We start from the raw sequence: 60,948 nt of genomic DNA, 5'->3' as shown, positions 1-60,948 counted from the left end.
TAACGAGACCTAGATCCAGACCAAGACACTGAGTAACGAGACCTAGATCCAGACCAAGACACTGAGTAACGAGACCTAGATCCAGACCAAGACACTGAGTAACGAGACCTAGATCCAGACCAAGACACTGAGTAACGAGTCCTAGATCCAGACCAAGACACTGAGTAACGAGACCTAGATCCAGACCAAGACACTGAGTAACGAGACCTAGATCCAGACCAAGACACTGAGTAACGAGACCTAGATCCAGACCAAGACACTGAGTAATGAGACCCAGATCCAGACCAAGACTCTGAGTAATGAGACCCAGATCCAGACCAAGACACTGAGTAACGAGACCTAGATCCAGACCAAGACACTGAGTAATGAGACCCAGATCCAGACCAAGACACTGAGTAACGAGTCCTAGATCCAGACCAAGACACTGAGTAACGAGACCTAGATCCAGACCAAAACACTGAGTAATGAGACCTAGATCCAGACCAAGACACTGAGTAACGAGACCTAGATCCAGACCAAGACACTGAGTAACGAGTCCTAGATCCAGACCAAGACACTGAGTAACGAGACCTAGATCCAGGCCAAGACACTGAGTAACGAGTCCCAGATCCAGACCAAGGCTCTTAGAACCACTGGTCTAAATGTCTTCAAGCTGTCTAAAAGCTTCTTCGTGTGCAGTTGACCCACAGCGAGAAATATTGTGTTTGCAGTCCAACTAAAAGTCTGTTTTAATCGCATGTTTTCACACGGCCTCTCCCACTTTGCAAACTCATGTGTGATTTCCGCTGCATTCCCAGTTGTGTTTGGAAACTACAAGACTTTGGTTCCCACAATAGGCTACTAATGGGGACAAAGTCATGTGCTGAAATGTTGTGTCTTGTATGAGTGTGCTGGTAAGCCTGTACTATCAACGACTGGTTCAGTGTTACGTTGTTGCACAATGTTGCAGAAACTGTATTTGTTAATGTTTTACGTGATAAATGTGCTCAACGGTGCTACATTATAGTTGAAAATGTGAGGATTCTCAAACTAAACATTGATAAAATAGTCTATAAAAATTAGTAACATAATACTGATCATACTGTAGGGTGAAGGATAGAGTCAGGGTTAATTTAAAAGAAACCTTCTTATAAAATTCTGGTAACATTTTACAATAAGGTTCCACTGGTTAACATTAGTTAATGCATTAGGTATCATGAACTAACAATTAACAATATATTTTAACAGCATTTGTTAATATTTGTTAATGTAAGTTTAAAAAAAAAAAATTGTTCATGGTTAGTTAATTTTAGTTCATAGCGCATTAACTAACATACAACTTTTACATTAAAAAAAAGTTTAATAAATGCTGTAAAAGTATTGATCAATATTGTTAACAAATGGAACCTTATTGTAAAGTGTTACCAATGTTCTAAGCTGTTATTAAATGCTAATAATGCTCTCTGAAATACTTCATCCCAATTGGTCAATTTCAGCATTATAACTTACATATATAATTAAAGATAATTTTACATTCAATATATTTTTCATATTAATATAATAAAACCATGTTTTTTTTTTTAAATGCGATTATTTAACCACAGTCTAAAATATTGTCCTTTATTTGATTGATTAAAACAATGTCTAATTTCGACAAATGGTTTTTAAGAGGACTTAGAAATCTGGATCCTGTATGTCTGTAATCAGTATCCTGAAAGTCATCATGAAAACCTGGAACGCAGTTGTGTACTGAAGAAGTTAATGGTTAAAAAAGTTCCTTGAGGTCACAGATATTTCTTGACTTTCCTATTGGTCTTGCCAGCACATGGGCATAAATCTCTGCCCTTCCTTTCCTCTGTACACACTGCTATCACAGACCTGGAGAGAGAACCAGGAAGAAAAGGGAATTCTTGAACTTTGCCAAGAGTGAAGATTGCACAAACCTGTAGGTTGTTGTTGAAAGCCAGAGAGTGCATGGAGTTAGAAGTCTTCATGTCTTCACTGATTAGCTCTGCAGTAAATAAAAATATGACATGCGCATTTATAGATGGCTAAGATGTTATTCTTGGGAAATCCTTGAAAAGCGATTTAAGTCGATTTTGGCATTGGCTCAAGTTGGTTGTTTGTAAAGGATGATGAATCAGAGCTGGAAGCTGTGGATTGGAGTTCTGGTGCTGTTCTCTCTGGATCTCTGTGTATCTGCAGATGAACTTGGATCCTTAAACAAGTCCTGGAGGGACACTGATGTCCAAGTCAAAAACAACAACAATCAGGAGCAGCAGATTTTCAGAAAGTATTGTGAATCCTCACAAATTAAGGTGAGAAGCTTGTTGGAATAATGTTTCATTTGTGCAGTTAGAAGAACTTAAGAAATTTTTTTATGGGGGCCTGGGTAGCTCAACAAGTAAGGACACTGACTACCACACCTGGAGTCGCAAGTTCAAATCCAGGGCATACTGAGTGACTCCAGCCAGGCTTCCTAAGCAACCAATTGGCCCGGTTGCTAGGGTAGGTAGTGTCACATGGGGTAACCTCCTCGTGGTCGCTATAATGTGGTTCTCACTCTCGGTGGGGCACATGGTGAGTTGTGCGTGGATGCCGTGAAGAATAGCGTGAAGCCTCCACACACGCTAGGTCTCCGTGGTAACACGCTCAACAAGCCATGTGATAAGATGTGCGGATTGACGGTCTCAGATGCAGAGGCAACTGAGATTCATCCTCCGCCACATGGATTGAGGCGAGTCACTACGCCACCACGAGGACTTAGAGGCCATTGGAAATTGGGCATTCCAAATTGAGGAGAAAAGGGGAGAAAAATCCCCTTATAGATAAAAAATTATAATTGTTACATTAATGACTTATTTCTGCTTGACCTGACCCTTAAAATTACTTTCATTATTATAACCTAATGTAATCATGCTACATAATAATTTTGACTTGAATGAAACCAGTTACCACATGAAGCACATTATTACCTGACAAAGACATTTTTTTATAATGTAGAGTGCTACATTTTCCAGGCTTGTGTTAGTAAACACATTCCAATAAACTTATGCAATTTTTTTAGGAACTAATCGACGTGAGCCCAACAGGTCCAAACATGTATTTCAGCAAATATGAATGCACTGGAATTCATCCATAATAAACATGTACACTGCATGCACTGTAAAAAGCTACAGTTCCCTAATGGGGCATCTCTATCTGATTTGACCCTTAAAAATGTCTTTCATGTGTTTAATATATTAAATGTATATTTCCTGTTTCATTTTTTACTTATTTAATTTGTTGTGATTAAGTAAATATTGCAGAAAAGATTAAGTACTTTCTACACTGACAAAGTTAAAGCGTGAACTTGAAATATTAAGTAAATTCTATATTTGCACTTAAATTCAAACATGTAAAAATGTATGCTCTATAAGTAAATATTATTCATGATTGCTTGTTATCTTTACAATGTGTCATCATATATCAGTCTTAAAGTACAAAACCATGTCATATTTACAGTATTAGCTCATTTGAGTAAATTTCACAGGTAAATAAAATAAGTACATTTTACTTAACTTTTCAGTGCTGTTTTTCCCATGCATTGGGCTTGAATAATTCATGTGCTTGCATGTTTTCAAAGTTTGTTTACAGAATTTTTATTGATTTTTTTGTTACGTTTGGTAACTTCTTGCAGGGCGTAGATTCCAGGGGAGATGGTGGGGGGAGGTAACCCCACCAATAATCAAAACAATAGCTGTGGGGATTGATTAATCCCAGTGACACAAGTCTTTTTAAACCGTTCACCAAAACAGTTTGTTCAGATTCGTTCTCTGATTCATTTAGTGACCATTTACATCTTCACGAGAGTATGTGATGACAAATGAGCATTGTTATACTGATATTGCTTAATAATAGGGCATTCCAAAATATACTGTATGTGTGTGCATGTGTCTATCTCAGTTGATGATCTTATCTACCGCATTTGCATCATTACAGGGTTGTGATCGTGGTTATTATAGAGAAAGAAGAGGACCGTATAAAGGACAGTGTTTACCTTGCAACTGCAATGGTTTGTCTAATGAATGTGACCAACATACAGGAAAATGTTTGGTATGATATTTTTGTTTGAATGTTTTTTATATATATATATATATATATATGTATATATTATTGTTATCTTAATTTTTATGTTGGATTATTTTTTTTAATTTCCCATCTTATGTTGCAGAAATATACCTAAATCTGTTTCCAACTGCCCTCATTTACATTAGCCTACATTATATCCTTAGACTCTCCATTGATGAAAACAATGTTTCAGATCAAATGAAACACAGGTACTCATGACAGCCCTTCCCAGGCTTGTAGTAAAACAGACTGCAATATTCTAGTTTATTTTCTAGTTGATATTTTCTATATTATAACCTGCTAATCGCTGTATTATAGGCCTACAGGATTAAATGCAGGTACTTACCCTTCAAGCTATCTTGCATTCCCATGTTCAACTCACATGACCTCTTTCTAAAATGCATTCTGCATTTGTCACACTGTTTTTATATAAAATACATAGAAATACAATTTTGTATTATGCAGAACTGCCAGTTCAATACAGCAGGCGACCACTGTGACCGCTGTATGGAAGGTTACTATGGCAGTGCCACTTTGAGGACCTGCCATATATGCCCATGCCCCTTTACAGACCCATCTAACAGGTGTGATTGCATCTCATCTCATCACACACACAGACACACACACACATTGTTTTTCTATCATGGTGGTGTATTTCCTTTGACTTCAGTTGTTTTAATACAGAGTTAATGATATTTTGTATCCCCTTATCCGTAACCTTACTGACCAAGAAACCTTTTAACATTTTTAGATTTTCGGTAAGACATAATTTAGTATGTTCGTTAAGCCATTTGCATTTTAGGGAGCATCTTAGCAAAGTAACTGAATAGCATAACCTCTTTTCGGTCTGTTGGGTAAATTATTGTTTATTGAAATTATTGGACCAACTTTATATTAGGTGTCTTTAACCTCCTGAGACCCGAGCATGACTGCTGTGTGCATTTTCCATTTCCCTTTTTTAGTAGCACCTGATAAACATGCCAGAAAAATAAAATAAAAAATGAATTTTAAATCATACCAAGCTATACCAGTGTGCTATCTGTCTGCACTGGTCTTAGAACAGTTCGAAATGCACCTTATTTTCATCCTAACTCAATATAAAGCTTCTGAAACAAAAAAACAAAAACAAATTCTCAATGTGAAAATGCACAGTAAATATAGGATTTCTAATGAAACCTTGTGGTATTGTACACAATAGTGTAAATTGTGTTTAGCAGCATGGCGCTTTGCAATAAATCGCATTTTTTTTTTAAATGGCATATCGAATGAAACAAGAGAGTCTAATCTTTTGACTCAAACAGGTTTCAATGCAAAAACTTAATGAGGTTTCTTACCAGATGTAGTTGTGTTGGCAGATATAGCTTTGTTGGCGTTTCTCCCAAAGACAAACTCCGCTGTGATCGGCGCCATGTTGTTTTGTCACATGACTCTGTACGTCGAAAGTTTAACCCTATACTGACAGCCCAGAGTCTTCTGAACTGAGATCAGTCGGTTTAAATGAATTAAATTAAGCGTTGCGTATAGCGAAGTCAAAATACAATGTGTGTGGGGTCGCACGAGGTTAACTACTATGTTCCTAAGAATTTTATACAATTATGTACTTATGTGTTTTTGCATTGTACTTACATTTAAAGTACCTGCATTTTTTTACATCTGTAGTTACACTGTTAACCTTGCCCCTAAACCTAACCCTAAACCTAGCACCTTTTTTTGTTTGTGCAGTTTTGCTCTTGGATGTTTGAAGGTTGGGGATGATTTTGAATGCCTGTGCAAGGCTGGTTACTCTGGAGTTCGATGTGAAAGGTGTGTGGTTTTAGAATATGTATTTGCACAAATGTACAAAAATAGTGTGCTTCTTTTTAGGTAAACAACAAAAAATACATGCAGAACATCATTAGGGGCCATTTTTAGTGTTTGCTTTCATATCTGATCATGTCTGATTTTAGTAAATAGACATTTTCTCAGATATCGTTTGTGCATCTTTTAGGTGTTCGCTTGGATACTATGGCAACCCTTTAGCAGAAAGAGGAAACTGTCAACCCTGTGACTGTGACCATGGTTATGCATGTGACCAATTTACAGGAGGTAAGCAAGCTCAAGTACCATCATTATTTACATAAAAATACCATTGCAGCTTTAATTTATGACAAGCAGCTCAAGGTGCTTTCAATAACAAATGACCGTTTTATTACAGTGAAATCATGACTCTTCTATGTTTCCTGTAGATTGTTATGAGGCCGATGAGCCTGACACTGGTGACTGCTTAGGTTTGCTCTCACAATCCTCCATATATTTTACAACATGTATATATAAATATATATACAGTATATACACTAGCGGCCAAAAGTTTGGAATAATGTACAGATTTTGCTCTTATGGAAATAAATTGGTATTTTTATTCACCAAAGTGGCATTCAACTGATCACAATATATAGTCAGGACATTAATAATGTGAAAAATTACTATTACAATTTGAAAAAAAATTTCAGAACTTCTTAAACTACTTCAAAGAGTTCTCATCAAAAAATCCTCCACGTGCAGCAATGACAGCTTTGCAGATCCTTGACATTCCAGCTGTCAGTTTGTCCAGATACTCAGGTGACATTTCACCCCACACTTCCTGTAGCACTTGCCATAGATGTGGCTGTCTTGTCGGGCACTTCTCACGCACCTTACAGTCTAGCTGATCCCACAAAAGCTCAATGGGGTTAAGATCCATAACACTCTTTTCCAATTATCTGTTGTCCAATGTCTGTGTTTCTTTGCCCACTCTAACCTTTTCTTTTTGTTTTTCTGTTTCAAAAGTGGCTTTTTCTTTGCAATTCTTCCCATAAGGCCTGCACCCCTGAGTCTTCTCTTTACTGTTGTACATGAAACTGGTGTTGAGCGGGTAGAATTCAATGAAGCTGTCAGCTGAGGACACGTGAGGCATCTATGTCTCAAACTAGAGACTCTGATGTACTTATCCTCTTGTTTAGTTGTACATCTGGTCTTCCACATCTCTTTCTGTCCTTGTTAGAACCAGTTGTTCTTTGTCTTTGAAGACTGTAGTGTACACCTTTGTGTGAAATCTTCAGTTTTTTCGCAGTTTCAAGCATTGTATAGCCTTCATTCCTCAAAACAATGATTGACTGATGAGTGTCTAGAGAAAGCTGTTTCTTTTTTGCCATTTTTGACCTAATATTGACCTTAAGACATGCCAGTCTATTGCATACTGTGGCAACTCAAAAACAAACACAAAGACGATGTTAAGCTTCATTTAACGAACCAAATAGCTTTCAACTGTGTTTGATATAATGGCAAGTGATTTTCTAGTACCAAATTAGCAATTTAGCATGATTAGGTGTTGTATCAAGGATAAGGTGTTGGAGTGATGGCTGCTGGAAATGGGGCCTGTCTAGATTTGATCAAAAATGACTTTTTTCAAATAGTGATGGTGCTGTTTTTTACATCAGTAATGTCCTGACTATACTTTGTGATCAGTTTAATGCCACTTGGTGAATTAAAGTACCAATTTCCTTCCGAAACAGCAAAATCTGTACATTATTCCAAACTTTTGGCTGCCAGTGTATATACTGTATATATATATATACCCTAACCCTGTATATACTATGTATGTATGTGCTGTTTGACAAGATCAAAGATTCCATTATATCTGGATTTGTATATTTTTACGTTAGATTTTGACTGCCCCGAGTCAATTAAGCCAATTTCCAAGTCTGTATGACATTTTGGTGCCTAAATTTACAGTAAAATATGTTGTGAAAGCGTCAATCCAGTACAGATCTAGTAAAACTGGGCCACAAAGGACTGGCTAACTCTAATCTTTCTTATGTTAGAGTGCGATATCTGTGCCACTATATTACTGGATGATCTTGAAGCAGTGGATAAAGAGTTCCTCACACTGAAAACTCAACTACAGTCATTAAGTCAGAATTCTGCTTCACTTACTACACTGAGAAAACTTGAAGATGCCATTGCTGGTACAAAGGTCCCTAAAAAGCCCCCACAACATCAACATATATACCTTTTCCGTGTATAAAGTACTTTAGAACAAAACTGAACCATTCAGAATAGCATTTTCCATACATCCTTTAAAAAATGGGCTTTGTTTCTTTAGGTTTTGGTCAAAAAGTACACTGAATCTGTCCACACACTAAATCCAAAGGTCACAGAGCTTGAATCAGATATTGAAAGTGCCAAAGATGACCTAACGGTTCTCAGTGACAAGGTACTGGTTACATTTTATTGTGCTTTATCTTTATGTTGGTTATAAAATGCAACGTGTTGAAGTCACTGCAACTTTAAATTCAGTGTCATTGTGAACTGACCTAGAATTTGAAAGAAATCTTGTACAGGCAATTCAGACTTCCTGTACTGCAGTTCAATTGCTGAAGACTCTGGAGAAAACATATCAAAGAGGGGGCAACTTACATTCTGAAAGTGTAAACTTCTTACAAAAGATTCAAGGTAAACTGGATCCAACTGGAATTTTAATAACCTTGTCACTAAGAGCTGCCTCTTTACAAAATTATTACACAGCTTTCTGGAATTCTAGATGGTCAATCGATCAAAAATGACAGATAAACAGTATAACTGACTGCTGATAGTCTAATGTCTTGTATATATATAATCTAATTATCTGAGTTCAAATGTCTTTGACTCTCTGACTCCAACTTGACTTGCAAAGTGACCAATAGTACTCATCCCCTTTGACCCATACAGAGTTCTTGGATCAGTTGAAGCAATCAAACCACACAGGTGGGAACACTGAGGAGGCCACCAGGATCTTAAAAGAAGCCCGAAGGATGCTAGTGGAAATGCGAAGACAGAACTGCAAGACTCAGAGAGGACTGGCAAAGGAAGAGCTAAGAAAAGCACAAACACGTGGGTCATGCTAAAGGATGTAACTACATATTCAGAATTGGGGGGGACCAAATGTAATAATGGTGTGGAATATCTTTGTTATTTATTTTGTACTTTTCATTGGCTAATCTCTGAAACCATTGCTCTATGTCGAACCTCGTTAGGTTAAATTAGTAGTGACTGAGTTCCTACATGTTCTCACAACTAACAAGGGTTGTCTCTTGTGTAGTTTTCAACCTCATCATGAACAACCTAATGGTTCCTCTGAATCACACCTCGGTTGCCGCTAATCGTATCGGACAGAAACTAATGGAACAGGCTGCTGATCTTAGAGATATACAAGAGGCTCTTATAGATGCAGAGCTTGACGTGAACAAGGCAAATGACGTTAATAAAAAAAACGAGAAACAACTGGAAGATATTTTGGTAATAGATATTATCCTTTTACTATAAGATAAGATTTATTTGTACAGATGGAGTCTAACACATTAATCTAAATTTTTCTTTGTCAGAGACATTTAAAGGTATTGGAGAAAGAGCAAGGAAATATAATGGCTGATGTGAACATGACTAGAAGGACATTGAAAGATACATCGGATCATCAGAAAATGATGGAGGACTTAACAAAGGTGAAATATAACCATGAACTCAGTTCATTCTTTTGGACAGGGTTCCAACAAGAACAAGTTTGTTCACAAGTCATAGTGATGCACGATTTGTGAGCAAAGTTGAGTCTGTTCTTTTCAATTAACCGGTGAAGGAGTTCACACTTTGTTCTGAATGATTTATTTACGAATCAAGTTGAAGTATTTTTTTTTCTTGAAATACAAGAAAGGTACTGAACTCCTAAGGGGACAGGGAGGAAATTTAATTTCTAAATTAGTTTTGCGTTCCCATGCAATACATTTTGCATTCTATCACCATGATTTGCATTCTCTCACAATAAATGTAGCATTTCCTTGCAATGATCTGCATTCTCTCGCAAATAGTTTTGCGTTCCCTCACAATAGTTTGCGTTCCTTCTGAATAAGTTTTGTTTTCCCTTGCAATAAGTTTTGCGTTCCCTCTTAATACGTTTTGTTTTCCTTTGCAATAAGTTTTGCATTCCCTCTGAATACGTTTTGTTTTCCTTTGCAATAAGTTTTGCGTTCCCTCTGAATACATTTTGTTTTCCCTTGAAATACGTTTTGCATTCCCACACAATATGTTTTGCGTCCTCTTGCAATAAGATTTGTGTTCCCTTGCAATAAGTTTTGCATCCTCATGCAATAAGTTTTGCGTTCCCTCTGAATAAGTTTTGTTTTCACTTGAAATAAATTTTGTGTTCCCTCACAATAAGTTTTGCATCCTCTTGCAATACGTTTTGCGTCCTCTTGCAATACATTTTGCATTCCCTCTGAATAAGTTGTTTTCCCTTGAAATAAGTTATGCATTCCCACACAATAAGTTTTGTGTTCACTTGCAATAGTTTCACATGTCCTCACAATAAGTTTTGAGCTCTCTCACAAAAAGCATTGCATTCCCTCTGAATAAGTTGTTTCCCTTTAAATAAGTTTTGCATTCCCTTGCAATAAGTTTTGCATTCCCACACAATACGTTTTGTGCTCCCTTGCAATAAGTTTTGCGCTCCCTCTGAATAAGTTATTTTCCCTTTAAATACATTTTGCGTTCCCTTGCAATAAGTTTTGTGTTCCCACTGAATAAGTTGTTTTCCCTTTAAATACGTTTTGCGTTCCCTTGAAATAAGTTTTGCGTTCCCACACAATACATTTTGTGTTCTCTTGCAGTAAGTTTTGCATTTCCGTACAATAAGTTTTGCATTCCCTCTGAATAAGTTTAGTTTTCCCTTTAAATAAGTTTCGCGTTCCCACACAATAAGTTTTGTGTTCTCTTGCAATACGTTTTGTGTTCCCGTATAATACATTTTGCATTCCCTCTGAATAAGCTTTGTGTTCCCTTGCAATAAGTTTTGCATTCCTTTGCAATAGTTTCACATGTCCTCACAATAAGTTTTGAGTTCTCTTATAAAAAGCATTGCTTTCCCTTGCAAGAGTTTCACGTGTCCTCACAATAAGTTTTGAGCTCTTTCGCAATAAGTTTTGCATTCCCTTGCAATGTGTTTTGCGTTCCATCGCAATAGTTTCACATGTCCTCACAATAAGTTTTGTGTTCCTTCGCAATAATTTTGCGTTCCCTTGCAAAGTGTTTTTTGTTCCATCACAACAGTCTCATGTGTCCTCACAATAAGTTTTGTGTTCCATCGCAGTAAGTTTTGCATTCCCTCAGAATAATTTACACTCCCTCACAATAAGTTTTGTGTTCCGTGACAATAAGTTTTGTGTTCCGTCACAATAAGTTTTGTACTCCCCAGAAATAGGTAAACCAAAATAATTGCCAGGGAACGCAGAACTTATTGCAAAAAAATTGGCAAAGGGGGCAAATAAAATTTCAGAAAATATATTCTGTCCCTGTCCTCCAAGGGTTACATAGAAAGGTCATGGAAATGCATTAGTCATAAAGTGTGGGAACTCTTTTTGGAAAAAGTTTACAATTTTGGAAACTTGCCTTTCATCCTCTGCCAGGAAATGAATCAGCTTGCTGCTCAGATTGATGGAGCAAAAAACTATCTAAATGCAAAACTCGACCTGCTTTCGAAGGCCACCGCTAAGGAGCGAATTGTCAGAAGAGCTGAAGAGCACGCCCAGGAACTTATGAATCTAGCTATGGACTTTCAAATGTACGTCAAGGAGTTTATTACAAATTTCAAGCTAGCTTGAAACCACATGCACACCATATGTATTTGTTAAAGCCTTTTGATACCTGGTCTTTGATTCCATTAAACAATCCTGAAACCATTTCTTATTTTTATTGTCCCTTTTCAAAAGCCTTAGAAAAAACATGCTAATAATTGCACGTGTCTTTTAGAGCCATCCTGAACATTACCAACTCATCCGCTGTTCAGAAAGCCATTGAAGCCATCAGAGCATTTACGGATGTCACCGATGCAATCAGAGAAGCGGAAGCTGCAGCCAACTGGGCCAAAAAGGTGGCAGACCAGGTTCTTGAGGTATAATAGCTGACAGACATGTACAGCCACCAATCAACTAAGTTTATCCAATGGATCCATGTATCAGAATTTAAAGTGTAGTTTGTGATTGGTTACTGTTTACCCATAACCAATAATATCAAACAAAAAATATATATATATATTTTCATCCTTTTCTTGAAACAACCTTTGTTCTATTTGATTTTGTTGCCCCAGGATGTGCAAGGCCAAGATCTGCAAAACAAAGCCAAGCATCTTAAAGAGCATGCAAATAAACTACTGATTAAAGCCAAGAAGGCAGAGAAAAACCTACAAGGTCGTCATTTCCTCCACATTGCATTCATTATTGTTACTGCAAACCATAAATTGTTTCCAGATTCTATAGAAATTACATCAACCAAATAAAATCTACTTATAAGCCAAGAATAACATGATCCAGATCATTTAAATGAACTGGGTTGGTCCGGTCATATTGCACTAGGTAAACAGCTACATAACAATACTCTCCTCTACAGATGTCACCCAGAAAAGTGAAGCTTACAGAAACCTGATCCAACAGGCAGAAGACAAACAGAGCCAGCTGAGGCAAGCCATGCAAGACGTGGTGAGGAAACTGAACAACAATAAAAGGGGTGAGAAGTACTATTTTGTTAGACTGAACTGTGTCAAGAAAGAGCAAGGCAAATGAAACTTCAGATCGGTCAAATTCACATTATGAAAAAAACTCAATGAACGACTTATTTTATTTAGATGATATTGGCATCCTAATCGACCAAACCAAGGAAGATGCTTTCAATATTAACACCACAGCCAGTGATGTGATGGCCAGAATACAAAACATCAGTGAAGAACTGAACAATACCAGAATTCCATCTCACGAATCAAACCTGAACAACATCATTGATGATGTCAACAAAACATGTGAGTCTCCCCAATTCAGTTGATGCTGACTTTTTTCTTTTCAATCCTAAATGAGTTTTAACTTGCTTTCTGATACAGAACTTTGAGTTGTTTCTCTACTGCTAAAAAACATTATTCTATAGACAGTTCTAGAGATTGTTAAGAAGTTGTTTAAAGTTGTCTCACTGTCAAATAAACTCAAGGGGGGAATTCACTGATGATTAATTGTGTCCGCTGATAATGTCATGTATGCATGCCTTGTGTTAGCTTGTGGATTGTTTTAGCACCTGATTCAAAACAGAAATTATGCAAATCAGGTAACTGTCTTTTTTAAATGGTGAATCTGCACTCAACTTCACTGAATCTGCATATACAATATATTTGATTGTAACATTTTTCCATATCATTTGACAACCCTTTCAAAAAATCTAAACTAGTTGTAAAGTTGCCGCTCATTATTTTCACATGCTAATGAGCTTTCACCGCAAATGTTTGCCAGAAGTTTGCAGCTCTTCGCCGGTAGCGGTGAACCTCCGGCAAACCTTTGGCAACAATGGACAATTTGCTGCAAGTTACATGTGCATGTACAATTTGCATGTGCAAATGATCAGTGGAGAATTTGTGGCACGTTTGCAGCAAATTTGCCATGAACTCTCAATCTTCGTAAGGGAAAATAAGACCGTCAAGATCTTTAGAAAATGTACGCAGTTATCTCTTTTCAATAAAATTCTGTTTACCACCCACTTTCCTTGGGCGAAAAATGACCAATAGTGCTACGTTAAGTGCGGCAAGCTAATAGCGCTGATGTTTGTGAATTCAGCGTGTTTTCACTACATTTACTAGATTCTTTTGCCACATGGAAATTGTTTTGAATAAAAATTAAATGAGCGTGTTTACATGCATGGTCTTACACCGATTATACTTTATAAGCCTAAATGCCTCAAACGGTAGGTTCATAAACAGTTTAAGCATAAACCGAATGTCCATTACACTGATTTCACGTTGTTTGTAAACACCTTTACCGATGTTCTTACCAGCTTATCCGATGTGCGCAAGTGTTTTGCACATGCCGGTTTACAGTTTGACGTCAAAAGCAGAAAATAATCTGATGATTTAAAATCTCATGTAAACACGTTTTTCATTGTCGGAATAGGATTTTGTTTTTTTTGTTTTTTCCAAAATCAAAAATGAAAGATTTTTGAATAAGCAGATTTTTGGTAGTTATCAGCGTATTGGTGTGCATGTATACATGCTCAATGTTGTGTTGGTTAAATAACTGACTTCAGTACAACTCATTAACATACTGGACATCTATCCCTCACAGAACAGTTTTCATTCAAATTAAATATGGCATCTACCCTGATTCAAGTCAATACCAGTGCATGAAGTGCCTGTTGGACAAGTTGGACTTGTTAAGGATGGTAAATAAAACACAGGGTTTGCGCTGAACTATCGAGCACAAGTGACCCAACTGTTTAGTGAATTCGCTCCCAAATGTTCTACTGAACGTTCCTTTCCTTTAATACCTTGATTGAGATCTTTAATCATAAGGAACATCATTGAATGCTCACTCTTGTCTATCAAACGATACTGTTTCTTCACAGTAGCAGAATTGGATCAGTCGTTCCCTTCACTGATTAATAAACTTCAAGACATGGAGAACCAAAGTGAGCACCTGCCTAGTCCAGCCAACATGTCCAGCAGTATCAGAAGAATCAAAGACTTGATCGAAAGTGCAAGAGACATGGCCAACAGAGTGAGTGCTCATGGGAGCAGAGGAGTTGTTTCTCCAACTGGTTCCAGACATTAGTCAAAGTTGTTATATATTTCCACCATCTATCTTCTCTCTTACGTTCCTAGATTAGAGGGCCTATCTTCTTTTCTGGTGATGCTCACATTGAACTTCGGCCTCCTAAAGACCTGGAAGACTTTCGAGCCTTCACTGCCATTAATCTTACGTTGCACCGACCAGAAGTTCCAACTCGAGGTGATGGAAGACGTAGGCGCCAAGAAAATGAAGGCGAAAACCTGTTTGTCCTGTACCTTGGAAATAAGCATGTGAGGAGCGTTGGTAGTATCATTGCTACAAATTGCGAAGCTATTAGTTCAACTACATTTCTTGTTGAGGTAGTAGTGTCGCTATTCACATTGCTATGAAGGCTGGAGGGAATCTTTAATAAGTAGTTTTCTTGTTGTCCAACAGACAGTCACGGATTACATTGGCATGGTTGTGAGGAATGGAGTGCTGTTTTGTGTCTACAAACTGGGTGGCATCCTTTATGAAATAGAGACCAGTGAGATCACCAAGTCCAAGAATGACAAAGCTTTCATGGATAGAGTGGATTTCCGCAGGTAAACGCCATGTGTCATTGTGTTCTCAGCGGTATTTTGGGTTGAATGCATTTGCATTTCTGAACACCATTTTGGGAGTTGATTATGCATATTCCAGCTGAAAAACAAACACACAAAAAAACAGTTTAAACCAGCATAAGATGTTTTACTGGTCATAGCAGGTTTAAGCTGGTTTGGCTGGTCAACCAGCAAATAACTTTTGGCTGGTTCAAGAAATATTGTTCAGATTGCTCTTTTTTATTTCCTTTGTTTCCAAATCAGAGTTTATCAAGATGCAGTGGTTTTTTTCACAAAGGTTTTCACTTCAACTGAACCCAAAGCTCTAAACACCATACCTAGTCTGCCTCAAACCACGGTTGGATTACTTGATCTGGATTCCAACGAAGTTGCTTTATTTGTGGGTGGATACCCAAGCGATTTTACGGTAATTACAAAAAGTGCATGTTCATTGTCTAAGGTCCACACTAATATGTGTTCTTTTGAAAACGCAACCTCTCATCCACACCGAAATGCAGTTTTACTCCACCAAAAATGGAGACTTTCAAAACGCTGTCCATTACCGCATACTTCGGTAAACAATGACGTTATCAAACTGAAAACTGAGTTTTCAAACGAAAACGAATTAGTGTGACCGTGGCTTAAAACTAGGTCCAAACTAATAAGCGTTCTTTTGAAAACGCATTGATTTTGCTACATTTACGCTTATCATCCACACTGGAATGCCGTTTTCCTCCGCAGAAAATGTTGACTTTTGAAAACTGTCTCTAGAACCGCATACTTTGGTAAACAATGATGTTATAGGATTAGTTTGGACATGGACTGACACCGTTTCTACACCAGGCACATCCGTTGAAGCAACGCAACGCAACGGCTTGAGGCTGTCTACATTGGACATGTCGACACAAATGTGCTAAACTGTTTATTTGTGTTGTTGGCAGTAGTAGCACCAGCGCGTGCAGTGCAAAATGGAACGGGACACTCATTTAATGTAGGCGCGATGGACAAGCCACAACAGACGCTTCCAGTGTAGACAGCATCATTGATTATAATGGGTTTCTATTGCTTTTGACGCGACACAACGTGCCACCCGTGTCTGGTGTAGAAAGGGTGTAAGTCTTGGTGGAGGGCAGAATTTCATCACGAATTCTTATATCTTAAGACAAAATGATACATTTCATCCTGTGTGTTTTGAATTTGCCCTATCAGCCACCAGAAGAGCTTCGGTACCCTGGATACAAGGGCTGTATTGAGTTTTCTACACTAAATGATCATATCCTTGGCTTGTTCAACTTTCAACATGCCGTTAACATCAACAAAAATGACATATGTCTAAGGTAATCGCAATACATTTCCACTGTACAGTTGAGGTTCTGATCTCTGGTTTGAGTTATTGTTCCCATATTCCCTTTCTAGGGGCAAAGTCCGCACCTCAGGGTATTATTTTGATGGCACAGGTTACGTGAAGGTCGAAGTATTAAGAAAAAACTCAATTATTAAGTTCTTCGTTCAGAGTCATCAAATGGAGGCGGTACTTTTTTACATGGGAAATGAGGTAAACAGTCGATTCTAGGATACTAATGATTGATTTTCAGTACTAAATTTTGATAGTTACAAGGCTTCTACAGGATAAAAATATTGCACATACTTATATAGATATAATTTATTACAGATTACAGATATGATTATTTAATATATTTTAAATGTAAAAAATTATTTAATATTTAATTATTTTTTTTACTTTTTAATCTTTAAATATTTTTTATTATTTTAATTTATTATAATTATTATTATTTTGTATTTATTTTTCAGACGTCCTACTACTTTGTTGAAATGGAGGGAGGCTATATTGTTTTGCAGGGGGCAACAAATGACAAAATAATTTTTGAAAAGACCAAAGAAAAAGTCTTTTTTGTAAGTATGTTTTGTTTCATTAAATCTCGTCATTTTATGAATCTCCAGAGTGAATCGTCTTGAATAAATTCCACATTTCTGTTTTGCTTCAGTCACATTTAAAAATGTCATTCCTCCCTTTAGACCAACTTCATCCAGATCAGAATAACTCTGAATAATGAAGACATAAAAGTACAGGCCACAGACTCCGGGGTCAACATTTATCTTGGATATGTCAAAGGGTTCTTTGAAGAGGCCTACATCGGGGGTGTTCCGGGTGAAGTCAGAGAAAAGTATTTTTTAGTCTCTTTTTTTTTTTTTTTTTTTTTTTTTTTTGCTTAAAGAAAATTAAGACTGTTTTTAGGACGATTAAGATAATGTGACATTATTTTCATTACAATTAAGCACATACAATTTTTAAACCCACTTTTTTGCCTCCAGATATAATATTATTCTTCCATCATTGAGAGGATGTGTAAACACTGTCCAGGTAGATATCACTGCAGTTTTTACAGAGGAAGTTGGAATTGTCCCAGGTTGTCCAAATCCCTTACTGGTAAGAAAATGTTGATTTTTTGATGGTGTATGATGTGTAAAATGTTCTATCTTTTCTGGTTTTATTGTGTCTGGTTGGCTCTTTGTTTTTAGGGAGTGCGACAAGCTACTTTTAAACGTGAGAGTTTTCTGTCTGTGCCACCTAGTGGTGAGGATACTGAGAAGGGAACGATGGCTTCACTTGGATTCAAGTCATTCTCTCACACAGGTGTCTTATTACAAACCGGTGGAACGGTTAGTGTGCAATACACAATAAATCTGGTCTGCCATGATGTAGTAAAAAAAAAACACACATATTTCTATTTTTGCTGTTTTTGTTGTTGTCTAAACTCACTCATTTTTTGAAGTGTGTGAATATAACTGGCCTGAAACCTTTTAGAAGCCCATTCCCTCTTCAAAATAAAGGTTCTTCTATGGTTCTTTGTAGTACCTAATCACTGAAATTACTGACCTAGGAGAACTCGGCTTGTCAAAAAGCATTGATGATTTGTTTAAAAGAATAGTTCACCTCAGATGTGTATGACTTTCTTCTGCTGAATACAAACAAAGTTTTTTAGAAGAATATTTCCGCTCTGTAGGTCCTTACAATGCAAGTGAATGGTGGCCAGAACTTTGAAACTCAAAAAGCACATAAAGGCAGGGTAAAAGTAATCCATAAGACTCCAGTGGTTAAATCTATACCTTCAGAAGTGATATGATAGGTGTGGGCGAGAAACAGATCAATATTTAAGCCCTTTTTTACTACAAACCTCCACTTTCACTTCCACATTCTTCTATTTTTTTGTTTTTGGCGAGTCGCATTCTTCGTGCATATTGCCACCTACTGGGGAGGGAGGGGAATTTATAGTAAAAAAGGACTTAAATATTGATCTGTTTCTCACCCACATATGCATGGATTACTTTTGTGCTGCCTTTATATACTTTCTGGAGATTCAAAGTTGTAGCCACCATCACTTGCATTGAATGGACCTAAAGAGCTGAAATATTTTTTAAACATTTTTGTTTGTGTTCAGCAGGAGAAATAAGTCATACAAATCTGGGATGGCATGAGGGTGAGTAAATAATGAGAGAATTAAATTTTTGAGGGTAAACTATTCCTTTAAGCTGGTGTGGTTTGGACATGATGTTCTTTCTTTCTTTATTTTCCTCAATGTTTTTTTTTTTTTTTTACAACGCTGTGCATAGTATATACACCTTTTGGAACCTAAATAGGTTCTTGAATGGCATCAGGCTCTAAAACCCTTTTTGATTTTAATTGTAACTTTTGTTTTTATGAGTGTTAAAGATGTGAAGTTGTGCACATTTGATAGCTTTTACAATTCAATATAAATGGAAGAAATAAGGAACATGCTAATTTTTGCTTTCCTTTGGTGTGCAGAAAAATGAATTTGAGTTGTATTTGTCTGATGGCTTTGTCCATATGAGAGACACTAACAATAATTTAAGATCCAAAAACAAATATGAAATTGGAAAATGGCACTATGTGACTGCCTTCAAAAACAGCTCAGGGTAAGAAGAAACCTTTTTCCTTTGTGCCTCAATAGAGTTGTAGCGATTTTGGGGTGAACTATTCCATTTATGTTGAAAATTCTTCCTCAGGATGCAGCTAAATGTCGATAACACAAACTTGGGAGATCCACAGTTACCATCCATACCCAAAGGCATGGAAAATGAAATTGTTTTAGGGAACTATTTTGATGGCTGTTTGAGGAACTTTTACATAAGGAGGTTTGAATTCATTCTTATTGGTATAAGGCTTTGCATGTGTCTAGTGCGATGACATCATAATGAAATGCATTATCAGAACATAAAAGAGAAATATAGCATTTAGTTTGGCCTTTTGATTCAGTCTACAGAAACACTACATTCCTGAAGACTTGAGCAGCTTCAGTCAGACTGGAAACGTATCTTTGGGATTCTGCAAAGAAGAGAGCCCTCCTCAGAAAACCGCTAAGAAGCGTGCAAGACATGCCGGAATTACTTCTGACTCAAAATCGGTATTTAAGAATATCTGTTGTCCATCTCTTTATTAAACGTGCTCTAAGTTCTTTAAATTGGCTTTACATCAAAAGAAACGGATAGCGTGTTTGACAAATATCTTTAAATGCTGAACACTCACATGGGATGAAGACAAATCAGTGGCCTAGAAAAAGCTGTTTTATTTGACATAAGACAGGTTGCCCCATTGAGGTGACCTCCATGTTGAGATCACATAACTTGCTACTCACCTTCTATTATCAGACAATTGTGAATTATTCACGGATGACAAATATGCCTGCGAACAGCGTATTTCTACAATGCAATCGGTAACCGGAAACTAGCTGCATCAATGGCGATTAGTGTTTTCACTGTCAAAACGAAATGTAAACAAAAATTTACTTAGTGCACCTTTAAACATTGCGCACTTAATTATTACACAAATACACATCTTACAGTATATGCTGAGTACTTGCTCAGACAACATATTTTTCAAAATATACGAGCAGTGACGAAGCACAGCTGACATAAAAAACCAAACAATGTTCCTCCACAAGTAACTTGCAATTTTAGGTTTCAACCACAGATGTCGATAGAGGCGCCGGATTACGTAGTGGAACTTTAGGCCATGTCCACACTAAAACTTTTTCGTTTGAAAATGCATTATTTTGCTACATTTATGCATCCACAATAAAGCGTTTTCTTCCACTGAAAATGGCGTGTATAGAAAACGCTCTCCATTACCGCATACTTTGCTTTTTCCATTACCGAAAATGATGACGTTAGGAAATTGAAAACAGACTTTTCAAACGAAAAGAGATTTAGTGTCGATGTGGTCTTAATGAAGCGACAATATTAACCGAATAAATTATAAAATTAACTAAACTACAACACTAGAACTACAACGGCATTTTCCTTCACTGAAAATGAAGCATTTCGAAAACGCTACTTTGTCCATTACCAAAAACGATACCATTGGAAAATCTGAAACAGTTTCTGAAAGAGTTTTCAAACTAAATGGATTAATATGGATGTTGCCTTAATGAAGCGACAATATTAACCAAATAAATAAACAAAATAAACCAAACTGTGACCACACTGATTACTTTAAACTATGTTTTTATTTATTTTCGTCTATATTTCGTAGACACTAGAACTAGAATGCTGGTTTCCTCCACCAAAAAGTAAGCGTTTCGAAAATGCTCTCCATTACCGCATACTTTACCTTTTCCATTATCGAAAACGATACCACTACCAAATGAAAACGAATTAGTGTGGATGTGGTGCGACAATATTAACCGAATTAATACAAAAGTGAACAAAACTACGACCACACTATTTTAAACTATGTTTTAAATTATTTTTGTCTACATTTTGTACACACTTAAACTAGAACAATGTTTTCCTCCGCCAAAAATGGAGCATTTCAAAAGCGTTCTCCATTACTGCATACTTTACCTTTTCCATTACCGAAAACGGAGTTTTCAAATTAGTGTGGATATGGAGCGACAATATTAACCAAATTAATTAAAGAATAACCAAACTGTGACCACACTGGTTACTTTAATATGTATTTAAATTTATTTTTGTCTACATTTCGTAGACACTAGAACTAGAAGGGTGATTTCCTCCACCGAAAACGAGCGTTTCGAAAACTCTACTTTGTCCATTACCAAAAACAATACCACTGGGAAATTTGAAATATAATTTTTTTAACTAAATTGATTAATATGGATGTGGCCTTAATGAAGTGACAATATTAACCAAATAAACTAAACAAATTAATCAAACTGCAACCACACTGACTACTTTAAATTGTGTTTTAATTTATTTCCGTCTACTGTGTACATTTCGTACACACTAGAACTAGAACGGCGTTTTTCTCCACCAAAAATGAAGCATTTCGAAAATGCTCTCCATTACCGCATAGTTTTTCATTATTGAAAACGATACCATTGGGAAATTGAAAACAGAGTTTTCAAATGAAAACGAATTAGTGTGGAAGTGGCGTGACAATATTAATGAAATTTATTTAAAAATAACCAAACTGCGACCACACTGATTACTTTAAACTTTGTTTTAATTTATTTTCATCTACTTTTTGTAGACAATAAAACTAGAACAGCGTTTTCCTCCACCGAAAACGAAGTGTTTCGAAAACGCTACTTTCTCCATTACCAAAAACGTTACCATTTGGAAATTTTAACACACTAATTACTTTCATATTAGTCTACATTTCATAGACACTAGAAAATGGAGCTTTTCGAAAGTGCACTCCATTACCGCATACTTTACTTTTTCTATTACCAAAAATTATACAGTTAGGAATTTGGAAACAGAGTTTTCGAAACAAAGCGGATAAGTATGGATATGGTGTGACAGTATTAACCAAATTCATTAAAAACAACCAAACTGCAACCAGACTGATTAATTTGCAAGCTCTGTTTTTTACTTATTTTTGTTCTTTTTAAAAGGGAAATTCTAAACAAGGATCCAGATATCCAAAATTCCTGAAACACACCCACCACCTTGGTTCCAACAGCCAGTTGCAGTTTTCAATAGATTCAGAGGAACTCAATAACAGGTAAATAATGTATAGCTGTTTGTTTTTGAATACTTGAGCACATTTAATAGGGTTTAGATTTCGGATAATTTCATTTAGCAATGAGACCATCTTTGTGCCACAGGCCCCATTTCTCCCTGGATGTCCAGACCAAATCATCTAATGGACTTCTACTCCATATCATAAGAAAACAGGGTGTCCCTCTTGTGGTCTTGTACCTTGCTGATGGAAAAGTCACACTCAGTGTTGGGTCAGACAAAATTACCTCCTCTCAGAGGATCAATAACGGCAATTGGCACAATGTATGTAGCAAACTTAGACAGCTAAAGTGGTGTGTATTTGTAACTGGGCCAAATTGTAAAAAATGCCAAATGTTGTGTGTACAGATCAAGTTCATTGTGAAGAAACGCGTCTTTCTCTTAGCTGTGGATGACGTTCGAATACCTGATGGACGACTCTCGAAAGGGTTTGCCCATGGTCTTCGATCTCCTGTTTATGTGGGATATGGACAACTTCACATGGCTAATAAAACTCAAGTATGACTTCATGTCAGTCTTATTTCAGTCCAAGTTAACTGCAATCTTGTGTAACACTGTTTCATTGAAGAGGCTATTTTCTCAGGGAAAAGCCCCCTTTCAGAAGAGCATCATTGGATGCATTCGTGACCTGAAGTTTTCCAATGTTCTCCTTACGGAACCAGCTGTCAACCATGGTGCCACACCTTGTTTTAAAGGGATGAGTGAGAAGGGGGCATATTTTGCTGGAGATGGTGCACAAGTGGTCTTAGGTTTGGCTTTTATTGTGTTCATAAGAGTTCATTATGGAGTTCTCTTTGTATGTAGATGTAGCAACAGTCAAATCTATAATTAAATAAGATAAGAATGGAATGTATCTGTTTTGTGTGACAGAAAACTACCTTATCTCCGGTTCAACCTTCAACCTGGCTTTTGAGTTTCGTCCCAGGAACCTGACTGGCCTTCTCTTCCATAAAAGAAACCACCACGGACAAACCCTCACTGTGTTTCTCAAGAGTGGAAAGGTGAGCGAGTGCTTGCGTGAAATAGAGCGCAACAGTGCCTGCCCATTTTTTCAGCCATCCGGATTCCGGAAGTATTTTTCCCATTCAGTTTTTCCATAGGCATTTAATAAAATCCTTCATTAAAGCATTCTAAGCCATGAACCAAACCAGCTAGCTCCGAGGTGAATCACAACATTACAAACTTTGATTTAAAGCTAAAAAGTATTTAAAAATCAAACAAAAAGACAATGGTACAACAAGACTTCTTCTTAACATGTGCAATGGGGGAATGAACTACAATGACAAAAACAAATAAAAAAAAAAAAGAACAAATATATATAACTATTGATTTAAAGTATAGAAAAAAATATATTTAAATTTTAGTGCAAAATATTCAGATAATATTCGCAGTGTGTAACGGAAGTGGAAGCTTGTTTTCTGCACTTTGTTGGCAGCGATTCTCTGATTGGTGGAGCGTTTTTCTTTAGGATCATGGGTAATGTAGTTCTTTGCTATTAAACACAATTTCTAAAAAATTACGTTGGACTGATGGCTTCAACAGAAGCATTTACCATTGATTAACAACCTTGGATCTTATGGTAGATTTGTCTTTTAATGTTTACAAGTTACTGTTAAAAATGTATTCACCTGGGGGGCCTGGGTAGCTCAGCAAGTAAAGACACTGACTACCACACCTGGAGTCGTAAGTTCAAATCCAGGGTGTGCTGAGTGACTGCAGTCAGGCTTCCTAAGCAACCAAATTGGCCCGGTTGCTAGGGTGGGTAGAGTCACGTTGGGTTAACCTCCTCATGGTCGCTATAATGTGGTTCTCGTTCTCAGTGGGGTGCGTGGTGAGTTGTGCATGGATGCCACAGAGAATATTGTGAAGCCTCTTCACGCACTAGGTCTAACATGCTCAACAAGCCAAGTGATAAGATGCACTGATTGACAGTCTCAGATGTGGAGGCAACTGAGATTCGTCCTCTGCCACCCAGATTGAGTCAAGTCACTACGCCACCACGAGGACTTAGAGCACATTGGGAATTTGGGCATTCCAAATTGGGGGGAAAAGTAAAAAATTTATTCACCTATGGAAAAAATTAAGGAAACTTTTACTTCCGGAACATGACTGTTGCACTCTATATGGGTTAAGAATGTTATTTTATTCATTCTTTGAGATTACACATTGATCACATTTACTTAATTTTCCGATTTAGATCAATATTCTGGTTAAGCCTGTTTTCTGAAAAAGACTGGAATTTTCATGTACATACAGTATGTAATCAGAATATAATGTAAAAATTATACACATATATACACATAGATATACACATTATTATTTATTTATTTTTTAGGGAATATTGGAGGTATTTAAATAGATTTTTAGTAATTCTGCACATTGTTGTAATCAACTTCTTATTAATTCTCAATCATGTTCTTTACAACAGCACACAAAAATGCAATATTAATTGGAATGTCCACGGGCATGTAAAAATGGTCAATATAAGTTGTTTAATTTGTAAACATATAAGAGTTCTAGCATACATAAAACATATTATATGATATAACTGCAAGGATTGTGCTTTTTAGGTGGTGGTAAATGTGTACGATGGACGACGTCACTACGGAACTGCAGTGACGCCAATTCGACCTCTCTGTGCTGCATTTAACTATGTAGCAGGTACTACATTACTGCTTTTCTAATTCTCATAAATCACTTCTGAAGAGTAAATTATGAAAAGGTGATTTTTTTTAAAGCAATATGGTTAAATTTCATTCATTTTAGAGGGATATTTCACCCATAAATGAAAATTCTCTCATTATTTACTACGAATACATCTACTGAACACAATCAAAGATTTTTAGAAGAATATCTCAGCTCTGTAGGTCCTGTCTGTAAGAACTTTGAAGCTCAAAAAAGCACAAAAAAGGCAGCATAAAAGTACTCCATAAGACTCCAGTGGTTAAATCTATGTCTTCAGAAGTGATATGATAGGTTGGTGAGAAACAGATCAATATTAAAGTCTTTTTTTACTGTAAATTCTCCTCCCCGCCCAGTAGTATGATATGCAAGTAGAATGTGAATCACCAAAAACAAAAGATGAAGAATGTGAAAGTGAAAGTGGAGATTTATAGTAATAAAGGACTTCGATATTGATCTGTTTCTCACCCACACCTATCATATCGCTTCTGAAGACATGGATTTAACCACTGGAGTCATATGGATTACTTTTATGCTGCCTTTATGTGCTTTTTGGAGCGTCAAAGTTCTGGCCAACATTCACTTGCATTGTATGGACCAACAGAGCTGAGATATTCTTCTAAAAACCTTTGTTTGTGTTCAGCAGAAGAAAGAAAGTCATACACATCTGGGCTGGCATGAGGGTGAGTAAATGATGAGAGAATTTTTTATTTTTGGGTGAACTATCCCTTTAAATGTTATCTGTATTCCTCAGTGTCCACACGGCGAAAAACTATCGAGCTGAGAGTGAACGAGGCAACATCGCGAGTCAAAGGACCAACTGTACCCAACCCTTCGGCTCATGAAACTATCTACATTGGTGGCATTTCTGGTAAAGTATGGGGGAGGGGAGTTTGCTAGTCAGGCTGGTCTGTTTGTTAGTTGTAGAGGAGTTTTGGTCTGAAAGACCAGCTGGACTACCAGTTGAACACCATCTTGGCCAGGCTGGGAGACCAGCTAGACCAGCTTAAACCAGCTTAGGACAAATTCCATGCAATACTGTATGCATGTTCTCTATTTCCCTGCATTAAAATCTTTGAGAACTTGAAAATGCAACATAAAGAATTGTAGACATTCACATCTCTGTGTCTCATTGTAGAGAAGCTGTTCAAAGAAGTCGAAGTATGGACGTCTTACGCGGGCTGCCTGCGGAACTTGCATCTCAATAAGACTCCTATCTCATTGGAGCATGCGACTAGTGTGTTCGGCCCCATAAACACCACCAAATGCCCAGTGGAAAACAGGAATATTTCAGAATATCTTGAAGAAAAATGTCATAGATATAATTCAAAGATATGACTAAAAGAGATTATGTCTTGTTAACTTAAAAAAGTGTTTTTGAAAACACATTCACATTTTTTTTTCTGTTAAAATTTAGCCCTTACAACAAAGTACTGCAGTGGTACTTTGGTAAAGTGAAAGTATCAGATGGTAATACCATGGTACTTTTATACTGTGCTACTAAAGTAGGTCCTAATTATTACCATATTTATGTACCCTGATCTAAAAAACATGTTATTACCATGGTACTACAGTATGTGTAAAAAAAGCATAGTACCATGGTACTTTTTGATTAGTGTGATTATAAAATAATTTTAAGTCTCTTTCTTGAAAATAATGACTTGCATGTTTCATCAACTATGAAAATTGTTACAGTCACATTCATAAAGTTTAATAACTTAAATACGCATGGAAAAATTTATGAAAGCAAAGTACATATTATATTTTAATAGAAAATGCTTGCTGTTTAATTAAATTGTGCTTAACAAAATGTTTAACATCTGGTACATTTGTCTTTTCTGGTATATCTGTGCTGTTAAATGCACCACACCAAGAAGTTCAAGGCATATAGACTCAGACTGTCTGCCTGCACATTCATCATTTATTTATGGCCTGTGCATTAATGTGTGATTAATATGTTCCTCCACTGAGCATACAGAAAGCTTTTCTCTTCTATCTCTTTCTCATGTTATACAAGTGAGTGTGGTGAATATGATTTTGTGCTCTGTCAGATATACACAACCAATCAGAATCCTCCACGAGTTCACTGTTTCATATGGTCCTGGTGCACATTAAGGTAAATGTATTTGGCGTGCTGTCCACAACAGAGGGACTCGAGCACATGGCTTGAGCTCTGAATGGGAGCATGGCCGTTTCTGGCTATAAGCGGTATTAGCAGCCGCTTAGGGCCCCTGAGCCACCAGGGGGCACCGCAAAGCAAGGTCCTTTTTTTATTATTACTATTTTTAAAAAATTACATTGTTATTTATAGTAATTGTTAATTTGTATAGTTATTTATAGGTAATTTATTGATTTTTTTTATTTATTGTTACATAATTTAGCATTTTGTTTTATTAATATATTCCAATTTTATGTTAATATAAATGCCATAGTGAAAATATCATAATGAAATTTATTTTTGCATTGTGATAATTAGAATTTTTGCTGCTTGTTCAGTTTACTTAATTAAAATGAACTAAAGCAACACAATTCTAGAACCTTTTATAAATACTTGATTTTGTTGCATTCTATCCGTTTAAATGTGTAAAACTGAAGTTTACTTAATCCATTTAAGTTGGGACTACATGAATGTTTTTTGTGGTGTTCAGATTTGTTAATATTTAATGTTCTGTTATATTGGAATTGAAAAAGAGAGTCTGTTTTGCTGTAGTTTTGGGGGTTACCATATACAAATTAATTACATAAAACCTTAGCAAATTGTGTTTGACAAACCTAATGAAGTTGAGTTAAAACTACTATAGTGTATTGATTTGACCTAATCCAACTAAATTATGTTGGCTCAATGAAAATGATTTAATCTGATTAAACGAAATTAAACTGCTTGTAAAAAGGTTCTCAGATTCAACTGAGTATAAATGTGTGTAGTTGTTATACACAAGTTTTAAAAATTGTACCTCCCCTAAAAATCGGCTTAATTTTTTTATATGGAAAATATAATTTCATATTTGATTCTTTTGATTTTTGAGTAAAATAGGACCAGGAAATTTTCTTTCCTGAGAATCACCTATAAATCTCCACTTTCACTTTCTTCTTCTTCTTCTTTTGTTTTTGGTGATTCACATTCTTCCTGCACATCGCCACCTGCTGGGCAGGGATTGTATTGATAGTAAAAAAGCACTTAAATATTGATCTGTTTCTCACCCACACCTATCAGATCGCTTCTGAAGACATGGATTTAACCACTGGAGTCGTATGGATTACTTTTATGCTGCCTTTATGTGCTTTTTGGAGCTTCAAAGTTCTGGCCAACATTCACTTGCATTGTATGGACCAACAGTGCTAAAATATTATTCTAAAAATCTTCGTTTGTGAGTGTGATCAACTGATGAGGAAATTTTCATTTTTGGGTGAACTATCCCTTTAAACATTACTAAGCCGAAGGGTTAACGTGGTAGTCAATCGTCACGAAGTTCCTGGTTGGAGGGGAGGCAAAGGGCGTGTGACTGTAAAGAGGAAGCTGTCACTGAGTCCTCATAATTTGTTGATCACTTATATCATCTTTTTCACCTCGGTGGGGTGAATGAGAGGCGAATACGGTGCACCAAAGGGACAGTAACGTCACTGCTCTATGCTCCTGTAATATTGCGTAAGAACAGATGCGAACGGCTGGCTGATATTTCACAGCTCATTACGATGGAGGGGAATTTTGCGGATCTAAAAACATCTTAGCACAGCAGATCGGACACGGAAGGGATCAAACTACATCATCCAGACAATATTTCAGCAGTGGAGTGGTAAGGGAAATATTGGCACGTCGGCGCGATTGAAGCAGACGAGCAATCTGTTCGTAGGAGGTTTATGTGGTTTATTTTGGCGTATAAAGGAGTAAACATAGAAGATGGCAGGCCCCGATCACCCGCAACAGCAGGTTGAAGAGAAAGCCGAACAGATAGATGACGCCGAACTGGCATTCCAGGGCATTCACATGCTGCTCAACAATGGCTTCAAAGAAAGCGACGAGCTCTTTAAGAGATACAGGTAAGATTAAACACACACCTTTAGATATTAAAGTGTTAATTGTGTGCTCTTTTAAACAGCCAAGACTGTCTGTTTTGATCGCTTAAAGTGATGGCAAATATTTTGCTTATCTCCATCTGCAAAGTATTTTTCTATCACATGCTTGCAGAGGAGCGATGATGGTTTTTGGTCTCATGGACTGTCAGAGCTGTGCAGGATCAGGGGCGTCGATTCCAGGGGGGGAATGTGTCACATCTGGCTCAAAGATGCGACATTAAGGGTAGACGACACGGCAAAAATAACCCAAAAAGAATTTATTACAGCAAGGATAAATGAAAGCACATAATCAAAATATCAGTAAACAGTAATGTTAGTCAGTAATGACTGCCAATAAATGAATGAATAACTATGAGTATTGTCAGAACAAATGCATGGATGCGAAACAAAACACATATTCTCAAAACTGCCTGAGCAGCATCTTAGGAGCGGCCGTAATTCACAACTGCATGTTGTTTAAATAAGGTGCCATGAAGAGATTCAGAGTCAGTGCTCAAATTGAGTGGGGGCTGGGGGGATCCGGGACCCCCCATAAGAAGTAAAAATAGACTTGGGGGGGTCCCCCCCAAGATACTTATATTTTAGTAAAAATAATAATGACAAATCTGATTAAATTCATGCAGTGGATACTGTACATTTCGTGAATTAATTTTTTACAATAATTTATATGAAGTTTGTTTATAGGCTAGTTGTCATGTCTCTTTAAAATGTAAACGCCCCGCCCCACATCTAAAGACCGCTAAGCGCATGACATTGTTGACATGACTGCTTGCTTGGCGCCGCTATGGTGAAGCTAACTTTAGCTAAAAAATGGAGAATAATAAACCTCCACTCGCAGTCGGGAAGAGAAAGCTTCTTACTGACTTTTTTGAGGGGTATTTTTCTCTCTCTCTCTATATCTTTCTACTATATCTATCCACACCATGGGGCTCATATTGATAACCACAGCATTGTTTGTTCCTGAATAAAGCAGCCTTTTTGACTGAAATGTTTGAATAGTCTGCTGACAAACTATATGTGAATATTCCCAACACTCTGACAGTGGGATCTCTGTATGGGATATGTGATTGTTATCATATTTCTGAAATATCTAAAATACGCATTTTTGTTAAACTAAAAATGGATGGAATAACACATCTTATAGGGGAAATGAAATAATATGTAGGCTACTCTGAGTGTCTTTTTCATCATATTTATTTTCATTTTAAAGAAACAGAATTTAAATTATATCCACTTTATTAGCAACAGCGCATAACAGCAGATGGCGGTAATGCAATGTTAAGTTGCGATCCGCCAATAAAACAGAAGAAGAGAAAGCAGACATCCCGTGATATCTGCCTTTGATCTCGAAGGTGTCTGATCCACTACGAGAAGTGAGAACTGTCTGACTTGACAGCTCTTATTTCAGTCCTCCCCTGACTGCAGCCACCTACTCTCGTCTACTTTCAAGGCGAGGCATTTGGCATCTCGAACAAGCCTAAGGTCTATAGAATGGATCTGGTGCAGTGCACATGAAGCCAGGTAGGAGCTGGCCAAACCCCCTTTTTGACTAACCCTGCCCCATTCTGGACTAACCCCGCCCTCTTTTGGAGATTTCTCCCCTATTTGGAGATTTTTGGGCTGGAGCTATGGTGCGGTCAAGTCATGATTGAATGATCGTATTTGCTAATTGAATGCACACCACCACAAAGTTACGATTGGGAATTACGAGTGGGAAATTCTGGATTTTCTTTGAGCCCCGACTTTCCGAGTTGGGGGCGTGGCAGTGGCGTGTCCAGACTTTTTTGACTTGGGTGGCCCATGTGGGGCACAGACTCAACATCCCTGATATTAATAATAATAATACTAATTCACGAGTTCATATGTTCATGTAATCTTTGAATGGAAGAGAAGGTAAACATATTTGGTTTGCTGTCCACGATGGAGGTCTCGAGCTCGAGACTTGACCCGAGCCCGAAGGACCCCCAGGACTCCTTTGTCTGATTTAGAGGTAACTAGTCACGAAGGTGGAGTTGGGGTTGGAGTGGAGGAGGGATGCCGGAAGAACAGTTGTAGGACGGAGGTAAGCCGTGGCTTATATATGCTTACTCCGGTGATGATTGGTTGGATTAAATGAACATGCTCCTCCCGAACTTTTTTTAAGAACTCCATTAAGGTAAGTACATTTTCAGGAATTTTTAATAGTCGAACATTACTTAGCTAAATCATTGATTAATTGTTATGAAATGTTAATACTGCAAAACACAGAAGACTCCAAATAGGATTTTTTTTTTTTTTTTTTTTTCAGTATAATTTATGTATATAGTGTCTTTAAACTGCATAAATGATATGGACGCTGCTAATATGAACATATTATATCTTTATCTTTTTTATTTGATTAATTAATGAATGTAAGAATAAAAATAAAAAAACAAAATTTTTTTTACAAGATAAAATAAATGTTCAAACAGCACGTGCATCAAATTATACTTACAATATTTAGAGCAGGCAGGTTGTCAACGGGGCTTTAGAAGAATGGCAGAGCAAAGTGTGAGCACACTGTGTCATCAAAGGATGTGTAACTCGGACAAGAAAATGGTCAATTTAATGTTAAGAAACCAACCTCAGGGAAGTCAGATGGGCATCATGTCACGTGTCATCTGATAATATAATAACAGAAAAATAGAACATTTTTGTGTACACTTGTTGTGTTGCCTATTTGTATGGATTTCGCCCTATATGGAAAACAAATGAGGGGTTGAGGGAACGGGAGCGGTTGGGAACGAGTGAACATGGAGTAAAATTCAGTGGCCACCCCACGCCCCCCATCTGAACATGCCCCTGGGGCATGTCAACTTAAGGTGGATGCAAATTGTTTTTGGTAATAATTCAGTTTTACTTGAAGTTTTTGACTGTGCAGTTCAGTTTTTATGCATTTTTTGTACTGTTATTGAAGAATAACGTTAAAACTTGACAGAAAATAAGCCTCATTTACTGTAGCCGGTTAATGCAGCATTTCCCATCATTATATGTGGTTGCTCAAGAATGATAAAATAGGTAGATAAAGCATTAATTACACAGCTAATGTTTGACTTAGCTCTTCATTTTGTTGCAAAGGAGCTAAAAAAAGCTTTCTTCCTTTGCTAGTAAGTGAAAATGAGCGAAAGAAATATGAAATTACAAAACGGGTCCAGTTTATTTTCAGAGTAAAATCACTTGAATGCACACCACATCGTACTTACGTATTTACTTCCCAGGAGGAATTGAATGCACCAATAGAGCACAGCAGTCCACCTCCAGAAGTAAATGTCCCATTATTTTTTTCCATAGACGAATTGATTTTCAACGATAACTTAGAAACCTTTAAAGACGGGGACCTGGGTAGCTCAGCGAGTAAAGACGCTGACTACCACCCCTGGAATTCGCAAGTTCGAATCCAGGGCATGCTGAGTGACTCCAGCCAGGTCTCACTAAATTGGCCCAGTTGCTAGGGAGGGTAGAGTCACATGGGGTAACCTCCTTGTGGTCGCTATAATGTGGTTCGCTCTCGGAGGGGCGCGTGGTGAGATATGTGTGGATGCCGCGGTGGATGGCGTGAAGCCTCCACACGCGCTATGTCTCCGCGGTAACGCGCTCAACAAGCCACGTGATAAGATGTGTGGGTTGATGGTCTCAGACGCGGAGGCAACTGAGATTCGTCCTCCACCACCCGGAATGATGCTAGTCACTATGCCACCATGAGGACTTAGAGCGCATTGGGAATTGGGCATTCCAAATTGGGGAGGAAAAAAAAAAAGAAAGAAACCTTTAAAGACTAACCTACCGTGAGCCACGAGGTTGTTCATCGATGGCATATGCTTCTGTTGAAGCCATCCGTCAGTGTTATTTCAATTTCATTGTTTAAAAATCATGTTTGATACCGTAATTTCTGGTTCATTACCCATGGTACAGCTGAGAAAGATCCACTAATCAGAGAACCGCGGCAAAAAAAGCCCACAAAACGAGCCCAGGAGCGACCGCCCACTTCAATAATGAAACCAAGTCTCGCTTCACCCTTAAACTACTTATATATTTGTACATATTGGAATATTTGGCAATAAATGTAAAATATATTGTTTCTATAACTAAAATCAATAGTTTTATATATTCCCATCGCTTTTTATTCAATTACATCATTCGCAATTCTTCATGGGATTGTAGTGTGTGCCCTTGTGAAAGACGGTCTTGAACCTTTGTCTTTTTATCTGATTTTCAAATGAATTTTATGCCTCAAAAAAAGTTTGTAATGTGATTCACCTCGGAGTTGGTTGGTTTGGTTCATGGCTTAAGCCTACAACTCTTTTATGGAGGATTTTATGAAAAGCCCATGGAAGAAATGAATGGGAAAAATACTTCTGGAGCCTAGGCGGCTGTTGCGCTCTATTCCTTCTTGTACATGAGTTCTGATCGGTTTTGTGGATCAGTCGATCTATCAGTCCTCACAAAAATATCGATCCTAAGTGGGGTTTTTTTTATTATTTTATTTATTTTATTATTTATTCAGCTTGAAAATGAACATGTATCTCAAACTTTGAAGTGTTGCTGAGGGAGTGAGAGTAAATTTGCCGTAATCCATCGCTCCCTATTTTTTTTCTTCATTTGCAAAGTTGTAGGAACGTAATAGTGCCATTTTGTTTTTGATGTTGGAGCAAATGGGTAAGCAAAAATTATATTTGCCGTGATCTCCCATTCATCACTATCGAAGTTTGCCCTGCTATCATTTACTTCCGCGTTTCAAAACCGGAAGTGTGAAAAGGGTCCATGCATGAGCAGCGTCGGCGTGGTGCACAAAGTCAATATATCCATTCCATTGACAATTGGTCCTGCTGGGTCTACACACGCACAGAACAGATGGCACCAAACGGCATGAATGTCTTGAGGAACCTGTCTTTAATCACTTCTGGGTGTGGGTCACCCAGAAACAAAGAAGCTGGCTGGTCGCTGATCCTGTCTGTAGAAAACTGTGTGTATGACAAGACAGAGCTGTATCAAATGCTGTACAATGGCAGCTGAAGTGAATAGGTTGTGTACTTTGATCAAATGATCTTAAAATGAATGTTTCAGCTTCTTTTATAGGCTGAAATATATTAATTTAACATTCCACTGACTCATGGGTCATAATGACATCACAGTTAAGAGTTCCATTCCTTTATATGTACAGTTACAGTTGTTCACTCTTTAAAAAACAACAACTTTTAAGTTCATATAAATTACAAAACAGTAATTATAAGTAGATATTATATGCAGTTATAACTATTTCATTTAATTATACATTTAAATACAAATTAAAATGAATTAAACTCTTTAAAATATATTTTAGGTGTAAAGTGGACTGCAACATAGGTTTGCTACTATAAAAAAAATCTTACAAGTAATAAAATAAATTAACGTCATCTGATGTTATAGCAAAAACATGCTATTGAACACAGTCAATATACAGTAAATATTTAGAAATTAAATTAAAACATTGGCATGTATTGCCTTCATTTAGCAACTCTCATTAATAAAATGAAGAATAATAAAATGGAAAAATAAATTTAGAGCAATGAATGACTTTCTATTATCCTTGTCCAATTTTAGAGGCAGACCGATATATCAGTTTTACCAGTTAATCGGTGCCGATAGTTGCTTTTTTAAACTATCAGTTATTGGCAAAAATCTCTGCCGATAGTTGCTTTTTGGAATTATCGGTTGTTGGTAAAAATCTCTACTAATAGTTGGTTTTTGGAACTATTGGTTATTGGCAAAAATCTCTACCAATAGTTACTTTTTTGGAACTATGGGTTATTGGCAAAAATCTCTACCAATAGTTACTTTTTTGGAACTATGGGTTATTGGCAAAAATCTCTGCCAGTAGTTGCCAATAGTTTTTTGCTGTTGTTGTTGTAATTCCTCATCAATAAATTTCATCTGGTGAAATATATATATACAAAACTATTCATCTGGTAAATATATAGGCTATAAAAAGCTTAATTTGGTAAATACTCGCATATAAAGCATTGTAATGGAGCCAAGACCCTGGTGTATTTCAGGCTTGTTTATAGTAAAAAGTCCCACCATATGTACCAAGTCGTACTTTTTCTGGTTGTTATTGGGATTTTGGTTGCAAAATAAATTGCTTCTGGATTTTATTGATTTTGGACTCTTGGTGCCTCAATGTCTGTGCCCTTCATAGTAAGGAAAGACTAAGAAATATTTAATCATTCTATAAATTTACTTTTAAAAAACTATCGGCCGATTAATCGGTTATTGGCCTTTTCTGCCACCTTGGTTATCGGTATTGGCAAAATCCAATATTGTTCGACCTCTAATATTAGTGGCAAAACACAAGGTCTGTTAGACTGCATTCACACTGCAAGGCTTATTAAGGTTTCAAGTAATGATATTTTTGCACAGGGGAGGAAGCTTTGCGTTCTGAAACCTAAAGTATGTTTAATAGTAAAATAAAATCTTATTTAAAAAGATCAAGGAAAATGTAATTCCTCATGTCATGATGACCCCTTTAAGGCCTATAAACTTCATATTCACACTGAACTGTGGGGATTAGATGTATACTATTCAAACAGGATGCATTCTTGCATTCAAAACAGCAGGAGAGAACGCAACAGAATGGAGCAAAACACAGGGGTCTCGAAATGCACTTTTCAAAGTTAAACTACTTTCAACTTCACAATATCTTGCAGTAAAAATATAGTGCTTATGGTGCAAAACTCTGGATTAGGCATGTGAGAGAACTCTGTGTTGTATAGGAAGAATCACAAAATAACCACACTTTTAAGGTGGATTGATTGACTTACTCGCACTGGGAACTGATGGTTTATACAGATGACTAATAGTGATTTAAAAGGATGATCTTGGATATAGCAAATATTAGAATCATACAGGCCTATATTGCATTAAACTATTTAAATCTGTTCCATTGTATTTTTCCCCCATAATTATTGCATAATGTGATAAAAGTATGCAGATTGTGTTTGGGCCTATTTATGCATGAATGTGTGCATGTTAAAGAGATAGTTCAGCCAAAAAGGAAAATTCTCATAATTTTCTTACTCTCATGCCATCCCAGATGTGAATGACTTTCTTTCTTCTGCAGAACACAAATGAAGATATTTAGAAGAATATTTCAGCTCTGTAGGTCATTACAATGTAACTGAATGGTGACCAGAACTTTGTAGGTCCATAAAGCATATAAGGCAGCATAAAAGTAATCCATATGACTTCAGTGCTTAAATCCATGTTTTCATAAGTGATATGATAGGTGTTGGTGAGGAACAGATAAATATTTAAGTCCTTTTTTACTATAAATTCTCTTCCCTGCCCAGAAGGTGGCGATATGCATGAAGAATGGGAATCGCCAAAAACAAAAGAAGAAGAAGAATGTGAAAGTGGAGATTTATAGTAAAAAAAAAAGGACTTTGATCATATTCAATATTGATTATATCACTTCTGAAAACATTAATTTAACCACTGGAGTCTTATGGATTACTTTTATGCTGCCTTTGTGTTTTTTGGAGCTTCAAAGTTTGCTTGCATTGTATGGACCTACAGAGCTGAAATATTCCTCTAAAAATCTTCATTTGTGTTCTGCAGAAGAAAGTCATACACATCTGGGATGGCATGAGGGTGAGTAAATTATGAGAGAATTTTTGGGTGAACGATCCCTTTCTAACTAAATTTAATAAAATTGTATTTATCTTAACTAAATTTTGTTGTATTGTATACAATGACAATAAAGCATCTTTACTATCTTTACTTTAATCTGTCTATTGTATTCTAACTTCTGTTGCAATAGAAAGTTCAGATATTCTCTGGAATATTTTTAATTTCATGCAAAAATAAATGAATGAAGTCCTTTACATTAACAGACATAACCCATGATTCTTGATTCTCTTTTTTGTCTGCAGGACTCATAGTCCGCTAATGAGCTTTGGGGCCAGTTTCGTCAGCTTCTTGGTAAGTTAACGCCAAGGGATGACTTTTAGTTAGGTACTACTTACAGATAGAAAAAAGCCTACATTTAACAGTGTATCTACTCAAAATAGGGGCTAGATATCGATACAGATTTCCCTTTTCGATTAGATTCTGATTCACAAGCTTTTGATTCGATTTCCATTTATTTGGGTGTATTTCAGTTCTGATATTTATTTTATGTACATATGAAAGAAATTCTCTCTCAGCTAAAGCAGTTAATGATACAAGGGACCTTCTAACTTGGTACATTACAAAAAATATTAATTTTACAAAGTTTATTTTATCACTAGCTTTTCATCATTTTGGTCACAGTTTAGCTTGTACATAATGTACATATTCCATGCATTATTGAAATTGCATCTATTATATTGCACATACAGTATAATGTAGCAATGTATCATACTAATGCTTGAAATGTTTATAGTTGCATAATGCATACAGTTTCAGTCACTATATTTAAAAAAAGTAGGCAGTATTCAGTGTATACTGCGCAGTATGCAGTAAGCAGTATGCTTGTATTCTATTCTGAAAACAGCCAGAGATGATACCTTGCTATGACCTTTTATATCAAGGCTGGTTCCCCAGTATTGAATAGTGACGTCATAATGATATAATTTGCCCCCTTTGGGGCATTACAGACAGCAGAGGAGGGAATCACACAAGGCTGGACAAATGCTAGTCACCACTAACGTACCGCCAACAAAGAAAGATTACTTTGCAAAACGTGAGAGTGTAGTTGCCATAGTTTCTTCTCCTTTAGTAGGAGGAACAATTAAATTAATTTGTTTATGGGTATAGCACAGTAACAGAGCGGTATTGTAATCTATGAATCAACAATTGTTTCCTACTAACAATGGGCGTTGAAAGTCATTTCAAGATGTTAGTTATACAGGATAAGAGCCATATGGCTTTGTACTTTTAGACTGTACAATTTCTCTATTGGTATGTGACATTCACCATTTATTTTGTTTATGAGTTTTATAAAATAAGAAAATAATAATTTAGGATTGCATTGTGCATTTTTGAGTATTGAGTGGTAACAATAATGTAGACCCTTTCAAAGGGGCATCTGTACTCAGGAAAAACCTTCACTTTTCTCTTTTACAAGGGACACTAGTGTCTCTGAATGTCATTAGAAAAGGCCTTTTGTCAGAACCTTGTGTTCAGTATTGTGTATGCAACTTTGTCCAATCATATTAGCATTCTTTGCATTTTCACACTAGGTCTTCCTGTTATGGAAGGGATGTCTTGTAAGAGAAGTACCCTTATAAGCCAGTAATAAAAAATAATTACTTAAAAAGGGGTGACGTTAGCTGTCACTTATTTTTAGATTTTTGTTTTTTGTTTTTTGGCTTGAGCTGAATTTGATTTCTGTTAGTACAAGGAACCAGAGAAACTCTCAATGTAAGAATTCAACAGATTTCTCTGTTTATCCACTAGCAACCCCACTACAATGAATTACATGTTTTTATTTCTCCCTTTTGGGGTTTTCCTCTATTATTCAGTAGGTTCAGGAGATTTCGGGAAGATTATTGGGCAATGAGATCGGGTAGCATGATCTCATGAAAATTATATGACCATGGTGCCATTTTTTGCAAAATTATATTACGTGATTCCTTACACATATCGCAGCAGTTCAGAGGTGAAATGGCCACTCCCTACCCTAAACCTTAAGCCTAAACCTAACCAATAGTGTCATAACAAACAAATGTGAGATGAAAAATGCCATTTTTTTTGGTGCTTCTATGACACTTTCGGCTCACGTTTTGACACGCATGCTATTCAGGACTCGTGACGTCCCTTACAAGTCATGCACTAAAGAAAAGTGTTTAGATGTCAAAAGATAGCCGCGAAATGAAAAACAAGCCACCTAAAAATCATTTTTAAATCATTTTTGAGGGTTTAGTAACTTCTATTATACCATGTTGAGACTGGAACATTTTGCAGGCCTGACTCAAACCTGCATCACTTGCATAAGCACCACAGCATTTCAGGAACATGTGTGCTATACAGCAACAATGTTTTTTTATTTTATTTTATTTTTTTTATCTTTTTTTAATGTGATTAAAAAAATCTGAAAATTCTTGAAAAGGAATATTTACAGACTTTGGTCCCACTTTACATTAGGTGTCATTAACTACTATGTACTAACATTAAAATACATACAATACAATGTGCTTATTGTGTAACTACTTATTTTTCTGCAAAATTCTCACAACATTCACATTTGCTGCTACTGAGGTTGAGGTAGGGGTAAGGGTTAGGGTAAGGATTGGAGTATGGTTAGGGATTGGGTTAGGTTTAGTGTTATGGGTTAAGGTTAACAGTGTAACTACATATGTAATTAAATGCAGGTACTTTAAATGTAAGTACAATGCAATAACAAGTATTTACATATTAAGTAAATTGTATCAAATACTTAAGTACATAGTAGTTAAAGACACCTAATATAAAGTGGGTCCCAGACGTTTTTTGACCATTTTTAATGCACAGACTTTCCAAACTGTTTTAATATGTCGAAATATTGTTTGTGTCACCATAGAATGCCATGATGACATTCGAGGAGGAAAAAATGCAGATGGCCAGCGATGACCTAAGGACTACCGAAAGACTTTGCGAGAGTGACAATGCCGGCGTCATCGAGACCATCCGCAATAAAATCAAGAAGAGTGTGAGTTTGAATGAGTGTGAAATTCGGTACAGAATTTATTGCCAGATTATTAACGTAATTTATATTTCCACATTAGATGGACTCCCAGAGATCAGGGGTGGAGGTTGTGGATCGCCTGCAGAGACAGATAATTGTAGCAGACTGCCAGGTCTATCTTGCCGTACTGTCCTTCATCAAACAAGAACTCTCAGGTGGATTCTAAAGGCTGAATGTCTACAATTTAGATTAAAATAATGCTGATTCAAGGCAAAACCAGCTTTGCAATGTCATTGCGTCATTTGCATGCCACCATGTAGAGTTGTTATGTTAAGGCTAAGAATAAACAAACTTAATAAAGAGGATAGAAGTGCAGGTGGGAATGAGGTTAGGCTGAATGTTAGCCTCACCAAAAATATTACAAACCTCAACCTTCTATCAGGGTGATTGAAATTTTCCCTTTTAAATAAATATCATACTTACCTCTCACCCCTTAGCTTATATCAAAGGAGGCTGGATCCTCCGCAAGGCCTGGAAAATGTACAACAAATGCTACAGCGACATCAGCCAACTGCAGGAAGCTTGTCACAGACGGTCCTCCGACCAGGAGGGGGCGCTGGCCTCCGATCAGGTCAACCATAACACATCTTCAACAGAGAGTGGTGGCAGGATAACAGAAGAGGTTCTGGATCGTCTCAAAGGTTCGGTCAGCTTCGGTTATGGGCTTTTTCACCTGTGTATTTCAATGGTACCTCCACACCTGCTCAAGATCGTAAACCTGTTGGGTTTCCCTGGAGATCGCCACCAAGGTCTTGCCTCATTAGCCTACGCCAGTGAGAGCAAAGATATGAAAGCACCACTTGCCACGTAAGTTTGCATGCCTTACTTAGGAATTTGTAACAATATGTTTGTTTTTGTTATGTTTTTTGTTTGATGTTAGTGTAATCACTATTAATATTGCTCAAACTTAGGGTTGGGGGCTTGTTCTAAAGGACGAAACATACTCTACGCAAGTACATGAACGCAGACACTTCTAGCTAGCTACACAAACTCGATTTGGTGTGTTGTTTTGTTTCGAAATGTGCAAGTATGTGTTGCATTCTCAACATTGCCACAAGAGGCGCTATAGTGAATATTAGTGTGAACTGTCCGCTTGTACGGTGAGTTTTCGCTTTCAAATCAACTACTGAGCAACAGTTTGATGAGAAAAGAGCAAGTAAGGTTAAGTCAATTTATTAATAGCTACTTACCTGAATAATAACACATCCAGTTTAATAACAGACTTTTGAAAGTAACTCTATCGCCCCCTTGAGTACAGAGGTTTGTTAACGCATTGAGGTTGGCAATGCATTGGCCAAGCACTCGCATCTGCGTACGCATACATTGAACAAAAGGGAAAGCAGCTCTATTGAAAATACTAAACCTGAACAATTGAGATCAACTTAATACATTTATGTTTGACATGAGAGCATAATTATGTTGCGTAAAGTCCAAGTGATATTCAACACAGTCATCAAAAAATAATACGATCACATTGCTATGAAATGTTCAAATGGATTTTTACTACATGTTTAATGAACTTATTTAAAATGAGCTAATGTGACACAGTTCTTTAGCATTTGGTCTCAATTTGATTTCAATGTGTACAATCAATCTATGTTTACTTAATCCAGTTGTGTTGAGACTATGTGAATAGTATTTGTTGCAGCAATGAATTGCTGAGGCCGGGCAGGGGATTGGGAGTGTACATTTTAAAATTAAGTATTATTTTAATGTATTTTTTATGCAAAATAAAAACAAGTAGGAAACTTGTTAGTGTTAAATGTTATGTTGGGATTTAGATGAGTTTCTGTCTTGTTTAATTTTTTTGGAGGTTACCATTGTGGAGAAAAGTGGAGGGTTATGTTGAGATTGGGTACGTTACTATTCAGTGTTTATTGCTTTCCTCATGAAGCAAATACTGAGGGATTATTATTATAAAGACTGATTGAGGATCTGTAAATTCTCAGCAGCACTATATTTGTTAAAAAGTACAATGTCCACAATTGAAGTTAAACCAACAGATTTTTAGCAACTTGAGGAGAGCTGCGCTATTATTTTTCCGAGCGATCAGACTTACAGTTTTCGCCTGCTGTACGATAAAACGGGCGAACAAAACACCTTAGACTTTGAGCTATATCATTGATACTTGGGTGGTGGGCTCTTTTGACCTAAGGCAAGTAAACAACTGCCCAGAACACCCTAGCAACCATCTAGCACCACCCTAGCAACCACCGAGAAGACCCTAGCAACCACAATGCATATGGGGAACATTCCATATATTTACATTGAAAGAGGGGTCCAATCCTTATCTTCAGTAGGCTCCAGAATATCAAAGAGACTTGGGGGTGGGTCTTTTGACTTGGGCCAGTAAACTTCCACCCAGAACACCTTAGAAACTGCATAGCAACACCCTAACAACCACTCAGAACACCTTGGAAAACTCATAGCAATGCCCTGGCAACCAGCCTTAACACCCTAGTATCGTGATGGGGTGTTTTGTGTGGCTAAGCACAACTCACTTTTCTTCAGAAAATGTAAGAATTTCCCTTTTAAAATGTGTTACATAAAAAGAGGCAGGTCATAGTCATGGAGCACATGATAGAAGTAATAGATTTGGAGGGAAATGTTGGTCATGACTCATGATATGTGTAAAGGAAAATTTACAACAGTAGTTATGTAATTACAGTGCAGCGTTTTGCACATTTTGATTCATTTTAGCGTTCGCTGAAACATTTTGCACTCTCTCGTATCTCAAGAATGCCCTTTGCATCTGAAGTACTGTGCACAGTAATGTTTATTTGTGTGTGAGCATGCTGTCATACCGTTGAACTGGTTTCACACTGAGGTTACATAATTAATAGCGTCTGAAAGGTCACAATTAAAGATAAAGGGCATTAGAGGGAAAGGCCATGCAAACGTGCAAGCAGATGCTACAGATCCCCAGATTCATGCAGTACTATTAAATGTAATTTGTGTGGTTTTGTTAAAGAATTGGAAACAGAAAGCTGTTTCATTATGAATGCAAAGATCTGATTCTGACTTTAGTGTAACAATTCCTCCAAACATTATTTTCACCTTTCTGGCCTTAAGATGCCTTGCTCTCTGTAGTTTTTGTTGCCAGAGACTGACATATTGCGACAGTCGATCTAATAATAAAAGGGGGTGCTATGTCGCAGAAAAAGTTTACGCTTAAAACGTTCAAGTCTCTGAATACATAAGTCAGGCAAATGGGGTATCGTTTGAATGCTTAGAATCTGAACTTTTCATTGTAACCATCACTTTTGCATTCATGTTACATAAAATAACAAAATAAGGCCTGAAAACATTCGTGTCACAAATCAGCGCCACCTAGAGGTCATGTGTTAGAAATAGTCATATGAATATAAAAGTATTTCAGATAGCACTTAAATAGACAAACCATATATCAAATCGAAGCTCTCATTCTCAGAAATTTATTTTGTTGCCCTAATATTGAAATTGAAAGATTTTCAAAAGAGTCACAAAGTGAAATATGATTTCTCTAAGATATCAAATACAAACGTCTCTTTTATGTGCCGATCATTTCTGCTATATCTGCTTTTACCTTAGAGTTTTCTAAAATATGAGACATTTTTTACTTGTCTGTGAGCTTGCTTGTGTGACTAATCCAATGTTATATCTTAGATGTCCAGGAAAAAATATGCGGTCCAGCAGGAAAAAAAATGCTAAATTAATCATTGGAAATATATATATTATCAACTACTGATGATAAAATCATCGCAAAGGGGAGGATCTCAGCTTTCTAATGACATTTAGATTGAGCTTCTAGTCCACTCAGAGGCCGAGATATTCTATGAAACAATGGGAATGGTGCGTGAATTGAAAATTAGACTGAATGTATGGAAAAGCATATCTGTGTGGGCTAAAATGTGTTAGAGCGTCACCTACACTTCAGATCGGCATTTTGTGATGGAATGTGGAGGGGGAAAAAAATAAAAAAATGTTGAGAACAATTTTTGGCAGTTATTCCACAGTATGTGTAAATGGTGAGCTTTTAAATTTGTGTGTGAAAAATGGCAGGCAGCAACCCAAAAAATGCACTAGAGTTGAAGAGGTAAGCATGCTTAGTAGCTGAATTTAGTAGCTCTGTTTTGTAGAATGAAGCTTTGCTTGTAAGTGCACAAGGGCTCACATGCTTTGTTAATTTCTTATGCCATTATATGGAACTACATTTCATTATATCTCATTATATCAGAAACTGCACAGATCAGAAAAGCAAAATAGAGTATCTTTTACTTTGTTACTCTCTCTCTCTCTGTGTCTATCAGTTTGGCCCTCTTGTGGTACCACACAGTGGTGCAGCCCTTCTTTGCCCTGGATGGCTCTGACTCAAGTGCTGGACTGCTGGAGGCCAAAGCCATTCTGCAGAAGAAGGCAGTGGTTTATCCGAACTCCTCTCTCTTCATCTTCTTCAAGGGACGAGTACAGAGATTAGAGGTGTGTGTTTAGGCTAAAGCAGTTATTAGATGGATAAATAATGCATCAAAGCCAGACCAGATGTTGTCTCTTGGATAACAGCAATGGATTGGCACATTATCGTAAATCATTATAAACAATAGTGCAGTTCTATGGTCCATTATATTTCATTGGTATGTAATCACAGCAATTACTTTATTCTGTGGGTGCATTAATCACATATTTGAAATGGAAGGCATCCAAAGCCAACCATTACATCAAACATGTCAAATCCAAATGATACCCTCCCTTTACATGCGTAGTTCACATTACACCATTGTTAGATCGGTAAACATGTTCAAATTTCCTTGGGCAGTCTGATGATTGAGAATGTTTCCAGATGTCCCGACTTGTTTGCAGTTTGTCATGAATTCTACAATGGTAGATATTCTGTAATACTGGGCATATTTAAAATTATTTTTGAAATCAAATTAAATACATTTTTGAAATCCTCAATTAAAACCCTTGGTTGTGACACGAAACAATGCCCACAGTGAAGTTTATCTGTAGTGCATGAGTTGTTGTTATGAAACTTTGCTGAGATTTGAATTTTTTTTTTTTTTGTCTTTCAGTGCCAAATCAACAGTGCATTGGCTTCATTCCAGGATGCTCTGGAGTTGGCCTCAGACCAAAGAGAGATTCAACATGTGTGCCTCTATGAAATCGGTACGGCTGCTGTAGTTGTTACTGAAGTCAATATCAATAGTTTGATTATTTATCAGGCCCACACAGAATCTGTGCCTGCAGATTTCTGCAGAATTCACAAAGTTCTAGAATCCTTTTTATGTTTGTTTATTATATATTTTGGCTAATTTGATGATGCTTTCAGCTACCAATAAAAAGAGCTGTGCTCTGTTGAGTAGATTTTGCCATGTTTTAATTCATTTACTGTAGCAGAATTCAGCAAATTATCCCCAAAATAAGTGCAGAAAAGTCTACAGATTTTGTACAGGGCTGCTTTTTAAAAACACTTTAATGCATGCTGGTCATGCTGTGTTTTCTTAGCAATTATTTGTTTGTTTGTTTATTTGCATATCTGTATTATCAAAATAGAAAGTATGGTTTGTTTGTAAACTTTCCTTGTTCTTAAATTTACAGTAGATTTTAAACTGTGATTTGCAGGTTGGTGTTGCAGCATTATAGAGATGAACTTTGAAGATGTTTGTAAATTTTCTTTGTTCATAAAGTTTGTTTGTAAACTTTTGATTTGCAGGCTGGTGCAACATAATAGAGATGAACTTTGAAGATGTTTGTAAACTTTCTTTGTTCGTGAAGTTTGTTTGTAAACTTCTTTTGATTTGCAGGTTGGAGCAGCATGATAGAGATGAACTTTGAAGATGTTTGTAAACTTTCTTTGTTCGTGAAGTTTGTTTGTAAACTTCTTTTGATTTGCAGGTTGGAGCAGCATGATAGAGATGAACTTTGAAGATGTTTGTAAACATTTGTTCTTTGATTTGCAGGTTTGTGCAGCATGCTAGAGATGAACTTTACAGATGTTTGTAAACTTTCTTTGTTCATAAAGTTTGTTTGTAAACTTCTTTTGATTTGCAGGCTGGTGCAACATAATAGAGATGAACTTTGAAGATGTTTGTAAACATTTGTTCTTTGATTTGCAGGTTTGTGCAGCATGCTAGAGATGAACTTTAAAGATGTTTGGAAACTACTTTTGTTCATTAAGTTTATTTGTAAACTTCTTTCATTTGCAGGTTGGTGCAGCATGATAGAGATGAACTTTGAAGATGCCTACAGGTCTTTTGAACGACTGAAGAATGAATCTCGATGGTCGCAGTGTTACTATGCTTACCTCACTGGAGGTCAGAAAATATACTTTCTCACACTTGCTCTTTCTTGACCTATATAACGCTGTTTTTTAAATTGCTAAACGTTGACTTTTCTCAACCTAAAGTATGTCAGGGAGCCTCTGGTGATCTAGAGGGAGCCAAGGCCATTTTCCAAGACGTTCAGAAGCTTTTTAAGCGCAAGAACAATCAGATTGAGCAGTTTGCACTCAAAAGGGTGTGTGCCATCTCTTTTTACAATTTGTTTCTGTATTTTATATGCATACATACTTTTTGCATTGCCAAATAATTGTTATGTTGTATTTCCTTATAAGACTAAAATGTTTGCCTGCACTTTGATTTGTCTCACCAGGCAGAGAGATTGAGGAAAATGTCCCTGACACGAGAGCTGTGCATTTTGGGTGTTGTGGAGGTACTATACTTATGGAAAGCTCTTCCAAATTGCTCTTCCTCCAAACTCCAGCTTATGAACCAAGGTAAGAAGAGCACAGTGATTTAAAGCAAGATTAAATGTATGCTGTTAGTCAGCCTAGAGACTTATTCATCATTTATCAATCTAAGTTCTTGTTTTGTTGTTTTGATATCATAGTGTCTTGTTTTTTAGCTCAGGTGCTAATTTTAATGCTTTATCTTCCAGTGCTACAGGGGCTGGATGACCAGTCAAGTCATGGCCTAAAACATCTGCTACGTGGTGCTATTCAGAAATGTCTTGGAAATTTTATGGGTGCTGTTCAGGTTTGTTTTATCTTTTAGCTTAAACATGTTTCTAAAAGAAGTGTTAAATAAGGAAATGCTGGCATAGTTCACACATTTCTTTCTAATGACTTACTCTGGTTTAAGCATATCTTGCTTATCCTCTCGTGTGCATTATTTTTGCTGATTTTGTTTATGTTTGTTTGTTCATAGTCGTTTCAGTTGGCAGCACAAGATGAATACGGTCGTCAGAACAACAGCTATGTGCAGCCCTATTCCTGCTATGAGCTTGGCTGTGTGTTACTGGCCAAACCTGAGGTAAAAATAAAACATAATCCTTTTAAACAAAACACTATTATCCACGAGTCGTTTGGTAAAAAAAACATAATCAGAATCTCTTCATTCTTGTTAGTTTTAAGAAGAGCTTATGTAAGCTTTTACTTTCAATACAACCCATAATTGGGGGCTTAGGTAGCTCAGCAAGTAAAGACGCTGACTACCACACCTGGAGTCGCAAGTTCGAATCCAGGGCTGTGCTGAGTGACTCCAGTCAGGCTTCCTAAGCAACCAATTGGCCAGGTTGCTAGAATGGGTAGAGTCACATTGGGGTAACCTCCTCGTGGTCGCTATAATGTGGTTCTCGCTCTCAGTGGGGCGTGTGGTGAGTTGTGCGTGGATGCCGCGAAGAATAGCGTGAGCCTCCACACACGCTAGGTCTCCGTGGTAATGCGCTAAACAAGCCACGCGATAAGATGCGTGGATTGACGGTCTCTAAGATTCGTCCTCCGCCACCCGGATTGAGGCGAGTCACTACGCCACCACGAGGACCTAGAGCACATTGGGAATTGGGCATTCCAAATTGGGGAGAAAATCCAAAAAACTAAAAAATACAACCCATAATAGATAATACTTCACCGAGTTCAGTCAAAAGTCTCTTGGAAATTTTTGCTGTTAATATAAGAAAAAAAAAATATGGGGATTAACATGTTGGATTACTGGACTTTGCTTATCTAAATTAAGTAAATAAGCAACGTTCCTTTCATGAACAAACTTCTTTAACGTGTGTTTATGTGAATTTTTTGTTGTTATTAAATGTAATTTCCCCCTTTTCCCCCTAAGACTCTGAGTAAAGGAAGATCATTACTGCTTCAGGCTAAGGTAAGACCTTAACTTAATATTGGTGTTGATGTATTTTGAATGCATAAGTAAATTTGTTCTGGTGACGATGTGTTTACTTGCAGGAGAACTACAGTGGGTATGACTTTGAGAATCGATTGCACGTCCGTATCCATTCTGCCCTTGCCTCCATAAAGGACGTGGTCCCACATTGACCCTGTCCAACCGGGAAGTGCACTGTACTTTGACCACTCCTGTCCAGCACTTTTTGTAATGAAAGCCATTTGAAGTAATCGTGCTTATCTGGTTGAGAGAGTGAAAGTTAACTAACTTCATTTAACGCAGAGAATGAGTTTGCCAATTGTTTGTTTCAACATTGCATTTAGTCTAGTATCAGGTTCACAAATAACTGTTGGTTATTATAACATGTAGCTGTTGATCCGTCCCAAAGATTTCTCACTTTCACATTTAAACCCAGTTCCATAGATTAGGTACATTGTCCGTGTGTGTTTGGTATTGTTCTGAAATGCAGAAAGTATTTATTGTTAAATGTGGATGTATAGAAATGTTGAACCTAACTCTCACAATGAAACGCAATGAAAATATACTGTATTGAATAGAAAAACTGTTTAGATCCTTTTACCATAGCTTGCCCTATCATACAGAACACATTAGCATGGGATAGAAGTCAATATTATATAACATAACACAAGAGAACACATGAAATGAAAAAAAATCTTATGTAATAAGATTATTGTATCCAAACTTATATCTGTAAGTCAGATCAAGATTGTGTGCACCATATGGATGTCTAGTCTAGTGGTTGACCGATATGGGTTTTGCAAAAATAATTGCTGATACCGATATCTAGGGAGTTGGGCAGATGGCAGTATACTGATATATGAGATGGATTGATGATAGCAAATGACACATACACAGTTATCGACCAATTCAAATAATCTTGAAATGCACAAATATCGGCCTGGCCGATAAGATGCCGATACCGATTTCTAGGGAGTTCGGAAGCTGATGGCAGTTATAATACTGATATATGGAACAGTTAGATGATGGCACATGTCACATACACAGTTATCGGCCAATTCCAATAATTTCGAAACGCACAAATAGCAGCCATATATCGGCCTGGCTGATAAATTGCCATTTCTGATAAGGAGTTGGTTGGCCGATGGCAGCTATAGTACTGATACGTATATGTAACAGTTTGAGGATAGCAAATGACACATACACAGTTATCGGCCAATTCTGATGATCTTGAAATGCCCAAATATCGGCCTGGTCGATAAAATTCCGATACCGATATCTAGTGAGTCAGGTTGCCGATGGCAGTTATAATACTGATATATGTCACAGTTTGATGATAGCAAATGACACATATACAGTTATCTGCCAATTCTGATAACCTTGAAATGTCAGAATATCGGCCTGTACGATAAATTGCAGATACCGATGTCTAGTGAGTTGGGTGGACGATGGCAGTTATAGTACTGATATATGTAACAGTTTGATGATAGCAAGTGACATATACACAGTTATCGGCCAATTCGCATAATCTCTAAATGGCCAGATATCGGCCTGCCCGATAAATTGCCGATACTGATAGGGAGTTGGGTGGCCGATGGCAGTTATAAAACTAATATATATGTAACAGTTTGATGATAGCAAATTATACAAACACAGTTATCTGCCAATTCCGATAATCTTGAAATGCCCAAATATTGGCCTGGCCTATAAATTGCCGATACAGTATCTAGGGAGTTGGGTGGCCGTTGGCAGTTATAATACTGATATATGTAACAATTTGACTATAGCAAATGACACATACATAGTTCTTGGCCAGTTCTGATCATCTTGAAATGCCAAATATCGGCCTGGCTGATAAATTGCTGATACCGATATCTAGGAAGTTTGGTGGCCTATGGCATTTATAATACTGATATATGAAACGGTTGGTGACAGCAAATGACACACACACAGTCATCGGCCATTTTCGATCATTTCTAAATGGCCAGATATCGGCATGGCCGATAAATTGTCTATCATTAGTCTAGTCACAGACTGTTAAAGTGTATGGCAAACACAATATTTCAGGTTAAAACACATTGCATTCAAGGTTGGCTGTTTTCATTGTATGTATTGCGTTTGTTGCCAATATCCATCGTAACACTAGACTACATATCCCTTTATGATTGTTAACCCTAACAGGGGGGCTCTGGTCATTTGAAATGCTATAATGTGTAATATTTTATGACAGCAATTGGAAAAATATGACTAAGTACAGCTCACCTGAAATGTTTTATTTTAAGTTAGAGAGTAGCAGCAACTACTTTGCCATACCCTTCGTTGCCATGTCCTCTGCTGGTCAGCAACTTGTGACAGCAATTCGATTTTCTGAAGTGATAAACCATGCACAACTACCTACTGGTCTTCCTCAGGGCCAGAGGAAGTTGTTTCATATAACATATTTTTGTCTTGTTACTTTTGATGAGCCGTATGTTGTATTTGTTTTTCCTGTAATTATGTTGTTGGCCCACATTTATGATTTGTACACTTTTAACATCACATTAGTGTCTGTTTTTGATAATGTTGCCTCTGAATAACTTGAATTGAGTTGAGTCTGTATATATATATATATATATTGTGAAATTGTTGTGAAACTTGCACTTCCTTATTTTCTTGTCCCAGCAGATGTAAAATATTGGTCCTTCCTGTGGGGTTTATTCGCTACCAATCTGTATATGATTCTCTATCCACAAGCCCTTCTGGTTTCTCTCTGTAACCTCTGCATACATGGGAGGCTTGATTTAAACCTCAAAACATGTCTTCACTGTGAAATGTGTCAATATTGGATGTTCAGGGTATTTATACCTTGTGAAGACAATACAATATGAACATTTTCATAATAAAATAACAATGAAACTTGCCATTAAACACTGTTTGTGTGTTCATTATATTCATTGAATTATGATTATGGCAAGATTTTGCCAAGCACAAAGCTACTTGATATGTTCTATACTGACACGAATTTAATTTCTATATGCATCCTTTTATTATTTTATTCACTTTTCACCTTCCTTATTAATTAGTCACTATCTAGCCAACAAGTTTGGTTCCCAGTACAGACATCCTAACGTTCTCTTTTGGTTAGCAAAGGAACCAACTGGACAAATGGGGGGGAAAGCTTAAAAATGATAATGCCATTGTAATACCTATAAGTAACTGATATGTATAGAAGGTGGACGTTAACCAATTATCAACTTTTAATTATTTTATGTCGTATTTTAATATAACATAAAACAATAAAATATATTACAATGATTATATTTTTAAAAAACATTTCAAACAGCGGTGTCCCAAAATAAAAGGACACCATTGAAGTGCGTTCACGCGCCGGTGAGAGAAAGATGTTTACTTTCGAAATTTTCGCTTTGTATTCGGTGTGTTTCCATCGTGACCACATAAATCGAGACACCCAAGACCACCGTACAGCCTTTGTCACAGCCTTCACAAATACTACCTTTAACATGTAAAAGTCATATTTATGATTATTGACGCTAGCCTCTATCGATTGTTCGACTGTCTATTAACACCATTCGATCTAAAACCTCGCCGTGTTTACTGTTAAAGAGTTGAGACGGCGCTGAAATGAATCAACCACCTCCCGAAGTGAACATCCCCCTGGGCTTTAAGACGATCCTGGAGTGGTTCGCTAGGGCCGTTATTCTAGTACAGCCTAATGATATACAACAATTCGCATCGTTTTATTTTAAGGAGCTGCTTTGCTTGAGAGAAGGTAAGTTTGTGAAGTGCAAACCTAAATAAAACATTTTCTATCTTTCTTGACCACATCTTCAAGCCTCAAAAGATTGCAAAAGTATAATTCAGAAGTCTAATAAATTATTTCATGTGACTCATGATCGTTATGAACGCATACCATAAGATTTGGTGCGAAACAAACTGAAATCTAATATATTATTTAGTGAAAATGTTCACTGACTGTTGATCTCCTGTGCACGTTCATGATAGGGCACGAGAGCAACAGTTCACGCAGTGCTGTCGCGACATTGGGGCATTCAAGCTAAAACTGGTTTTGTTTATCTAAAAACAGGTCCTCCACAGTGATAGCGACAACAGGACACAACAGCTGCACACAAAACAGAGAACAGGACATACTAAACACGCCTGAAGTGTTTGTAGTCAAAGAATTGATGCATTTCTATGCCCAGCCTTATTTTTTTGAACGGAGTATTCGGAAATCAAACCGAAACATAGAGGAGGCTACAGGCAGACACAGTCACACCTTGTCCTAACCTAACGGCAAACGACACGTGATAAAAGGCATATTTTCTATGGTAATCAGAGTTTTTGTCCTAATCAGCAGTTACGAGTGACGGTACATTCTATCAATTGCTTGTTTTCTATTTTCGGCATCAAGCGGGTAACTCCGTCCGCTGTGAACTGGCATCAAAAACTTTCAAAAAAATAAGGCTGGGCATAGAAATGCATCAATTCGTCGACTAGAAATTCTTCAGACATGTTTAGTAAGTTGTGTTGTGTTGTCACTATCGCTGTGGAGGACCTGTTTTTAGATAAACAAAACCAGTTTTTGTTTGAACGCCCCAGTGTCGCAAGGGGGCTGCGTGAACTGTTGCTCTTGTGCCCTATCATTAACGCGCACAGGAGATCAACAGTCAGTGAACATTTTCACTAAATAATACATTCGATTTCGGTATGTTTCTCACCAAACCTCATCATATGCTTTTCATTTGTGTTAAGCAAAAGAAAAAGTCATATAGGGTTAAAACAACACAGGGGTGAGTAAACAATGACTGAATTTTCATTTTTGGGTGAACTATCCCTTTAAGGTACCTTGGAGTATAATGAAAATACCATGGTATATTTCAGGAGTATTCTGGTTCAGTTAAACTCAATCGACAGCATTTGTGCAAAAATCGAGGTTACAGTGAGGCACTTACAATGGAAGTGAATGGGGCCAATTTTTGGAGGGTTTAAAGGCAGAAATTTGAAGCTTGTAATTTTATAAAAGTACTTTAAACTTAAAATTTGAGTATTATTTGAGCTGTAAATGTTTTTAAATCGTAGTTTTTAGTAATGTTTGTGTTTATGGCGTTACATTGTCATGGCAAAAATTGGATAGTGTATAACTTTACACAGAAAATGTTAGTATGCAATTTTATCACACTAAAATCATGTTAACATGCATATTGTATATGTCTTGTGGCTTTTCTTTTGAAGTAGTATTTTAACGTTTATGAATTGGCCACATTCGCTTCCGTTGTAAGTGTTTTACTGTAATCCAGATTTTTAATTTTTTAAGAAAAGGAGGGACGAGTCAAAATACATTTTTGTGGTAATCAGTATTATGCCACGAATTCTGTCGATTGAGCTTAACTTGTATTGAACCCAGAATACACCTTCAATTTAGTAATCAATCATTACCACTGTAGTATTATCTTATACCATCACTGTACCATGGTACTGCTACAGTACATTTTTTATGGTGCATTGTAATGGCTCTTTATTTCTTACTTTCTTTCCAGAGTAACATAAAACAAACAAACATCTGATTTCTTTCTTTCTTTCCAGAGAAACCAAACCTTGATATATTTGGTCTTCTGAAGGAATTTCAAGACGAAAGAGGTAATACACAAGCTACATCAAAATGAAATATTATCAACCAATGAAAATTAGTCTTTGTTTGGTCCTTTGTAGATATATTACCAGTTTTTTAAAAACAAAATATACTTCTAGTATACATTCAAAAAAATTAAAAGCATATGTTTTGTCTTGTAAATAGTTGGCCTGCTGACATCTCATGGCACTGAAAATGATGATGCCCCAGTTACTCAGACGGCTGCTGATTACAATGAGTACTTGAACGAAGATGGAATTCGGAGCATTTTAGCGGGAGCAGACCAAACGGACGCAGTGGTTGTCTTCCGCAAAACAGCCAAAAATAAGTGTTTGCCACCAACCGATGGTCCCAATTCCACTAGCCACAGAGATTCAGCACTCTTTGAGCGTGTTCCTCTAAGCGAGATTGAATTTACACCCAACACTGTGTTGATTAAGACACCATCCATCCCTTGTAAGTACATGATTTTGGTGCAGTCTGAGAAAGTGCCGGAGTGCATTGTGTTTCAGAGGGATTCTCCAGAAAGTCCTCCACAAGGTGAAGCAACAATGGGAAATGATGAGAGCCATGACGAGCAGACGGAATCAGCATCGGCTCTATCTTTAATAGCAGAAGTCTCGGAATCATCCAAAGAATCAGTTGAAGTCAAATCGGAATTGGCTGAATTAATTGAGAAGTTTAAGGGATTCATGAACCGTTTAGTTTCACCTCAACAGAAATTCAAAGACTCTTCAGAAACATTTCTTTCAACTTCTGAACCCGTTGAAACTACTACCTCTAGTTTGGTGCCGCCACAGATTTCTAGGTTAGAGGAATCACATGAACAAGCAACAACTAAGTCTGGACTGACGTCTGAGTCAGTAGAAGTGGCCACCGATCTTACATGCCCCCCTGTTTCAACATCACATGGGTCAGTTTCTCCTGTAGCTGCAACTAAAATAAACCCAATTCAAGCCAAACTCAAGATGGCATGTCCTTCCGTGCCAACTCATGCAAATGAGAAATCAACTACGACATACTCCACTTATACATCACCTGAAACAATGCCAACAGCCAATGTGTTGCCAAATGAGACAAGAGTATCTATTGAACCGGTCAAAACGACTGCTGCTTGTTCCACAAACCTGCCAGTTTCAACCCCAAAGGTTTCCGCTCCAGTTGATTTGATTGCACAACCTGTCTATTCCTCTCACGCATTTAAAGAAACCATGCCAGCAACACCTTGTGACTGCATTCAATCCCAGATTCATGAAGGCAAACCATCATTTCAAGTCCAATGCAATCATCATGCAGCTTCATGTACATATAGACTGTCACGGCAATCACACCTCAGTATTTGCCGTAAGTTCAAAGATTTAAACATCATAAGTACCTCCCCAATGTATCTCTATTTTACTGAAACTTTAACAGTAATTGGGTGTTCCTTCAGTTTCGAGCACTTTCATAGCCCAGGGTTGTATTTTTATTGGCCGTCATTTCCAATCAAGCTGTAATTTTGCCAAAATACACAAAGTGTGGGGAAACATTTTTTTTAGGCTACATCAAATACAGAGTACAGATATACAAAATACAGGATTTGAGATGTGGTGGTAATGACAATGTGGTGGGAATTTACATGACTTTTAGAAAAAATTACCTAAATCTTCTGTGATGCATGTACATACACTGTTGGACATTGTTAGCAGACAAATTAAATAAACTAGTGAGAGTGTGAAAAATGTTTTAACGAGAAATCCAAAGTGCTAAAAGTCCCCAAAGTTGAAGAAACACCCAAATGCATATACAGTTTTACATTTTAGTTAGATATTTGTCATTTATTACATAAAAGAACATTAACCTCCTGAGACCTGAGCGTGACTGCTGTTGTGACCCTTTTTGATTTGTAGCTAGTAGCACCTAATAAACATGTAAAAAAAAAATCTAGAGCAAATAGTTTTCCTAAGAATTGATGTGAGCAGCGGGACTAGGTATACCAAGCTATACAGTAGAAAGTCCGATTTTTTATTTTTATTTTTTTGTATCAAATTGTTTATTATGTTTCCAGAAGTGTTGGTTATTCATGTTTTCACGTTACAGACATTACATCAGAAATCACGTTACAGACATTACATCAGAAATTTGCACAATTAATTCAGATTCAAAGTAACGGCCAGCATTGGCCAATCACTGCTACAAATTTTAAAATAAAATTATACATTATATATTCTGAATCTATGTACTGATTATCATTGTCCCATATATGCCAAACATGTTGAGTGGTCCAAACATCATCTGCAGCCTGAAACTGAACTTTTGGCAGGAAGTTTGGATTGAATGCACTTAGCTGCATAGAGAGTTATTGGATGCTCCCTTGCTACCTATTTAGTGAACGACTTAACCTCCAGTGTGCTGTCTGTCTGCACTCGTCTCGGAACAGTTCGAAATGCTCCTAATTTTCATCCTAACTCCATAAAAAGCAAAATTTTTCAGCTTTTGGATGAACCCATTAATTCTCAACACATTAAATGTAGGATTTCTAAGTTAAAAATGCGCTTAGTGTACATTGTGTTTAGCAGCATGGCGTTTCGCGATAAATCGCTCCAATTTAAGAAATGACATATGGGATGAAACTAGAGACTCTATTCTTTTGACTCAAACAAGTTTCAATGTAAAAACTTTATTAGGTTTCTTACCATTTGTAGTTTTGTTGGTGTTTCTCCCAAAGACAAACTCAGCTATGATCAGCGCCATGTTGTTTTGTCACATGACTCCGTACATCGAAAGTTTAACCCTTTACTGACAGCCCAGAGTCTCCAAAACTGAGATCAGTTGGTTTAAATGAATTTTTAATTATGTGTTACATATAGCAAAGCCAAAATACAATGCCCATGCATGTGTACACGGGGTCGCACGAGGTTAATAGGTTTCTACCAAAATGCAATCACAACTTCCTTATCCATTTACCATCCACAGCCCATCAAGCCATCAGACCAGCTACCTGTGACTGTAATTGGCGGATTTGCCATATCATACCCCCTGATACTGCTATGACCTGCTCTGAACATATGCTGATCCCGGACCACCCAAGAATTCCCATGTACCAAGACTTGAGCGCTCGCAGTAGTGTCCATGGTATCCAACCAGAAGTGGTCTGTAATTGCCCATACAGGCGCCCTATAAGCAGCTCGAGCATGAGAGTTCAAACAGCTCCAGCCTTAATGTCCTCAAGCCACCGTTATGCAAAGCTTCCTCGCTATATTTACTTCAAGAGCATTCCTCATGACATACACAATACGCAAGCTATGGATTCCCAATGCTGTATGTTTCCTGCCACCCCCTCTAATGAGGGTCATCATCAGCATATAGCTACAGGGATCAATGCTCAACAGCCATGTTGCAAACGGTCTGTGCACTTTACACAGTATATCTGTCAAAATGTAAACATGTTTATCAACTGACAACTCTTATTTACTATTTATCTCTGTTTTTTTTAGACACTGCCAAGAGCATTATGATTCATAATGTGGCTGATAACATGGTGGTGAGAATGTATTTTTTGTATTTTTGTATTCTGTATTGTCCCATTTTGCAGTTCTGCTCTATTTGTCACTCTGGTAATGTCGTCTTTTTATTTACACAGGTTTTTGACTGGACACCATGGTTGGATTATGATATTGTGCTGTCATTCAAATCAAGGCAGTAAAATGCAATAAAGTGGTCTATGCAAGATATATTTTTGTTGTGACTATCTATCTGTCTGTCTGTCTGTTTATCTGTCTGTCTGTCTTAGTATTGATTGGGGAATTATTTTAGGCCTACATATAGTTTTTATGATCTCATATTAAAGAAATATTCCGGGTTCAGCACAAGTTAAGTGCAATCGACAGCATTTGTGGAAAAATGTTGATTAACATATAAATTAATTGAGACTTGTCCCTCCTTTTCTTTAAAAATGCAAAAATCAAGGTTAGAGTAAATCACTTAAAATGGAAGTGAATGGGGCCAATTTGTAAACATAAAAAAAACTCACTGTTTCAAAATGATAGCCACGAGATGTGAACAATATGCGTGCTGACATTATTTTAGTGTGATAAAATCGCTTACTAACTTTTCTGTGTAAAGTTATAGCCAATTTTAAAACTTTGTTGCCTTAAAGACATAACACTGAAAAACCTATAATCCCCCAAAAACAATTCATCAACGTTACACTTCATATAGTACATGATTGTTAACAGAAGAATTCATTTAAGTGCTTTTATAAATTTGTAACCATCACATATCTGCTTTTAACCCCTTAAACTTTATGTTTGCAGGTCCATAGGGGTCGCTATATCGCAATATAAGTTCAAGCTTAAAACGTTAAAGATATAAGCTGTGTCTCCTTTCGAAGGCTGTGTGCTAGGTAGGACGCGTCCTTTGAAGGCTGCAGTATACCGAGCGTCCTTAAACAAGTCTCGTTTAAACAAGATGGACTTCGTAGGACAAACGGAAATGGAATGTAACATGGTTGGTATGACAGCACACCACTCTTTAACAACTGCGAACGCTTTGAGTGAGAAGGTAACAAAGTCCCTCTGGAAGGGATTGTATGAGGTAAAATTTAGGAGAAAAATTTTTGTATCGCAAATAAGCGCCACCTAGAGGTAATATGGTATAAATATTCATATGAATATAAATGTTTTTCATATAGCACTTGTCATATATCAAATGAAATCTCTCTTTCTCAGGAATGTTCATTTTGTTGTTCTAATACCACAGTTCAAAATATTTTCGTAAGACATCAAATACAAACGTCTCTTTTACACAGTTCACTGCTGCTGTAAGCTCTAAGGCTGCTGCATTAATAGGGCTATGAGATATAATCATTTCAGTTCTCTGTCCTTTAAGGAGTCTTCAACACAAGTTCACAGCATGGTGGAACTGAGGATTCTGAGTAACTGGGGTCACCCTGAATATACTTGCATCTACCGTTTTAGGACGCATGGGGATCCCTGGGTCGCTAGAGGGTTAGAGGGACACGCTATATAACAAATTAGCAGAAATATTAAAGCAAGAACATTCTGTTGGCATTGAAATCTAGAGTCTTCTTTGTGGGCAAGGGGTTAAGAGTCCAACTCAATGTCAAAATGGGGTTGTTTCGTAAAGATGCTATGGTTTTATGTTTTTTTATTCACTATCATAGTGTCTGGACATTCAAATGGAATTTGGTCCTTTTAAATGACACATTTCTATTGTATTTGTACTCATTTTTTCCCTTTTCTGCCCTTAAGCAGTTTGGGTGCCCAAGACCAATAGTTGTAGAGATCCTAAACTTGGCAGGGTTCTCCCTAATTCCAACCGCTACTCAGGCGCACACATACACCCATCCGAGACTAGGTGGCGCTATAAAAAACGCTTTCTTACATTTTTTGGAAACCACACTTTTTCTAACTCTTAGGCTGTTTTTCCGATTGGCACAACATTTGGTATATATTATCTAGGGACTCTCCTGACAAAAAGTTAAAAGAATTTTGATTTGTTAAGTCTTTCGGAAGACATAAGCCGATATGTTTTTGGGCGTGGCCCATAATGTCTGATTGGCTTGTATCTTGTGAGCAAAATATCCAAACTGAAAACCTGGTACACACGAACAATAGACTCTTAGGGCAGATGCCAAATTTCATCACTTTCTGATGCTAAGGGGTGCTATAACTTAAGAAAATCCTAATTGTGCAACTGTGATCAAAACAGTTAAAATTTGACCGCAAAACAGCTGTGTTTATAGCAATCACAGGATCTTTTCTGTCAAATTAGGCTATTTGTTCATGTTTTCTTTTCATGTGTTTAGACCCCAATAACTGCTGTTTACATATTGTTCCTATCTAGCAGCTACAGGAAAGCTTTCATTTTAATTAAAGACTGAACTGGTCACTTTAATGTTACAAGCTCAATAAGCTGTTAGGTGCCATTCACACCAAACATGTTTTTGCGTCTGCTGTTTTTCTATTTAAACATGCGCTAGACGGACGTCTTTGACCATTGCGCGGTGTCTTGCTGTCTTGCTGTCACCATCTCGCACAGGAGCGGCACATTTTTAAATGCCATGTCAGCTTAGGGGTCGTTCACACCAAAAAATATTTTGTGCTAAAAAAATCTAGACGCAGCGTAAAAATCTAACAGAATGCAGATGTCTCTTGGCAGCTTTTAAAAAGTTGAAGTTCTTTTTAGCTTGACACGGCATCTAAAAACCGTGGCACTCCGGTGCAACGGTCAATGACATCCATCTTGTCTATCCCGAATTGGGAATTTCTTGGAAACCCATTGCTATAGGCCCAGCCACATTAATCGTTATTGGCATTCAAATAAAAAAATGAAAAAGCAATATAAGATACATTCTACGATATGACAGAACCATACCTAAAAAAAAATATTTTTTGAATTACTTGGTAAAACTTTACAATACATTAGTCAACAGCATTAGTTAACACGAACTAACAATGAACAATACTTTTACTGCATTAATTAATTTAGGTTAATGTTAATTTCAAAATATAATAGTTTTAAAATCAAAAGGTGTATTTGTCAACATTAGTTAATGCACTATGAACTAACATGAACTAACAATTAACATTTGTAGCTTTATTAACTCACATTAACAAAGGTTAAGATTTTTTAAGTTTAAAAAATTGTTCATTGTTAATTCACGATACCTAATGCATTAACTAATGTTAACAAATGGAACCTTATTTTAAAGTATTTTACCAGTTACTGTTTTTTTTTTTTTTTTTTGCTGTAGATGCTTATGCTACATTTCAAAATAACCAAATATAAAATACACAAATCTATAATTCACAAATTTTTAGTTTACTTTATGTGCTGGATTTAGCGGACAAACATAAAGCCGTAACTCGTGATTATATAAAAGCCTTTACTCAGGATTATATAAACATATTTGTTATAAAGTATAACATTGTACAAGTTTATTACATTAAATGATCATAATTTCTTTTTATTTAGTTTTTTATTATTTAGATATGATGTAAATCAAATCTTTAATGCCTTTTATGCACAGAAGTATTCTGCTCAATATCCTTTATGTAGCCATTTTTGGGATAATATTTCTGAAAAAATATTCACGCAACACACATCTGCAAACTCGCAAAAATAAACGGATATGGGGTTAAAACTAGCCCAAGTCTATGATCTCAGCTCTTGTGTGCACACAAACACACACATTAAGCACTTCAAAACCTAATTCTTAAAAACAGCTAAATAGTTAATTAAATATAAATACATAATTGAAATATAAGATTGTTATATTAAAAAATAAAATAGGAAAATTTGTATAGTAGTGAGGAAAGACACCATAAAGGCATCTTTCAAAATAAAATCAACATCACAAACAGATATAGCAGCAGAAATGTCCCAATACTGTATATGTGGAATATGAACTGTAAATTTACATAAAAAATGTTCAAATCCACTCTTGTAACAAACTTTA

At 36.8% G+C, this 60,948-nt stretch overlaps 4 protein-coding genes across 10 annotated transcripts in view; 3 read left to right on the top strand and 1 right to left on the bottom strand.

The window, feature by feature from the left end:
* Positions 1-1,960: 1,960 nt before the first annotated feature.
* lama3 (laminin, alpha 3) lies at positions 1,961-27,724 on the top strand. Its single transcript, XM_051694193.1, has 38 exons — positions 1,961-2,297; positions 3,961-4,074; positions 4,555-4,673; positions 5,812-5,892; positions 6,077-6,174; positions 6,315-6,356; positions 7,929-8,080; positions 8,210-8,320; positions 8,448-8,559; positions 8,815-8,976; positions 9,185-9,381; positions 9,468-9,584; positions 11,538-11,692; positions 11,881-12,022; positions 12,218-12,317; positions 12,517-12,633; positions 12,752-12,922; positions 14,506-14,657; positions 14,762-14,959; positions 15,105-15,253; positions 15,515-15,677; positions 16,460-16,587; positions 16,667-16,805; positions 17,063-17,164; positions 17,288-17,436; positions 17,585-17,699; positions 17,792-17,932; positions 19,077-19,207; positions 19,298-19,426; positions 19,548-19,695; positions 22,150-22,259; positions 22,363-22,540; positions 22,625-22,774; positions 22,860-23,025; positions 23,147-23,277; positions 24,847-24,937; positions 25,713-25,829; positions 26,097-27,724. The coding sequence occupies exons 1-38, from the start codon at positions 2,112-2,114 to the stop codon at positions 26,294-26,296; spliced, it is 5,163 nt and encodes a 1,720-aa protein (XP_051550153.1). The 5' UTR covers positions 1,961-2,111; the 3' UTR covers positions 26,297-27,724.
* A 722-nt stretch (positions 27,725-28,446) lies between these two features.
* Positions 28,447-50,758, top strand: LOC127438308 (tetratricopeptide repeat protein 39C-like). Its single transcript, XM_051693807.1, has 15 exons — positions 28,447-28,752; positions 28,842-28,996; positions 36,958-37,006; positions 39,567-39,695; positions 39,772-39,886; positions 40,169-40,538; positions 44,021-44,189; positions 44,780-44,873; positions 45,914-46,021; positions 46,114-46,223; positions 46,359-46,482; positions 46,644-46,741; positions 46,913-47,017; positions 47,819-47,857; positions 47,941-50,758. Exons 2-15 carry the CDS (start codon positions 28,857-28,859, stop codon positions 48,028-48,030), a joined length of 1,740 nt encoding a protein of 579 aa, XP_051549767.1. The 5' UTR covers positions 28,447-28,752; positions 28,842-28,856; the 3' UTR covers positions 48,031-50,758.
* A 3,169-nt stretch (positions 50,759-53,927) lies between these two features.
* On the top strand, positions 53,928-57,160 carry LOC127438346 (uncharacterized). The gene is made up of 4 exons (XM_051693872.1): positions 53,928-54,830; positions 56,442-56,871; positions 56,963-57,009; positions 57,109-57,160. Exons 1-3 carry the CDS (start codon positions 53,951-53,953, stop codon positions 56,988-56,990), a joined length of 1,338 nt encoding a protein of 445 aa, XP_051549832.1. The 5' UTR covers positions 53,928-53,950; the 3' UTR covers positions 56,991-57,009; positions 57,109-57,160.
* Positions 57,161-60,360: 3,200 nt separating this feature from the next.
* Positions 60,361-60,948, bottom strand: part of osbpl1a (oxysterol binding protein-like 1A) — a 25,217-nt gene continuing 24,629 nt past the window's right edge. For 4 of the 7 annotated variants that reach the window (XM_051693812.1, XM_051693814.1, XM_051693815.1 and 1 more), the window contains one exon: positions 60,362-60,948. This exon is cut by the window's right edge and continues 578 nt beyond it. The gene's annotated coding sequence lies outside the window, so the exon portion shown is untranslated. The other 3 variants (XM_051693816.1, XM_051693817.1, XM_051693818.1) reach the window with 3 other exon arrangements.

This window comes from Myxocyprinus asiaticus, chromosome 49 (genome assembly GCF_019703515.2).
Source record: "Myxocyprinus asiaticus isolate MX2 ecotype Aquarium Trade chromosome 49, UBuf_Myxa_2, whole genome shotgun sequence".
NCBI lineage: Eukaryota > Metazoa > Chordata > Actinopteri > Cypriniformes > Catostomidae > Myxocyprinus > Myxocyprinus asiaticus.
The sequence above is the reverse complement of the archived record's forward strand: the minus strand, read 5'-3'. Positions and strand labels throughout refer to the sequence as shown.

Coding starts and splice junctions, on each gene's coding strand:
- lama3 (XM_051694193.1), top strand. CDS start 2,112: ATGATGAATCAGAGCTGGAAGCTGTGGATTGGAGTTCTGGTGCTGTTC. Junction 8,081..8,209: donor ATGCCATTGCTGGTACAAAG/GTCCCTAAAAAG, acceptor TTGTTTCTTTAG/GTTTTGGTCAAAAAGTACAC. Junction 24,938..25,712: donor TGCATTTAACTATGTAGCAG/GTACTACATTAC, acceptor TGTATTCCTCAG/TGTCCACACGGCGAAAAACT.
- LOC127438308 (XM_051693807.1), top strand. CDS start 28,857: ATGGCAGGCCCCGATCACCCGCAACAGCAGGTTGAAGAGAAAGCCGAA. Junction 39,696..39,771: donor GCAATAAAATCAAGAAGAGT/GTGAGTTTGAAT, acceptor TTTCCACATTAG/ATGGACTCCCAGAGATCAGG. Junction 39,887..40,168: donor CATCAAACAAGAACTCTCAG/GTGGATTCTAAA, acceptor CTCACCCCTTAG/CTTATATCAAAGGAGGCTGG.
- LOC127438346 (XM_051693872.1), top strand. CDS start 53,951: ATGATTTTGGTGCAGTCTGAGAAAGTGCCGGAGTGCATTGTGTTTCAG. Junction 54,831..56,441: donor ATCACACCTCAGTATTTGCC/GTAAGTTCAAAG, acceptor TACCATCCACAG/CCCATCAAGCCATCAGACCA. Junction 56,872..56,962: donor CAACAGCCATGTTGCAAACG/GTCTGTGCACTT, acceptor TGTTTTTTTTAG/ACACTGCCAAGAGCATTATG.